General features: G+C 37.3%; 1 protein-coding gene across 3 annotated transcripts; it reads right to left on the bottom strand.

Annotated features, from left to right (window-relative positions):
- Nucleotides 1–1,181: 1,181 nt before the first annotated feature.
- Nucleotides 1,182–57,742, bottom strand: BMP5 (bone morphogenetic protein 5). 3 transcript variants are annotated; one of them, XM_027898327.1, is made up of 8 exons: nt 57,502–57,718; nt 56,536–56,903; nt 31,300–31,492; nt 27,639–27,787; nt 17,071–17,268; nt 9,286–9,362; nt 7,336–7,446; nt 2,909–3,521 (listed from the first exon to the last, which is right to left on the bottom strand). In XM_027898327.1, exons 2-8 carry the CDS (start codon nt 56,783–56,785, stop codon nt 3,372–3,374), a joined length of 1,128 nt encoding a protein of 375 aa, XP_027754128.1. In that variant the 5' UTR covers nt 56,786–56,903; nt 57,502–57,718; the 3' UTR covers nt 2,909–3,371. The 3 variants fall into 3 exon arrangements, with proteins under 3 accessions (XP_027754126.1, XP_027754128.1, XP_027754127.1); XM_027898326.1 differs by having other exon boundaries at nt 57,124–57,718; XM_027898325.1 differs by having other exon boundaries at nt 1,182–3,521; nt 56,536–57,742.
- Nucleotides 57,743–72,089: the final 14,347 nt, after the last annotated feature.

Below are 72,089 nucleotides of genomic sequence, written 5' to 3' on the forward strand. Positions count from 1 at the left end.
ACTCACACTGCTCATGTATATACCATTTACCAAAATGAAGCCCCAAATGGTGTGACAATTGACTCCTATAATAATATAAAGACTAACTACTATTCTATAGTTTTATATGTGCCAGTATGCAAAATGAACAGCTGTGCTCTCATGTGCAGCAGGACAGGACTGGCTTCTTATTCCTAAAGTTACCTGAACACCTCCTTAACACAGGTAAAGTTACCTGTCTCCATTTCTACTGCTTTCCTAATCACTCACTCAGATGCATATTAACTTAAACAGGCCATTGAAGAAGGAAGAGTCATGGAGTTGCTGAGGACACATCAGCCAGGACAGTTCCACAGACAGATGAAAAACAGAACAAAGTACGATCATCATTTTGTTTGAAGAGATCCATGCCAATGTCTCTCCAAGATATCTTTAGATGAGTTTTGTACTGATCAGATGTACTGCTACCAGAAAGCTTTGTATGAATAATGTAACATTAATTCTGTACAGGGCTTATTCTTTTTTTCTGGTTTCCCAGTTGTTAATGATGCAGAAAGCTTAAACACCTTGAAAAAGAACAAATATCTTGTGTCCTAAATGATAACGAATGGTCTTCATAACTAGAGAATAGCTTCATAACTACAGATATGGGTATATATTTGATAAAATTATGCACACGTTGCATTAAATATAAGTGTGTATATATTATGCATAAATATATATAAAATAACAGGCATTTGATAGGATCAAGCAAAAGAACAAAAAGCCCTATATTAGTTACTACTGAAGAAGAGCTTACCCAAACAAGTTTGCATGAAAGCACGCATATATTCACTTATCCAGAGCATGTAGAAGGTGTGGTGCTACTGTCCTTCATTTCAAACAAAGGAATGACCAGTTATGTATTTAATGAGAATTTTTAAAAACATTTCTCTTTTCTAGTATATTTTGAGTAGAATATTAGCACTTGGAGGTATCGTTTGAAGGCATGATTTTTACCAGTAGTGTAGATGTTTCACTATCTGCAGTTTAAGAAGCAACAATTTAAAAGCAATTTTGCAAAATATCTCTACTAAAAATGAACCGTAACAAAATCTATGCATAACCATTGATGATCTCTTGCTTTTCCCTTTAAAAGAACACATCAAGTCACTGCCATTTTATCATGCATCTTATAAGCAAAATCACAGCAAAGGAAAATATTATTACAGGTTTATTATGTCTCAAAATATAGAAATATATTCCAACAGTATATTTTAAAGAATAATATAACAATAATCTTCAGCTTCTTAGTCTCAAAATGGTACACCATTATTTAAAAATATATTACTTAAGGTACCCAAAATTTAATATCCATCAAATTCCATTCAGAATAAATTGAGTTCAAAAAAAGCACATCCGCCTACCCAGTTTATACAGAAACCAGTAAATCTTTTGAAGACAACCCAGGAATCAAACTGTTCCAAAATGGTAACTCAGATAGAGACATATTTTGCCATACAACCTTCTGCATGAGCTGCAACTAAATGTAGATATGTAGGTAATGTCAGTATAAAATAGAGATGGAAGTGTAAAATGGAACCGTTCTATTAAGGGGAAAGATTCCCAAGACTGAAATCAGGCCTGCTAATTTATTTTCTTTTTTTAACTGAGTGTATGCATAAAAAGGATTTATGTATTACTCCAAAAGCAAGATAAAATAAATTAGTTTCTGCAAAAACGACAGCTGCATGTTCACATGCATACACACAGTCACACGCATACAGTGATTTTATCAGTCTGTAATAATCTGAGTTTTCTGAAATATGTTTTAAATAACCAGAGAAGTCAGAGTTGTATGAATAGACTGTCTAAGGAGAAACTGATATGTCCTATGCATTTTTTAGCAGCTCTCTGAGAATGGTTTAAATGAAGCATTTTTAGTGAAGTCAATTCATGATAAAAGCATATATTATAACTAACCATGTAATAGAAAGAAAATAGAGTTTCTATTTTCCCATTTTCATAACACTAAAACAAAGGGGTGTCCAAAGACATTAAATGTCCTTAATTCAAAATAAGCATATATGTAGTGGTGGAGGAAATGTAATCTGTAATTTTTTATGCAATTCACAACCACAGGATTTGATTTGAGGCCAAAAATTTAGGGAGATTAAAACATTATTGTATGGAATTTAGATTTATAAAAAAGTTACAATAGTTAATGCAAAATAAAAGGAACAATATCCCATATTGAGTCTCATTATTTAAACCAATCCCCACCTGATAGAAAAGCAGATGGGACTTACAGTAGGCTGCAAATTACCCAATGCCTTGTTATGAAAGGTGTTTTTCATCTTTACCTGAAAACAACCATCACTAGGGACATGAGTTTTGATTAAAGAGGTGACAACTGCATCATACCCAATGCCTTTCCTCACACACTCACAAAACATATCCAGAAGTAGAAGCTAAATAAAGCAAAGCCCTTCCATACTGTGTCTTCTGTATATTTTGTGTATATAGTGTATATACTGTGTATATAATGGGAAGGATTGTGTGGTTTTTTGGTATGATTTTACCTTGTGGTGCTATTATAAAAATACTTGCCAGAGCAGTGTAGTAGATAAGAGACTCATATGATTTGAGGTAATAATGTTGTAGTTCAATTTTTAGTGTGAACTTGGAAAGTCCTAGATAAAGGCAAGAGTCTGTCTACATGGAATTTCCGAAGCCTGGAGCCTTTTGCAAACTCTGCAGCTCACAAGCCAAAAAGTAACATACTCCTCCAGTTACACTCATTTTGTTAAAGAAAATAGTTGTAACAATTATGTGCAATTTTTTCACTTCTATTTTCTATCTACTATTTATTTACTTAAGCACTGTTCAACATTTCACTTTTTCTAATGGAGCAGAACTTCTAAAAGAAAAAATATGTTTAGCTGAGCAGTTTTGTTTAGTTTTTTCCCCTGTGTCTTTTTCTAAATAAATACCTCTCCACAGTTTTCGTTGGCACAATATGACCAAATGTATTTTAGTTCCTTTAACAATACAAAGCCGTTACAGAAGTTCTGGAGTTTCTAGTTTTGAAAAATTCTGTACAAAGGTTTTACTTTAAAATATTGAGATGGAATTAAGCAGATTTCAGCATGGTCCATTGAAAAATTATTTTGTGAACTTCTACTGCGTGGTGAGGTGACCCATAAAATAAATGGTTCTGAAATTTTGCTCGTACAAAAGAAACTATATACTTTTAAATAAATAAAAGCTACTATATACATTATACTGTACAATTAAATGAGAGATGACATGAAATGGAATAAATTTAGGCCTGCCTTTTCATCAGCAAGGCTCATATCTTGACTTTATTACAATTTTGAATAAAACCCTCTGTTTTAGATTATTTTTTTATTCTAGTGGCAGCCACATGAACGCACCACCATATTCCTGTATTTTTTTAAAATAACATTGGAACTGTCATCAAAGTAGAGCACGGAGATTGCGTTCAGTTTTGTTGGTGCACAGCATGGCTTTGGTACATGATCAGGGAACATCAAGTGAACCTGAAAGACAGATAAATACATAGCTCATATATCAAACAGAGAGGTACAAGGACAACATCAGTGCAAAACATGTCTTTGCAATTCAGAGAAGGCTGTGGTCACAAATTTTCCTTGGTTTGCAACTTTAAAGCACAGCTTACCTCCAGAGCATTGCTCTGATTTCAATTGCACGGGCAGAGTTTTACAGTAAAAGCAGATGGAGAGATAAATGAGAAGTGGCAAAGACAGAGTTGGTTTTCAGATGAAATTTAGAAAAGAATTGGAGTTAGGCAGCTGCTCAGGAAAACATTTAAACATATTGTGCATACCACCTTTGGGGAGGACAGTGCTTAACTCAAAGCAAAGGCTCAAGCCCTGAGTCTCACCAGGACTCAAGCATGTGCAAAAAAAAATGCTTTCCTGGTTTGAGGTCTCAGCCTGGAGGAAAATCTGTTGCAGATAGCAAAGGCTGTGCAGGCAAAGGCTCTGGAACTGTTTTCAGCCTATGAAATGGTAAGATATGTGCTCTTAAACAGTATGAGTGCATTCTAGGGTCTTATCTACATATCAGTGGATCCAGTTCTACTTCCACTGAACTGAAAATAAGGTGGGTGCCAGCTGGAGAAAATGTCTGGGGAAAGGGCTGAGGAAGAAAAGCCTTTGTGTTCTCTAGTCTGAAATATATCAATGAAAGGCTAAAGAGAAGGAAAAGAGTTTTGAACAGCATCCCAGAGTGAACAAGATCTAGTGGAAATATCTGAAAATGGGGGAAATACAAGTTCTTTGTACTTGAAAGAGGGTTGGATGTAATATTCTACACATGATGAAGACTTGGAAACTGGTGAGGCCAGGGAAGAGGGAGTTGTAATAGAGAGGGCAAGAGATTATTAAGGCATGGATGAAGACTTCAGCAGTAATAGGTTTCATTTGTATGTTAAGTCTTTGTAAATCTGTTAGAGCCATCTGTCTTGCAGTGATATAAGCTTAGAGCCTTTGCCAGACAACAGAGAACAGTCTATCAGGAAACAATTTTTACATAACTGTTACCATGAGAAGGTCTTTTGAAATGAGCAATAATAAATCCTGAAGTAGCAGTTTAGTAAAGGTTTAGACACACACTTAAAAATGGCTTAACAAATGAGTAGCAAAGCACTGAAGAAAAGAATGATTGTGCCTCATCCAGGCAGATGTTTGCCCTGCCATAAATCCTGGTCCCACCAGCCTCTGCCACCCCAGCTGGAAACTCCATGGCCCCGCTAGCCTTCCATGGCAGCAATGGTCAATTTTTAGCTTCAAATTCAGTGCCAGCCAACCTGCTGATCCACTGCCTCTCATGACCAGGAGGTCAGCGCATCTCCTGAGCCTGGTCTGAGGGAGATGGGAAGCAGGAGAGAAGAAAGCTTAAAGAGCACATTAAATGCAGCCTATCTTGTATTTATATGGGTCTGTATCATCTGTTTGCCTAAGTTCAGCTGCTGAAAAAAAAAGGAGAGAGAGGTAATTGCCTAGCATTTCTCCCATTCTTATTACAAAAGAAAATAAAAAAAGAGTCAGTGAAGTTTGGAGGGGTACCAAGGAAAAAATCATTTCCCAACTCAAAGAGTGGGCTTTTTCAGAATGGTGTAATCAATATAGCTGGGAGATGACTATGTTTGGATTAGGGTGGGGCGTATGAATAATTGTTTCCCAAACCATCCCCATGTGCACACCTTGTGTAAATCTGAATTTTGTATAATTTAAACCAGAAAGCATTCAACTACTGTTATCTCATCTAATTTATGTGCAACTAAAATTTAATTAGCCTCGTGATTTTTTGGCTGCACAACTGAATGCATGCACTGTACATGCAGAGGGAGACACACAAAAAGGCCATAATAAAGGGAAAAATTTGAGTATCCAATTTAAAAAATAGGACAAACTACACACATTTCTTAACAATTGGAAATTAATCATTTTTGGACATGAAAAACATATAGGAGAAAGTAACATTGGGCAAATTCTTATTTAACAGTCCATAATTGCAGGAGGGAACTCTAACCTGGGGATCTCAATGATATTGGCAACTTTTATGGATAATGTTTACATAATGCTGAACTATTGCATTGCTGACCTATTTCTTTTTAGCTCTGAACTGTTCTTCGTTGTCTCCTAAACACATTGCTGTATTTCTTGCCAACTGGCATTTTCTGTTTCCTTTCACCTGAGCCCTTTAACACACTTCTATTTATTTCCAACCTGACATTTTCCCTTCTTTTTATAAATCTTGCTGACTTGAATTCTGGTTTAGAGGAATAATGTTGCATTGGTGGCTGGACTTGGAAAGGGTGTGTAAACGAAAAGCTGAATGGAAAGAAAAATGTCTCAGTATATGCTGAGTTTTAAAAAATGTCCCTCTCACAAAATCATAGAATCAACTGGATTGGAAAAGACTTCTGAGATCATCAAGTCCAACCCTTGATCCAACACCGCTGTGGTTACTAGGCCATGGCACTCACTGCCACATCCAGTCTCATCTTAAAAACCTCCAGGGACAGTGAATCCACAACCTCCCGGGGCAGCCCATTCCAATGTCTGATTGTTCTCTCCATAAAAAATGTCTTCCTAATATTCAACCTTGTAGAAATACATGATGATTTTCACAAGCAGAATTTGTTTTCTATCAGAAAGACATAAAACTTCATTTTTGTTTATTTGCTTGTTTGGTTTTGGGTTGTTTTTTGGTATGGGGATTAAATTTGAGGGGGATGTTTGGAGTGGTATCCCAGTATGGTAGTAATTGCACCCATTTCTGAAGGAGGTAAGGTTTTTTGGGCCCATATTTTTAATGTGAAAATCAAAGAAAAAGACTTGTCAGCATAATCTGATGGTTAGGATACTTCGCTATTATCAGATGGAGCCTTAAACCCATGTTTCTCTAGTCGCAGTTGAGCATCTTGACCTTTCCAGAAACAAACTAGAGATGGTAATCCTTTCCTTTTCTGATTTTGTGCTGCCACTCCCTCCTTGTTTATTATCCTTCATTCCTCAGCTTCTTAATCATTCTGCTAATACCAGTGCTAATACCAATTTTTCAACCAGCACAGGTTAAAAATCAATTTTTGACCAAACCAACCAGACTTCAGCCTCACAGCATTGCATTTATGCATAGTCTAAAGGTCACGATTTCTGTAGCTGAATGCTGCCAGGGTAGAGGAGGCCGAGCCAGCTGCTTCAACTAAGATCATCTTTTTGGCTGCTCCAACTGAGGCACAGGAGAAGACAAGAAAAAACAGAGGCAGAAAGCTGGCTATGATTCCCCTTTTACATGTACCAGGCTGAGCAAGAGATCCAAACACACTTATTTTTAAATTGCATTTGTAAGCCAGGCATGACTGAACACAATTTCTTACATGCAAATGCATCTGTTTGCAAAGCTTCACATTAAATTACAGTGTAAGTATCTCTGCCAACAGTTGACAACAGAGGTCCACAGAGTGGCCAAGTGTCATCATTTCTGGAAGGTATAGCATGTAGATGTTAACACTGAGCTTCAATAAACTGAAAAAACTCTTGGAAGTCAGACCAGGGGGCCCCCTTCGTTCCTAACAATTCTCCAGTAATATGACACAGTACTCGCATGTGTTACTGCATTTGAAATGGAGGGGGAATCTACCACCCAGGCCACTCTGAGCGGCTCATCCTCTCTCCAACATAATCATCAATGCATGTTTTTGAAATGGGTTATCATTTACCCAGAAACAATCAAAATTCAATAGTAATAAGCAGAAGAGTCAGACCCTGAGCAAAGACACTAACAACTGCATAATAGGCAACTACAACATAGGCAGAGGCATACCAGAGTCTGAACAATGGCGTGGTTTGTTGCATTCATGTGGGCATTGAGGGGGAAAGAACACTCTCCATCACAGTAGAATGCAGCATAGCCCTCTGGTGCAATAATCCAATCCTAAAATGAGAGCAAATAGATCTACTCAATATTTTTTTCTCACTCAGAGAATTTAGAACTATATCAAACTGAGACTTGTTCAATGACAAAGTGAACTTCAGAAGGTGGCATGTGATGTGAAACAACTCTATTTTTTTAAAGTACTTGCTTTGTTCATGCAAAACAGAGATGAAAATTAAATTAAACTTAAAAATCTATACTGAATACCAGCTAATGAGGCCATAAGGGGAATTAAAGATCAAAATATATATACTTTTCCTCCCAAATAAAAAATCATGAACATTTCTTGGTGCAACAAAAGTAATTAAAATGCATTCTCCTCCTTCAGCATACTCAATACCATTAGCTGTATTATTGCATGAGACTGAGGGTTGCTAGTAATTACCTGTTGGCATGTCAATGAATCACGCATTTTGAATATTTCTAGCAACACAGCATGGGCAAAAGACCACAAGAGGGAAAATACTTTAAAATGTTAATGAAAGCTGTGTGTTTAGTTTGCTGAATTACTCCTTTGCCAGGTAATGTAAGTGCTGCAGGAAGGACAGAGAGGGTTAAGTAGCTACTTCCTGGGGTTTGTATCTTTTTTTTTAATCTCATTTCACCCTGGGTTTCACTGATCAAATATTGTACAGTGTAGCTTTGGTTTTCCAGCTGGAACTTTTAATTCTTATGGTACTTTTTGGGATAAAAAGATATTTTCTTTTCTCTATGGCCACCTTGGCCACTGTGACCACTCATCTGAGAACCTTGCTCATCTTGGAGAATAACAGAATTTAGTGTTTAAAAAAATTAAAAATATGTTGATATCTTTAAAAAACCCTGTGATCTACAGAGATACAATGGCTCACTTGTTCAGTAGCCTGAGTTCAATACTACAAGCCTGCTCTGTGGCCCTGGATGGGGTGCTTATGCTTTGAAGACTTGGGAAAACAGCCTCTGCCTGCTTCTTCAGGCTACTGTGAGGATGAATATACTACAAAATATCAGACAGGATAATGAGGCCATATGAGAATCTGAGCTAGATACATTAAGTATGAGCTGTCACCAAAGAGATAACATACTTTTTCTCCTCATAGACTTGCTCTGGTCCTGGAGAGTTGTTTTAAAATAATTCAGAGAAATGTGAAATGCATAGACAGCCATCTCTGAGTTCTTAGCTACATATGCAATATGTCTAGGTTATAGGTTGCTGATGGCTTTCATGTGCTTTCTTTATAGAGAGTTCCTTGCTTTCTGGGAAAAAAGACCCAGATTGATGTCTGTTGTCTTTTCTCATAATGCTCCTCCTCTGACTTTATGACCTTTTAATACTTTTTTTTTCTTTTTTTTTTTTGTTACTGTATAGCAGGGGATTCCCCAGTTTTCCCCAGAAATTATATAAAATTAGCTATGTTGTTATGAAGACCACTGAGCAGTGATCCAAGATTTACTTCCCTAAGGATCCTACCCCAGTGAAATCTCTCTGACCTGCAGTAGACAGCACTAAACCAGATTGAATTTAAGTGTAAATTAAATAAGATCCATTATTTGGTGTGGGTATTTTGGTTTCATTTACTGCAGATTCATTCATATCTTGAGTAATAGTTTAAATTTATGTGAATGAATCCAGATCGTAAAGCCACAAATGTATACAGTATCTTTGAGAGAACAGCTAAAAAACATAAAGAAATAGTGACAGCAATACCGATAGGGATTTGTCACAAAATGCACTTAAAGAATTTGTCTTTCATCAGTGATATACCAATTACCAGGAAGAAAACGGAGTGTAAATAATGGGGGACTGTAAAATAGATACTCTCAATTTGAACTGATAATGAAAAGCATTTATAATCATACCTGCCATCCTAAGTCTCGGAAGCTCACATAAAGTTCATGTTTCTTACATGCTTGCTTTTGCTCACTCGTGTTATAATCTACAAGAAGAGAATAATATTAATAAATTTTTTGGACACATTGCTAGAGCTGACAAGATTTAGCTGTTTTTGAGATGCTTACCAAACTGTACAAAGGAAATAAAAACCATACTATATATATATATATATATATATATATATATATATATACACTAAACTCATTTATATTCCTAGGGTTGTTTGTAAGTTGGGTGTTTACTTGGACATGCAGAATGAACACGGGCAGACCGATACAATTTGTGTACAAAAAATGCAAAATAATGCATACAGCATTAGGGGAAACAGGTTTACATGATGTCTGTTTGCTGGCTAGCTGGGTGGAGACCTCTGATAATATGCACACAGATAATCAGAGAGGACAAGGGAGAGCCTGAACTAAGATACGGGGAAATCATCTGTGTTGACACAGTTTTAATTTCCAGGTACAGAAAGTACCCCAGTTCAAAAAATAAATTAACAATGATAAAAGTTGTCCTGAAACAACAGAATTTCCCAAAGCCTGTAATTGAAACACATAGCAGCACATTTTATATGCTTTCATTTCGTATCATATTTCCTGGAAATATTCACTACTTGATGATCTTTAGTTGGTAATATAAACAAGTAGATTAACAGGTGTTTTTTAAAGGACTGAAAGTTTCAGCATGGTCAGAGATGTGTCAGGATAGGACAGAGAGAACCTTCCATACATACTTCTCCAGGACAATCGTAATTCTGGAGAAATTCTAGTATCTGTTCCTTACTGCTCCTAAGTAACAGGAAAGGAAGGCAACAAGGTCATGCCTTCATCACATTAGCACCACAGAGCTGGTTTATAGAGCTATTCAAGTGATGCCATAAGTGAGGTATGCAACAGAGCAGGGAGTACAGACTGTCTCCTCCGTTTCCCATTCAAGAATGCTTAAAGTGAATTTTTTTGGACCAAAATAACCATTCTGGCAAGAAAAAAAAAGTTGACCAAAAAAATTCACGTCAACAAGGAAAAGCAAACCAACAAACAAAACCCCATAAGACCCAAACAAACAAGGAAGACATTGAAAAAGAAACAAAGTCTTCAGTTCCAGGAAAAGAAATATTTTTAGGAACATTTTTTTTTTTAAACATTATAAGCCTTGAGGCTGGAATGGGAAGGTCTCTGAAATGATACTGAAAAAACTCAGGATAATTACGAGAGAGAGGCCTTTTTTCACATAAAATGAAAGGAAGGGAGTTCTACAGACTATGAGATAACCTATGTTCTTCATAGTTCTTCACTATCCTTACAGAAAACTCTTCCAAATATATGACCTAAAGGAACTTTTCTGCAAATTTGTCAACTCCTTCTTGTCAGCTGTCCTGATCTCTTCTTTCATTGCTTCTCTGGGTTCTCTTCAGCTTCTTTCAGAAGATATGATGGCCAGAACTGAACACAGTGCCAAATAAAGTAAAATAATTATTTTATATTATTCCCAGATTATTTTCTATTAGTATAACCCAGAATAGGAATTTTGCAGCAAAACCACACTGTCAAATGGTGAGCCTCAGAATCTTTTTTTATATATTCTTGCCTAGTCACCTTAATAGTCTGTTATAGTTGTACAAAACAGGAATAAAAAGTAGATTTGAGGGGTGAGGATGTTGATGACACCTGCGGCATGATGGGGCTGCAGCAAACATAGTACAGTACAGTCAAGATTCTGAGGGATGACATCAATAAGAGCATTGCAACCCACTGGAAGACAGGCAAGTATGCCACAAAGTCACTGTGGCTGACTGGGAAACTCTTGACTGAACTCAAATTCGAACTAGAAGCAAAAGTAATGTGAATTTGGGATGAACTACACAGAAGTAATATAAACACATTTCCTGGGCATGCAGAGACAGATGTTAGGAAAGCTAAAGCTTAGCTGGAGGTGAAACTTTTGAGGTCATCAAGAAGCACCTCTACAGGTACATTGGTAGTAAAAAGAAAATATAAGAAAAATACAGATTTGTTGTTCAGTAGAGTGAAGGACCTGGGGATAAGGGGTCAAAACAGGTTAAGGTACTCAATGACTTTGTCTTGTTTTTTACTCTTAAGATTTGCCCTTAGGACTTCCAAGTTCCCGATCCTAGTGGCTGAAGTTCTATCCATAGTAAAAGAAATAGTTACCAACCAGTTAAACAATGAAGATACATGAGTCCACGTGAGCAGAAAGGATGAATTTCAGGATGGGGAATGAGCTGACCAACATCGTTGCAAACTCACTTCCTGCCATTTTTGAGTGTTCATACACTGGAGGATTTTTCCAGTGATTTAAAATGGAAAATGTCACACCCATCTTCAAGAAGGTTGATCAGTTCTGTGGGCTTTTGAAGAGCACGGGGTATTGTTCCCTGTACTTTTAGGAAGTTTTTGGATATGGTCTCCCATAGTATCCTAGAGTCAAATTGGTCAATCCAATCAATAACTTGGGATAGGTATATATATGTTATATATACTATATATATATATATATATATACACACATATATATACATATATAAGTATATATAAGTATATATATATACTTATATATATATAAGTATATATAAGTATATATATAAGTATATATATAAGTATATATATATATATATCAAAGGGCTGGTATCAGTGGTACAAAGTCTACCTGGCAGCTGATTACTAGGGCTCAGTATTGGTGCCAGTACTGACTAACATCTTTGTTAGTAACTCAGCAATAGAACAGAGTGTGTTCTCTGCAAGTTAACAGAGGATAAAAGATCTGGGAGGAGTGCTCGATCACCCAAACTACCAATAAAAGGTAAAAGATCCAGAAGAGATTCAGTAAGATGTCACTCAAAACACACACACAAATTTTACTCTTATTGGTAGCGTGCTCTTTCTTTATTTTTCTTTATTTTTTAAACAGGCTGTTTACCTACTTTCTGTTGAATACACACAGGTCTCAATATGACTGCCAAAATTGTGTCAAAAGCTGTCCACAAGTCAAGATATGTCATTTGTAGTACTAAATAATTTAAGTCAGGCTTTCTAATCTATAATACCTCAAACTCTCATCCTTTTTTAAAGATGAAGACTGCATTCTTTCCTATGGTATTTTCCCAGCCCTTCAATGACAGTCATTAAGAATCTCCACAGGTAGCTGCCATCTCAGATAATCTCAGTTGTCCCAGGGCATGCCAAGTCAAAATATACACCCACATCCCATGGGAGTTCTGTGTCTTTCTGGAGTAGCAATTAGAAGGAAGGCAGGATGCCCTGAGACATCACAAGTTTTCAAAAATCTGTATGTCTTCAATATAACCAAAACCCCTAAGTCATACTTTGTGCTGAATTGTCTGCAATAATCTAGCATGTTCTGCACACACACTAGAAGTAAGATAAAGATAATCAAAAGTAAAGGAACTTTAACTTTAGAAAAACACAACTGTGTTTCACTGATAATTCTTCACAAGGATCAGTGCTCATAGGAAGGAAATATTGAGATTTTCTCTCTCAGTTATTAGCAGTAACTTAAAATTCACACATACAGAATACAAGTCACTTTGCAAAAAAAATTATGACTAAAAAATGTGGAAAAGATATGCATGTGAGAAAGTTAGAAAAGTCACAATCTGGTTTTAGATAGCACCCAAGCAGGTAAACAAACGAAAGCTGAAGATTGTGCTTTTGCCAGTTTTCTCTGTTACGACACTTTTGTGTTTGAGAACATGTACAGATGTTGTAGTGCCAGGATGTAGCAGAAGTCTCTACATTTATAGCAGAAAGTCTGAATAATAAATACCTAAGTCATTGCAGAGATGTCACCATTGCCTTGATACTCTGAATCATCTAAATATAGGTTAACCAGCAGTGGATGAGTAGTCACACCAGAACACCTGATAAAATGATCTGTGTATATAGGTTGCAAGCCATCTAATCAAGTCACCTATGAAGAAAGTGAGACTTCCTTGAATTCTATCTTTCATATAAGACAAATCTCATGTGTAATGTAATATTTCATGTAATTATCAAATGTGACATTTATAATAGGATCTGATGTCAAGGATTCAATTTCATGTACTGTAGCTTCAAGGCCCGTATGGTTATTCTGTGAAAAATAGAAACTGTAGGCTATTGTGACTGAGAAAACATTGTTCCTCAGCTATTCAGAGACTGCAGTGGAATCTAAGCCCCTACATAGCAGGAAGAGCTGTGGAAGGAGGGCAAGAAAATATATATATATGAAATTTCATGAGGACTTTTTTTTTTTTTTGGCAGGGGAAATAGAGACATATCAATGTGCATGTATATATTATTCCAAACTACTACTAATTTTTAATTAATTTGTGTGGCACAAATCAATAAAATATAGGAAATGTAGACATAAACATTGTTTTCTGGTTTTATCTCACTGCATTATGAACAAAAAATATGTAGCTTTGTTTTCCAGTTTTCTGGTGTACGTCAATATTCAGTATTTAAATCTGGATATTCTCTAGTGCCCAATTACACTGTAACTCTTTTTACAAAAGGTTAAAAAAATTAAAATTAGGCCAGCTTTGGTTTTAAGGAAGAGTTATATCATGTACTTTGGGAACGAATTGTCTAGTTTTGGTTTAGGTTTTTAATATTTTTTTATCTACAGTTTGACAAAAATAAAACTGGGTAAATAAAAAGCAGTTCAATCCTCTGTGCATAGCAGGCAGGTGGAGTCTGAATGCTAAGATTAATTCTGTCTATCTTTATACTGCATTGAGGTCATCTCTTGAAGTTCTTAGCAACACAGGGATGCTGATTTTATGACTCTGCATCTTCATGAGTAATTCAAAAAGTGTCTTGTCCATTGGAAGGAAGTTGCCCAGTAGAGCTTTGGTTTTTTTGATGTGCTCAGAATACAGTGAAGATAATTGCTGAGGTCCAAGAACTTAAAAAAGAAGAAGGCAAAATACAAAAGGCAAGAGGCAAAAGGAAGATGACAGAATGCAAGGGCAAAAGAGAAAAAAAAACAAAAACCACACAGGAAAAAAAAAACGGGGGAAACGCCCAAGAACAGAAAATTAAAAAGAAAAAAGCAAGAAGAAAATTAAGACATAATGGTAGTGAAGTTAATATTGATGAATAGCGAGAGGTATAACTAAAGCCTTTGACATACAAAGGACAACACACCTATATGGGTCTGACTACGTAACCTCCAGCTTTGTAGGTGATCATTTCTCACTGTCAACATCTGTCTTACATGCTGTAGGTACAAGATTATGGAAAAAGCTTAGAAACAAATGGAACAAGCTTAGAAACAAATGACCTTCATCACACAATGACCTTTGCCCATCATTGTGTCTTTTATGTCAAGTGTCTTGCATCAGGGAGTGAGTAAGAACTGAATAAAGTCTATTGAGTCTCCCATGAGAAAGATGATGGTCAGAATTCTTTGGTCTTTTTCCCAAAAACTTTTGCCTTTAAATATGAAGAGATGAAGACATACTTTTGAAGTGCTGCTCATTACTGGAAGCTATAGAGAACTTGGAGAACTAACCTTCTCCCACAAACTGAAGGGATGCAGTGTATTGCCCAGTTCCTGGGGCTGGTGAAGAGGAGGTAAAAGGCATAGCTTTTCCCTGATAGCAGGTTCTCCATGTGGAGGGACTATATTCTGCAAAGACTCAGTGATTGGAGTATTAAGAACATGTTCTCCATGTCTTTTTTTGCACGCTGGAGCATCTGAATAGAATCTGTACATTGCCTTTGTAGCCTTCAGCAGGCTCATCCACAGTATTTAATGCGTACTGTTGCAATAGCTATTGAAAGGAAAAGTGTTGTGAATCACCTATAGTGCAAAAAGGCCCATCAGTGATCATTAACAGCACTCAAATAAAAGTTTGTTGATTTGTGATATGGGGATTGTTGAGGCCAACTGCAAGGCAGGAGCATGGAAGCTGATTTGCCATGGTGCAGGAGCTACACCTCCAAGGAGTTTTGCTACAGAGAATGTTGCTGTTTGAGACTGTGGTGACTTACCTACCTTCAGCTTTGCCATCTATTCCAGCCTGTCCATATCTTGCTGCCTCCATCTCCAGTCAGAGGTCAGTGTCCCTGATTTTAATGCAACTCCATGTGCAATTGCCTCTTAACCTGATTTTGTTTTGACAGTATGGTATTCTTGAACTGCAATCTCTTTTGAAAGAGATGGATCAATGTGCACAGTGATGTAACTATGCTTATGTAGACCTTAAAAATGTTAGGAGAAAATTTGTTTCATTATGCGCATCTTATTAGAGATGTTCTGATTTTTTTGTTTTACAGCTACTCTGGAGCATGACTGGAGGCACAGACAAGGCTGAAAAGTATTTTAGACTTTCAGACAGCTCTTCCTGAGGTAATTCTCATGCCAATGCAACTTGCCAGCATGTGTTAAGGTTGATTTTTTCCCAGGTTAAACCAGCAAGTAGCTTGTGTTGCAATTTTCTCCTATAATCAAGGAGGTTTAAGAAATCTGTTCAGTTCTCATTTAGTCATGCACTAGAAACATAGGATTCAATCTGAAAGTGTGATATTTATATTTAGGTATCATGTTTGTAACATGTACTTAGATGATTTTCCCTTCACCCAAAATAATGTGATTCTCCAAATTAGTAGACATTTTCCAGGAAATACGAAAAATTATTTAAATAATTTCTTTGACTTCTTTAGCAACTCAGTAGCAGTTTCTGGTTGCTATGGTAAAATTCATCCTTCTGCAAAAGATCAGGGAAAGGCTTTTGTATTACATTAGAGGAGTCTCTATCCTGCCTCTGTCAAGGTTCTGGGATGGCTATAAGTAATGCATATTGCACATAACACTCCTCAAATAAGTGAATTCCACTCCCAGGCTAAATTCCTCGCACTAAATAATGATTTGCTTATTGGTATAAGGAAGCAAACTCCATGGGATTTAGGAATAGCACCTATATTGAGGTTTTGATATGCTGTTACTAGATCTGTCATGCTTCTAGGAAGATACATTTTCACACCCTGTTCCCAAAAATAGAAATGTTTGTTCGAAAGTGAGGATATTTGGAACATGACCTTATGCCTCAAGCTGGAAGAAGTATTTCAGGAAAGAACTGGAGCAAGACTTATTTCAGTCTCTAATGGGACTAAGAACATTTTCATAGGCATTATTTTCAGTACTTCCCAGGTAGGTATGGAACAAATTGACTCCGTTCAGGGATATACTATGTATTTACATCAGTACATGTCAGCTGGTCTAAATTCAAAAACAGTTGACATTTTTTCAGATTGGTTAAGCTTCCTCATTTCCAGTATTCAGATTTTTGTGTTACCTCTTTTCTTCTTCAGCTGAGAGACAGTTTAACAGAACATCTAAACATTGTCCCTTGCTGAGGCTTCCTAGACAAGTAGTTGTGGTGCAAATGTTCTCTTTACTGTCTACTTTTTTTGTTATGCATAGCAAGGATATTAACCAATTGCCAAATGTGTAGCATTAGTTTCAAGCTCAGATAGAGCCTTTCTTAAACCACTTGGTCATTTCACCCTCCTGGAGCCCATGGTACTTGTAACTGACCAGACTTACAGAAGGTAGATCCTGCTTATGTTGGTAGGGCCAACATAACAAAAGAGGCCTGGGAGCACAGCGTCTGACAGTTCAGCCAGTGAGCAGTATCCTGTTGAGCTGGTGTGACTCCATGGCGTTTGAGCAGGTGCCCGTAACTCCTATAAACAGACTAGCAAAGCATAGCTTCATCTTACCCCCAACACTTGGCATCCTAGAAGACTCCTGTTGACTACTGGATTTGTTGCGGTTCTGATTTTTCCTTTTGTTGTTGGCTGCTCGGACGGAACGGAAAAGCACTTCACTTGCCTTGAAGAATGCAACCATGAATGGTTGCTTTGACTGAGGCCCATGTCTTCCAATCAGGCCAGCAGATTTAACATTGATACTTCGACCTATAAAGTAATGGAAATTGCAAGTTAAAAGGTGAACTTCTGCCCCTCCTGAAGCCACAGTGGGAGTTAAACCACCGACTGAAACATACCACGGAACTTGCCATAATCCTGAATTTACGTGATTAAGAATCCTAACTGCATTTTGTTGAACAGAACTTAAAAGACAAAAAAATTCAACCACTTGCAAAAGTTTCAACAGCGTTAGAGATATTTTGCCATTGCATAAAACTGCAGTCTCTGTGTGCTATATATCTTACTCATTATACAGAGATTTTACTTCAGTCTCATGCACACATCTATAGAACTCAAAAATAAATGAGCTGCATTAAAGTCTATTTGCTACAGAAAGGAAAATGTAATGTGGTCTTCTAATTTTTGCATCATTTCAGAGTGACATGTGGAACCTTATATCCCCAAAGCAAATCAGTAGGAAATAGAAGTGTAGATAATAAATATACTTCTGCTTTAAAAATAACTACTGTACAGTGTTACTCAAACTGATGTTCATTCACCAGTAAAGGTAGGAAGCCATTCAGTCTTTCAAGAGAAGAAAGTTTGAAATATGTGCATTATTGACTCTGGTTCTGTTCCCAGGGGATTTGCATATTTCTTTAAAATATTTGTTCAGTCAGGACTGTGTGGTAATCTCACTATATTATGCGGTCTAAACCTCACCGAAAGAAAGGAAAGCAAAACAAGTCAATGAAACTGCATCAGTGACATTTTAGCAAATAAACCCTTGCTCTTAACGGAATTTATTTTGGCAGCATAAACACTTTTGTGCGTACGTGTATTATGCAGAGCCCTTCAACCGTCAGAAAATGAGACAGTGTCATGTGAAGTTGTGCAGCTGTGCTGGGTGGGGGACACAGAGGTCCTTTAAATGGGGAGGTGTGGGCACAGGCACCGAGTGCGCCGTGCGGCATCGGGGCGCCTGAGGATTCTTCTAAACCGACTGGAAAACTTTGCTATGCGGGCAATGGAGGAGCATCTGCCTCACAAACATATATTGCTGTTAACTCAATCATCCTGAAAAAGAACTTGCAAACAAGCATAGGAGTAAACCTTATAGAAATAAGCATATAGGTTTCCTTTTCAAACGCAAACTTACAGTGGCTGCAAGCCAGAGTCTATATTTTTTAAAAAAACTCTATCACTGGCTTAAATGAAAGAGGCAGTTTGATTTGTGGTTAAAGTAGTTTCCATTCTACTTCCACTGTAACAAATATATTAATTCAGCTCAGACTTCCTCCTTCTGGCAGCCCTTTTGCAGTAAAAAGAGAAATTAGAAGTTCCAGCCAAATACCATACCTTGAACTGACCCACTTCAATACATAAACACTTTTACAACATGTTTATTCAGGTGTAGCACTTTAAATTGGTTTAAGATGTTTCCAGTGACAGAGAGCCCAGCACAGGCAAGAGAAGAACTGAGAAAGTTAGCAGTTATGGAGCAGAGTAATTGGCAACATATTCTGAACAATTTTGATAATTACTTTTTTGACTGCAAGGGAAAAATATATTTGTTGAAGCTTCTGATTTCATTTTAAATGGATTTTTAGTCCTGTGTTTCTTTAATTCATCTTTTCATGTGTTTGAGTTACTATTAAATAATTCAGTAACATTAATTTCTATATGTTCCAATCTTCTATTGCAAGTCAGATATGAAAAACTGTACAGACTATTCTCTATTCATTGCAACATGGACAAGCTAGCCTCTTACCACAAAGTTCCAGGTTTCCCCTCATTTCTAGAGGGAATATTTTTACCATTTTTCTTTATTTTTTGTTCCAGTGACTCTCAGAATTTTAATTTTATCTGTAAAACATTCATGTCTTACTGTGGACATTTTAAAAATACTATTAGATTTATATATTGAGGACTGTAAAGATGTGTGAAGCTTTTCTGAATTTAAATCTAGGTTTTCTGAATTTACAATGGTGGATATTGTGTGTGAAGCAAAATATCCTTCAAACCAATGTGAACTCCCTTTAAAATAACTTTTAATATTATTAAGTTTCCTCTGGGTTTCCTTTGGACTTCAGCAATGAGATGACTATTAAGATTCCACAAGTTAAGGCTTACTTGGTTATCCAGGGTATAGAGATATACTATAAAAAATTAATCCTGTAACCCACAGTCTTTTTACACACAGAAACAGTTTATGTGACTTTATTCCTTTATTTGCTTGATCTTCTAAGCAGCCAGCAAGAGTTTTTAGAACTTCTTTGTTTAATCCATGAATGGTATACACACTGAATCTGCTTCTAGTGCAGTCAACAGGAAAACTTTTATTGACTTTCGTGGGTTAATCATTAAACTTTTCTCTCTCAAACATATCATATACCTTAGTTTAACTGCAACTTTCAGAAGACAAAACAATCAAAATATACACTGCCCTTGAGACACTATATTTCTTCCAAGGAGGATCTCTGAACTGTTTGGTTTGGAAATTCAAACCACATATGTTGTCTCCATTTTAGGTCGATTCTTTGCAAAAGAAAGTTTGCATTTACAGACCTTCTATTATCCTTTATTAAAAAAAAAAAAAAATTGGTGTAGGTGCGGGAGATTTCCTTCAGTATAAGAACACACAGCTTTGCCCCTTCCTGAACAGGAGGGAGCTGCCACACCAGCAGCTCCATCTGTACGCTCCGGTCTAATTAGGTAGTCCTTACCTTTGTCTGTAGTGTGAATTTCAGAATACAGTAAGAAAAACCTTACTCTAACCTGAACTGCCCCTTGTAGCAAAAAGCATTCATGGGCTTCATTTTTGTAAATGATTTTAGTCTATCATTTCTTGCAGTGTTTAGAAAACTCTTGGCTTCAATGGAAATTGAAAATCCAGGTCTCTCAGGCATGCAGTTGTTCCATACTGTGGCATTAGAGCAATATTTTCTAAAATCAGCTGAGTGACTCAGGCTAATCTGCTTAACTGCACTTGGAGCCTCCCCTACGTGAAACTCGTAAAACCAAAACAGCAAGATGCTCATTTCTGCTTCTCTTGAGCATCTCCGAACAAAAATTGAACATGGTCAAGTATTCTGAAAAATGGGTTGGTTTTTATCCTTCCATGTCTTTAATTCTAAGGATTTCAAAGATTTTTTTTCTTCAAATTTTAGAAGAAAAGAAGAAAGTACAAGAAACCAGAAATCAGCTTGTGCCTACTCCGCTGAACCTAGCATCTGCAATTGACCCTATACCTAGGGGTTAAAAAAAACCAAATGCATAACTGATGGACTTACTCGGTGCTGTGGCAGTCTGAAGCCTTTGTATTCTTCACATTCTGGCATGCCCTTCTCAATCATGCTATGATAATTAATTATCTCATCTACATATTGACAGGTATATTTGGAGATTTAGACTTATTTAAAGCGATATACTCCAAATTTGCTGAACTTCTTAGTCTTTATTCATGTGATTCGGAGTCTTTGGCAAGATACATTTGTTTGACTTGGCATTTAAACTTATTTTTGGCTTTTATACTGTTTGATAGTAAAATGCCCTTAGCAGTTTCATAAAAGTTTGCATGGAAGTGCAGGTTTGACTCTTTGAACTGAATGAATATTATTTCTCTTCTCGTTCTGTCTGTTTCTCTTCACATTCTGTCCTCTTATAATAAAGGAATCACTACTGCAAAAATAACTGTGAAGTTCAGCTTAAAAAAAAGTTCTACCTCAACAATCCTGATGATTTTGTTTACCTACAAAAGAGGAACAGCACTTAAGTGATAACTGCAGAGCTGTTTGTTGTGTCGCTATGTCTGCTTTTATGCTGTCCCATGCGGTCATATCATACAATTCTTTTCATGAACTGATCAAGTTCCATCTTAAAAGTTCATTTCCCCCTCAGCTGCTCCAAATGGAAATGCAAGAGCTCTTCAAGCTTTCAAAAACAATCTGCCCTGCAGTCCTGACCTGGAAACATCTCCTCGTTTTTCACGGCATTCAGGAAGGTGACTTTTACTGAGATCGTCAGTGCAGATGCAAATAACAGTGGTAAGATTTGTGCCTTGACTGTCTCTCCTCAGGCAGTATATATTTTATGTGAAACATTGATCAAACACTAATTTTGCAAGACCTTTCAGCCATTATGCATCTTGGCTGGATTTACGCTGGCAACACAGTACAATGAGTAATTCCAAAATCCATTATTTTATCCTGAGTCATCAGACTGCAGCAAACCACTCATTTTGTTATGAAAAACCAGCACTTATTTACTTTCAAAAGTGCTCAAGAAGTCACAAAAAAACGTTTTACAGATTAACCACTACTTCTAGGTCACATCAGTTATTTTGGTAATAATTTCACATATCTGTAGTTAGGAATGACAAAATTTAGTGATGTTGAGAATTTATTTCAGTACAGTTTGATGGAAAAAAATTAAAATTCCAGTGCCACACCTATGATTTCCTCCTTATGGGGAGTGACATCTGAAATGAGGATTGGGAAAGGACTTTTGGAGAAAGATCCTGAGTAGACAAGGTCCAATAATATCTAACATTTGAGAAAAAAACTGCCCTGAGGCTCTGAGTCTGAAAGCTCATAAAGTAGCTTTCAAAATTAGATAGAAACTTTTGTGGCTTCTCATGCCTGAACAGTGTTCTGGAGAGTAATGGGATTTGAAACAAAAGAACTGTGGTAGAGTTTGGCTACCTAAGCTTGAGTCAAGGCTTATTTAAAAAAAAAAAAAAAGAAAAAAAACAACACATATGTGACAAATATGTATGTAATACATCTTCAACACTCCAACTCCAAAGTATTTGTTACTGTCTCTATTGTATCTTTACATATATTGTTAAGCAAACTTTTCCTTTGGTGGACACATTTGTCTATATCAACATAAAATATGTTTTTGAAGAAAGTTTAATGTGTCTTATTAACTCTTCTGCTCCCTGGAGGCTTTAAGGAATTCTGACAAATGGATGGTCTTGGATGCTCTGCTCTGCCTTTTCTAGCTCTCACAGATTTAGTCAGCAGTAAAGATTCAGTCTTTGTTCGTCAAATCTTACATTTAGTTGGTTTTATTCAGTTCTGCTGAAGGAATTTTAAGTATCTTTTTGTGTTGGTTTTGGTAATCATAAAGCTCTTGAAGAAAGCATTTGGAACATGTAAGAAACCGTGATATGCTGTATAATGTAGCAGTACCATATATGCTTACACAAAAAAATCAGATGTAATCATACGCAAAACCACGAAGTAAGTACTTGATTTATCCTTTCAAGTAAATGTGCTTAAACTGTGAGTGGCTTATGGGAGTCCTAGGGCTTTTCTTCACTGTTAAAAAATGTGTTCAGGAAGACAATAAAACAAGAAGAGATTAGATTAATTGGTCACCCACCAAAGAATAAAATGGATAAAAGCCTTCTGAATGGAATGGAACACAAATGCCATTATCTCTAAAATAACGGTGTTGAGAAGCAGATGCATCCTTCATCTGTCTGGGGAGCAGGGTAGAGGGGAAGTTGCACAGCTGTATAGCTGGGACCAGTGTGCACCAGCATGCAGTGGTGGCAGAAGACAGAGCAGGAGCCCATTTCACTCACCTCCTTGATTCTTCTGCCTAAAGTCAGTGTGCCCTTATTAACAAAGGGTGTGCTCGTTTGCTACGAGCCAACACAATGCTGACTGTATTTCTGACCCAGCTGGAACTGATGGTTACACCTATCTGAGCAAATCAGAGTGCTGGAGCTGAATCATCCACTTTGCTCAGGGTAGGAGTGTGCTCCTCATGCACTTACATCCCGTGCCAGCTCCACCACCGATTCCCCAGCACCTCAGGGCAGAGACCTTTCCCGTGGGGACAGATGCCATGAGGTCACCCTTTTTTGGAGACTGAGAGAATCATCCCTCCAACTTGTTTCACATCACAGTATTCCTGAGCATGTTTAATTTACTAGTGCAATTTTGGCCAAAGTCAGCTCTGAAACAGAACTTACGTAGCTGTACTTAGGCAGTGCTTGAGCCCAAGCTAATAAAACCTGCTGAGGGGCAGGATGTATTAGCTTGGGTTCAGTGCTGTGCTAACAGGGCTATACGGCTTCCAGATGGCTCAGAATTTAGTTAGAGCTATTGCCTGCCAAAGTCCATGCATATATCAATATAAATACATATATCCCAAGTACCCCCCCTATAAGGAGAGTAATGAAGGTGATTTTGCTCCTGATACTTTGCCTTGTAAATACCAGATCCATCAAGAGATTTAAAGGTAGCAACTCAGCATCATCTTCCAGAGTGCTTGATAGCTACAATGGTCATGTAAGTTAGGTGCCAAGGTTGTCTAAGGTCAGCTGCATGATAAGACTGGTAACATTTAGTGTGGTAATGGCGAGGCCAAGACCAACACAAAATATGCAACCAAGTACATGAAGAAGCCAGGGTGCTGCCACAGGTTTCTGTGGGTTGAAAGCAAACCAACCATTCTATGCAACACTGAGAATATGGTCCTGTTGCCTTTCTGAAGGCTTAGTAGGAGAAAGGGACCTTGGAAGAATCAGGCTGAAAGGACAAGAGGCTAGAAGAGAAGAGCATGTTTTCTAATTTCTTCCCCATCATTTCTCGAGAACCTCACCAGTCCTTCAAGCAGCATGTAGGGTTAGGATCCAAACCCCATTCCAAGGGACACCCATAAGAGTGTACCCAAATACATGCTGGAGGAAGAAATGGCCTTCCCCCGGTTCCACTTGTATCAAGGAAGCTATTTCTTTCAAGTTTTTCTTTGCTCTGAGGAAAAAGAAATCCTACTGCTTTCCCACCTGAGACAGCAGGAATGCCCAAAGAAACCTTCCATGGAACTATGTGGTAATAGAAATCACCTTAATCAGCTTTGGTTTTTCAGAATTGCTAACATTTTCTTCCCCACTGATATGCTGGTGGATGGAAAACAGAACTGAGAGCTGCAGTAATCTAATAAAAGGCACAGAAGTACACGACTGTAGGGCTACCCGTGATGATGTATGGAAAGCTCTATATTTGGAACCTGTTTTATTCTGTGGGTCACCAACAGTCATTGTTACACGTTATCCCCCCTCTCCCATTTTCTATAAACAATGCTAGGTTCTCTTCAGCAGTGACATAAACAGAAAAAGGACTTTTCTAGCTGTTTATACTCCTTCAGCAAAAGTGATGTGATGTTCAGACCATTGCTAACTTCCAATTATAAAAATGTTAAATATTAATGAAAACGTGCTGATTCACTGGAACATGTTTTAAGTCTTAGGAGACATATATTATATATACAGGAAAAGTGTTGCATGGAGCTTTTTGAATTGTTTCTGCATCTGCACTGATTTTATGTTGCAATTCATCTGACACCCGTGTGTCCATCAGCGTAAAAAAGATCACCTATTGTTTTAAACACCGCAGAGAGTTTTGGTGTCAAGAGGAGGGAATCGGCCAAGAGGGTATGCTGCAGAATGTTGAGGAGACATTAAAAAACAGAATCAAAAAACCATGATCCTTAATTTACTGCAGCCCAAGGGAAACAGTGTTTGACAGCTTCCATATGTGTCATGCAAACCTTTATTCTTACTGTTCAAAATAAAACATCCCATTAAGAGAAAAAGTGTACATTTCATGCTAAAAAGGGATGTATGATACCAAATACTGTCTTAAAGAAAAAAGAAAACATTCCAATGTCATGTGGCTTTTTGTACTTTTTCAGGATTTTCAAAGGGAGAAAAATACGGATTACAACAACCAGACATTCTTCCAAAGCTGTTTTTTCACACTGTTATATTAAATAGTTACAATTTCTTTTTATTCCTTATGTAGACATTATTACTACTTGCACACCATCTTCAGGGATCCAAAGAAATATATTTACAAAAGTAATTGCCTAAAAAGTCTCTGGAAGATAACTATAAGAAATTATTTTTAATGGTAGTGATAACAATATAGTAGCACCCTGGAGTCTCAGCAAATATTGACACCATATTTTAAAGTTGCTTTATGAATAAATCTAAAAATCAGTATGTATTTACAGACTTGATTATCCAGGCCCCTAGTGGCACCTAAATACCTCAAACAGGGACCCTCTTACTTAACAGAATCCCATTTAGTTTAATGGTCTGTTGCAATAGAAAGGTTAATGGATCAAGTCTTATAAATATCCCTCCAGTTATGGAGGCAGAACTCCTCTACCTCCTGTGAACTCAGCTGACAGCTGGAGTCACGAAGAAACATGCTTCAGACCTGCAGGGCCTGAAGTTCACTTGAGCCAAGGGAAGTTTTTTTGGTTGATTTGAACCAGTCTCTGAGCTTTCATAGAGAACTGGTTGGAGGGAAAGTGGGTGGGGTTTTCTGGGTTACAAACCAAGTCCACTACACACTGAGTCATATATAAAAATTCATGTTCCATCTGTACACAAACGTGTCATTCAACTGCTAGTGTTTCTAATAGCTTCCAGAAGTAACAGTAACCCAATAAAAATAATCAAAGCCTTAAGAGCAAAATTGTAAGACTATGAAAGGATGATTTTCCTTATGCTAAGCTGAAGTAGTGCAGCACAGGTCTTCCCTACAGTTTTGAAAAATTTAGTCCCTAGAAGGGCACTTTTCTTGTATGAATAAACTGAAAAGAGGACAGAATGTGAGAGAAAAGGGGAATTCCCTCCTCAGTCAAGCTGCTGTGTTGAGAAAGTCAAATAAGTGAGGTGCAAAAGGTAAAGCTCCTTGTGGCTTTGGAATTTAAAATAGAAAATTATTTACCACCTTTCTGATCTTGGGAGTAGGCTGGGGGAAATATTTAAGTGAACTATTCTTTTACAAATTCTTTAGTGTATTAACCTAAAAGTTTCCTTTTACCCATACAAACTTTCCTGCTGTTTACTGAACAGATATAATTTTGAGGCTGGAACCAACTGATTGGTGGTTCTAGGGCTTCTTAATGAATGCCTTTCATGGATATTTAATTTTCAAAAATTTCTGTATTTGAATCTCCTGGAAATAAAAAAGTCAAGAGTTGAGTTTATTCTGGAGCAGAAAAGGTGGCCAGAAGGCAGTCCACATAATTTGGATGCCTAATGGAAGTGTCATCTCCTCAGAATTTCAAGGGCTTTAAGATGGCCTCACAAATCTAGGCTGCTGAAGAGATCCACTCCCCGTACAGCCCAAGCTCAGATGTGGTGCCTACAAATGCTGATTGAAGGCATCAAAAACTTGGTCTACTTTGCATTGCTCCCTCCTTTTTCCACTTACTGTACTCCCACAATATAGGTAACATTAGATGAAATGGTCGTCTGCTCTGATGCAAGCCTGCCAACTCTACTTTTAAGCATTATGCCTAAAGGACAGTTTTTGCATAACTCTCCAGCAGCCAGGGCACTTGCTGAAAAAAGTATGAGATGCTTTGTTCACAGCCCAGCTGAGCCCGAGGGAGAATTTAGATCAAAACCAATGACAAAATGTAGACAGAACAAAGAAAGAAGAAAAAAAATATTAATCCTTACACCAGGGTTTCTTCTGCTACTCATTAACATTATGTCAGTTAAGGTTTAGATTAACTGGCATCATAATAGATTCTTTGACCTCTGACATAAAAAGCTTTTTGACAAGAAAGAGCTAAATCTGAAAGTTTGCTTGTAAAGTAGTATGGATTAAGTGAACCATCATAGAAAAAACAGTCTGTAAGTCTCTTTTTATTAGTTTCTAAAGAAGTCTAAGTAAAGAACATTTCTTCTAAAAATATTATTTTGCATTGAGATGCATTTTTAATTTTAATGAAGAGCATAACTGTGAATAATGCAGTAGCCCAGCAAATTTGTATTAAAACCCCCACAGCTCTGACTTCAGTTTTGATAGTGGTTTTTCTAATTTTCAGTTAATTAAAATTCTCAAGATTCCATATTTTCAACCCATTTCAAGAAAAAAATCTTTTTTTTTTTTTTTTTTTCAAATTACAGAAAACAAATTTCCACATGACCCTATTGTTAACCTTTCTCCAATATCAGTATCAGCAGCTATGAGGTACCTTCTGAACTGTCCTGAGGTTATTTTGAAACTTTCTCCATTCTTCATCCCAGAAAGTTCTTTAAAAACTTTCTAAAACAAAAATTCTCCAAATTTACCTGAGTTTCCTGAATGTAATCATCTATGGAAGAACATTAAAATGGAACTTTGTTTTATATGTAGGAGTTTTCATCGCAAACCTCATTTAATTTTGCCTGATTCAGTTAGCTTTGTAGTTTGCCATATTCTCCAGGATTAAGATTAATAGGAAGTTTTCAGGCAATAACTACAGCAGGATAAGACTTGCTTATAAGCTCTCAGTGAATTGTCACCTAGGCGAGTTAAAAAACCCATCCAGAAAAGATTCCTAGAAAGATACGACAAGGGCATATAGGGTGTTATGATCTGCAGTTTCAATCTTACCATCCTCAGTTTCAGCGCAGAGTTGCAAACCCAGATTGTTCAGTGGATTAATCACCCAGTGATTGCTGGTCACAGTAATGTCAAAGACAAACCAGCCCACATCAGAAGCTTGAGCCTTTCTTGTGTCTAACAGGAACAGGTCTGCATCCCTAAGTTAAAGAAAATAGAGAGTTAAGGCATTCAAACATTATTATTTTTTGTCCTTAATTTTCTTGCTGACAGTAACTTCTTGGAGTCTAAATGAATAATCCTTTGACATTTCCTCATCGTGACATAGTACAGCATGTGCTGTAGCTAATAAGTAATTGTTAAGTTTATTAAAGATATTTTCCCTAAGAGGCCTTTCTGAAATGATTCTCAGCATGTAAAAACTACCGTTACAGAAAATCTGAAAAATCCAGCTTCCTGATATAAGTACACAAAGTATATAACTGAGGCTATGTATAAAGAATTCATCTTTCATCATTAGAATGTTTCAGGAAGACTAAACTTTCAGTGTAAAAGGCAAAATACGTCAAAACCTTGTTCCAATTTCAACTAAAATTCAAAGGCACAGCATTGCTAAAAAGATCTGTTGTTAATAACATATGACAGCAGCTGTATGCTATGACAAAACATGAATAGATGACAGTTCAGACCATTTCCTATTAGTACTGATGTTTAGAAAATGTCTCTATATCAAAGCAGAGATTATGTATCTATTAATAAAGTAATTATTACATTTTAACCCTCAGTTCCCATGAAATCTCCCTATTATTCAGAAGGGCTGCTCAGAGAAGTTAGTATAATTGCATTACTAAATTTATAGCATGAATCATTTATTTGTTTTATTTTCACATATCTCCTAACACAATTGGTTCCAGAACAACATCTGTATTACAAATAATTTGCTACAATGGCCAGACTAAACCCAAGGTATTTAACTCTCATCAGGTTTGTTGTACATGCTTCTACGAAGCAGGAAGCATTATTAAAAACTTTCACCATTTAATCTTTTAAACCTAAATCTATAGTTATAGAAACCTGTTTCTTTTCTTATAAATAGTAATCAAAACAATAAGATATGAAAACAAATGTTTTATTCTAAATTTTAACTGTACAAGTCAACTAAAAACAGTCTTGGCTTACACAGATCTGGGAATTGTATTGTTGTTTTACAGACAGAATGACTTAAATAGGAAAGAGAGACAGACTTAGTAAACTTTGTGTCTAAAAGTGGGTTTAAAATTCCTGTGGTCCTGTCACTCTATTTTTATGGTGTTTAATAGCAATGGCAACTAAGAAACTTACTGTCTTATCTAGATTAAACACTGTAAAGGCACCTAAGAGATCTGATACTGAAAAAAGCATCATTTGTATCTCTTGAAACTCTGGTTGCTCAACACTGAGGAAAATAAAGCCAAATGAGCTATGACGAGCATTTGTTACTTATGTGTATATGTAAGATATATCTGCAGAATCAGGTTAAAGAGCTCAAAAATTAAAAAGGATGATTGTTTTTAAAAAAGGAATTGAAGGGCTTTTCTTTCAATGCACCTTTTTTTTTTTTTTTCTTCTGTTAAAGGATAATCTTTTGCTGGGCTTTTATCACTTCTATTCTAGAACTGGGCTAATGACCACACAAGGAGAAAACAATTACATTCCCCCTCTGGAGCTAACATGAAGAAAATATTACAATTCCAAAGAACCTGATCTGCTATGCAAGCTCTGAACAAATTAAAAACGTACTACAAGCTCATAAATAGTATTCTGTGGAGTCTTAAATGCCAACTTTTTTCTCTAATAAGCAGTTTATCAGAATTTTAAAGTGTAAAAGTTTAATTCTGACTGTAATAGTCTTTGAGATGTTTATTTATAAAAATTTTTGTGTCACTCAGTAGATTTAATAGAAAACTGTAAAATTGCTTGGAAAATATTAAAATATGACAATCATATAATTTCACATTTCTCTCCTCGTAGAATACATAATTGTTTTCTCATACAAATTCTTTCCATTCCAAGTTTTGCTGGGACTGATATGAAATGTTCTCAAAAGCCACGATGTACAATGTCTCACATGCCAAATCAGGCACTACTACCACTAGAGTCCAGAAATTCTGCTGAAGGACAAATTTCCCCTGTGGATCTCTCCTCAGTGTGATTCAAAAGAGGCAGAATGCTTTTACCTATTAACTCTTCAAATGAAACAAAAACGAGTTGTGGATACCTAGAGAAAACCAGAACTGATCCTTGAAAACACATAGCAGAATAGAGAAAATGTCTCTGTGCCAGTGCTAATGATTTAGCCTACATAACAGCAATTTACTGTAGAAATCCAAAGTATCTGTCAGGGAAAAAAATAACTTCCTTTACAATTGATACAAACATAGGGTAAAAACCTATGATCCCTCAGAAGGCAGTGACAGCTCTGGGATCAGGGTTCTCCCATTAGCTCATGTAGTTTACTCTAATTTCTCATCCCATTTTGTGATATTTTTAATTTTAAAATTCTCCCTCATTCTGGGAAAAGAAAAAACCTGTCACACTGAAAATGAAAGACAGCTGCAAATTTTGTCTCTAATTTAAAAAAAAAAAAAAATTGTATTTAAAAAATAGCCCACAACGCATAATAAAAAAATTAGGTGTTATGTCATAAATAGCCTGAAATGCAACATTCAGGCAGAGTACAGCTTGTTGGCTTTACCTTTATGGAGGCTCTTTAAGTTTAGTGTCTGGTCCCAAATTACCAGTTGTTTATAGGCGAAATGCTACCACGGTCAAGAATTTCAGCAAAGAGGCTGTGGGCAGAGCGTCTGAGACGCTCCACATGTCCTGGGTCATTCAAGGAAGTAAAGGTGGAATAAACCATCTATACATTCCATGAAACCCAGAACAGTTTTTGATCAGATCAAGTCATGATTACTATGTAATAGGCCATCCTGATGATGCTGTTTCACCTCTCACATCATTCCAGAAAGCTGATTTTCTATCTTAATGCCCCTTGAAGATTCCCTAATGTGGAAAGAACCCCTGGGGTTTACTTACATTAGTGGCTAGCTGCCATCAAATTGTGAGCAAAGATTTGGTCTGTTGGACTATATTTACTTTCATCATGAGAAAAAGTCCGGGTAGGAGTACGTTGGCAGGGCTGCGTAGGAAAGTTAGCCTACCATGGGCTATCCTGTACGTGCTTCCTTAGGAAAAATAGCAAACGTCACTCCCAAAGACTGGAATTTCAGCAAACTCCAAGGGAATTAAACACACACACATTTCAGTAGCCCTGATGCCACAGAGACAGGAAACTGCCCAAGGCTACAGCATTATCCTTAGTTTGCAGTTTGGAAACTCTGAACCCTGGCCACTCCTTGCCTAAAAGCATAGTTTGGGACTGAAGAGCCCTGTCAGACACCCATGTTTTCCTGTTCAAAGCAAAGAACCCTCACCCATTCTCTGCATGGCCAGATTATTTGGTGAGCTTGTACATAAACCTGGAATAAAGTACATTTAATATAATTTTAATTCTTGTTCAGTGTTGCTGTTGCCTAGGAATCAATACTGCACAAGCCACGGTGATAGCAATGATGCCTTACCAGGTGTATGCTCATGATCAGTTATTGTCCCCCTATTTTAGAAACACATGAGATGGTATTCCATATGTTGTGCATTCGTGCCAAGCGGGTACCTGTTTGGATACTCCTTGATGATCTGATATATGCTGATCTGAATGGTTTCATTCTCAAAGCGGCTATTGCTTCGATCTTTGTATATTCGGAACTCGGCTGCTGTCACTGCCTCTCCATGCGGGATCTGAGTAAGGTCAAAGCGAAACTCTTTGTAGTGCCTTCGCTGGTGGGAGAAGTCCTTGTCCCTTTCAACTGTGAGAAAAAGAGTTCAGTGTAAATTAAAGATGTGAAACAAATGCCCATTTCCAACGATTAATGGAGCGTTCCTTCTACTTGGGAGTAAACAAACACGACAATATAAAACTGTGCAAATAATAAAACCACAAGCCCAGACATACTTCCAGTTAAAGGAAATTCCTCCAGCCCAGTGTCTTCAGATCAAAAGACAAAAAACCTTGGTGGCTTTTATATAAATTCCAGAAGCTGGAGTGGAAAAAGTATATAAAAAAAAAAAGCTGAAAGTGGACATGTTGTAAAGTAACTAGAAATATGGACAAGTTAAAAGCTGTGAAAGGATTTAGGACTTAAGTGTAGTCATAAGCACAGCAGTAGCAATGTCAGAGCTAAAGATGACTTCAGAAAAAACTAATTGCCACTAATAACCAGGCAGATGAGAGGAATGCTGTTCATTTCCGTTTAACATAATAAATTTTAAAGTGGTACTAAAGTGAACTGCAACAACTATATATTTAAGAAGCAGTTAAGTCATATAAATTAACACAAGTTGTACTCTAATGGCATACATGTCATCTTGCCAGTGTCAGAAGAAGGAGCCATGAGCCAGGACTGAGTGGTTCTGGCATCTCAGCAGCATAGGAAGCACAGTCCTGGCTTGAAGAGTCCCCTCAAACCTGGGTGGGCAGGTGCAGGCTTTCACTGCTTCTGACACTGCCACAATTTAAAGTTAAAAAGTAACCCTCATTACTGCCTAATTCAGAATTCTGCAGAATTCAAGAGAGAGTAAATAAAGGATTTGAATTTATTTGAGTTTATAACTGGTTTGGGTCTAATTCCACCGTCTGCTGCCGTTCTGACTGAGTTAGGAGCAACTTTTGCAATGGAATATATGTTTTGATGTGGCAGCGGAAACTACAGGCCACAGTGCTGGCTGATGAACACCTTATGGGATTAGTACTTCAGATTTTAAGGATGTGGAATGGAAAATGACCCATGGTTTCCACTGCCACAGTATACAACATATCACTGACCTTTGAAGAAGCTCTGCTCCGTCAGAAGACAGAATTTCTCTCTCTGGAAAAGTTCTACCTGCCTCCTGAAATAGGTGTTTCATTTTACTGGTGGACAAAGCCTAAAACTCAGAGCTGGGATTTGGTTTAGATAACCAGCTAAATATTTATGGCACCCCTAAATGCTCTCTCCTGTAACCCCTTCTCTTTTATTTCATTTTAGTCCTCAGATATGAGGGAGGAACAATGTCACTTCTGAAAAAGCTTGCATTTGGACTACTAAATGCTACATGCATAAATAATGTGTAAATTATTACAATATTTATATATATTTATACTTATATGTTCCTATATATGTGCTTCCCAAGCAGTTTTGTCTACATACACAATGTACATGTGTTTGCATGTATATACATATAATTATATAATTTAAATATAAAGCTGCATATCTGTATTATTATAATGTATAAGTTGTCTTACAAAATAAAAATGCACTAAAAGAAAAAGAAAATACCATTTTACTCTTGCCATATAAGAGTACAGTTGTGGACATAGTAAAGTGAGAGCTATAAAAGGAAAAGTATTTAACATTATTTTCAGAGCAGTAGTTACTAGTTAAGTCACCTGTGGCCGTGTAGTAGTCCTTTACAGTGTATTTCCCTTTCACCCTTTCAAAAATGTAAACTCTCTGTTTTTATTAGCTTTTCTTTTTCCTAATGTACAAATCCGTGTTGCCTTAAAACCCACCAAAAATAAAATATATAGAGTATAAGAACACTTTATCTTCAGTGAAAATTAACTTTCTCCTGGCTGACAAAAGGAAAATTGTCTGTTAACTGTGAGGTTTACTTGGCTCAAGTGCATATTTAGCTTACTTGGGTTTGCCATGGAACACTACGTCGCAAAAGCAAAGCAGAAAAGAGGCAGAAGCATGTAAACTGGCTGCTCTGTACCTGAAGATGAATGGGCTGCTGCTGAAGAGAAACAGGATACAGTCTATTTAGCAGCTCCAGTGACCAGTTCTAAACTGTGAGATATATACAGAGATCTGACTTGAGGTTTGGGAGTTGTTTGCTTTTTTTTTTAAAATGTCCATGTAAAGCCTTTCATTTCAGAGAGAACTTGGCAGAGATTAGCATATGCAAAAGCACTGAGCCGAGAGGCTTTTTTCTAGTGCAAAGAGTCTGCTGCAGTTTTCTAAGGTTATAACTGAGCATTTCAAATTTGACATGGAACAAATATGTCAATAATCTTCAAATGCGACTATATTAAAGACAGACTTAATGTAGCAACCCCACATGCATGTGTGACTAAGCACTACACACTAAGAGTAAACACTGAAGAATTAGACACTGAATAAAAGTGCCTAATGCCACTACATAAATAGTGTCACAATAAAAGTTTAAATGCCACTAATCCTGGTCTGATTATTTGGTATTTGGATTTGAGGTTTCCTTTAGTCTAGTTTCTACTAAGTACTTTCTAATTAGTAACATTAGTTTAGAAACAGCAATTGTCTCCCTCTGTGTTATAGTTTGGACACAAACCTCTAAAATACCCTTCAATTGCATCAGTGGGGTTGTTTCAGTAGCACTCATGACTGCTAAAAGAATTTTGATAGCCACTTCCTCATGGGCCTGAAATTAATTATTACAAGTCACACAGATAATATTATCTGTGTTTCCCTGTATACCCAAGGAAGACACAGCACTGTCATCTGAAAGGGACATAAGTTCAACATTTCCTTGGGTCAAGACACCCTTCACAGGAAGGCCAGGACTTTGCCTGCAGAAATGAAGGGTTGTAGGAAATAGGCACTGAACACCAAGAAAAACCCCAAGTCCAAGGAGATCCCACTCTCCACAATAAAGCCGGAAACTCTATCTGCAAAGTTTCTGTTAGCCAATGTACAAAGCAAAAAAAATTTTTTACAAATGTAGACAAATTAAAATCTTCCATTATATAGTAAAGCTGTAAAATAGCAGTGATGGTGGTGGTGATTTTGCAATAATAACTAGTGGCTAGAATGATAGCCAAGTTAAAAAAGAAAAATGCTATTTAATAATACTGAGTATTTTAATACTGAAAATAATACAAAAATCTTGATCCCTTCTGCATCTAATAAATGCTTTGTCAGGGAAGACTATGAATGCTCAGTAGGGAACCCCTAAGATCCTTTGTCCTGCTGAAATGGCATGAAGGGCAGGGAGGCATAATATCTCAAATATTTTAATTCACAAGCGAGAGCTTTTCAACCCTGGCAGCCCAAAAAAATACAGGTTGAGATATTTAAGTATTCAGTACTTCCAGAATGTTTTCATGTCATTTCAGCCCTGTTCAGTTCATCAGCCAAAATGCATCTCTGTGGGACCGATTACAGCCTCTAAAAACTGGTTGACCAGAAAATCAGTAAGTATTTTTTCTAATCATTTTAGGAATACAATTTTTCTAAGTAAAAATAACTAGGATATTAGGGTTAACAAAATTCTTTATTTGCTCTCATTGCTCAGGTTTCTTAGTACCAACTTTTAAAAATAGTATTTTTATACCACCTGAAACTAATATATGCAGCACTACGGTTACATCAGACAAATCATGGCTCAGAGAAATATCACAAACACCTGTGTGTAAAATGGGAAAGAATGATATTTTCCACCCACGTGGCAAACTGATGAAATGTTCACACTGTATTAACACTAAGTTGAACTCTAAAAAGAAGCCAAATTTATACAAAAAAGGTATTTTGGAAAAGAGGTCTTTTACACCGAGAGAGAAATATCATGCACCGATTATTTTCATTAAAAAAGTATGTACTTTAAGAAAAAAAAAAGAACTACTAAAAAACATCCAAAGCATATATATGGATGGACAGTATAACAAGTAATCAGTATTTTACCAATTAAACTATAAATGTCTGATTATGTTGACTGAGCTTAAGAAGTGTAAAAAGTGCTATCAGTGAGTTCAGGTCATAGTGCATGAGGGACTATTAGACATATTCTTTCATTAGTGATTAGCTCCCCACTGATTTGTGCTTGTCTTTTCCTGAGGATGTTGGTATGTGGCTGCGACACACAGGGAAAGTGAAAGCTGCTTTGGCAAACCGGTAACAAAACAACGATATGCTGTAATAAGCTGATTTTACAATGTAAGATCCCAGGATCCCTACTGGATTCACAAATAGTGAAGCCTCACTAATCAATTGTCACTGTTTAACTACTAACTACACATGCCAGGGCAAAATGGAGGGTCTTACAGACCTGTGTAACTATAAAGGGCCATTTACACTAATCTCACTGAATTTCACTGTTTGACTCGAAATTCTTTGTATAAGTACTAAGTAAACCAGTCAGTTTTAATCACTTCAAGGTGATAAAGGTTACAGTAAGCTGATACACTACAAACGACACTCATTTACATCTTGAATACAATTAAATGATAGTTTATCTGCAGTGAACACTTGTGGTTATCTGACCAAAACGGGTCAAAGGTTCCAGGCGTTTTCTCCTGAAATTACTCAGTGCTGCCTCTAATGACTGATAATTGAAAGCAGAGACTGGAAATATCAAATGTGGTAGGTGACAGATAAGCAACAGATTAATGCAAGTACTCTGTTACAGGACACTAAAAGGTCAGAGGCCCTAGGAATTAGCTATTGTGCTACTGTGAAAAGACAGACATCAAATAGCTGTTTACCTCATTCTTGCTCTTCTCTCCAACATTCAAATTCTAGTAGCATAAATTAGATTGTTTAAAGTTACTCACTTTTTAAAAAACAAGGCAGCAAATATTTTGTATGGTATGTGGGTAGGAGAAAAGTGATTCTAGAGAACCATACAGTGGTAAAAACCCCACCAAAATAAAACACCTATACTAGGCATAAATATTTAATGAAGTGCATCAGAAAGAACTTAAGAATTATATTCATCAGAATGTCATTCTCAGTTGAAGAGATCAAATAACAGACTCTAAAATATACATTTTAAAGCTTTGTACCTTTTTAGGCTTGTAGATAATGAATATCAACTTTAGAAAATCAGATTAAGTTTATCTTGGCAAGCATATCTTTTATCTTTTTTACTCTGGAAGTCCTAAAAACCTAAAACCTAATTAATATTGAAGTAAGTGGTAGCCTTTTCATTCTGTCCATTAGTCTTTGAATAAGTTCTGCAGTCTTCTAAAAAAGGTTTTAAATTAAGTGAACTTTTAAAGTCCAAGTGTGAAGAAAAATACCTTCCCAAATGGGTGATTGAAAAAAAGCACAGAGGACTATGATTCTACTTGTCTAAGCACTACTGATTTACTAGATTTTATAAAGGGCAAGAATCCTAATCTGGACTCAGGAAATCTATTTTGAGTTAGACATTGAAATTGTTAAAAATAGTCACCTGTCCTTCAAGCATTGTTTTGGACACCAGAGACTGATACAGTCAGCGGAGAGACAATTCTGTTTGTTAAAGATCAGCTGTCTTGTACCCACCAGTAAGCAAAACAGAGTAGTTTATCTGCATTTCCCATTTAGTCCTCTGCAGCTCCAGAGAACTGGACTAAGAGATAGCTCTTGTGCAGTCAAAGGACATTTCAATCATTATCAGCTGATTTCGATGACCATATCCTAACTGCCAGGATGCTGAGTAGCCCAGCAGTGGAACATCCTGGACCATTGCACAGAAGAAATGCAGAGGATGATGGAAAAAAAAAGAATTAAGTAAGTTTTTGTTCCCACATCTGATTTTTTAAATTCATTTGACATTAAACATTTACTAGATAATTATTCGGCTAAGTGTGTTTTAACAACAAAACTTCAGAGTTTGGTAGTTAAATAATATCCCCATTGCTTGTTCTCCCTTTAGTATCAAGTATTTTATATTTCTTTTCACCCTTTTCAGCAGGAGAGTGAGAGAGGGTTGGTGCCTCCCTGCATATTCCGTAGCCAGTAGTAAGGGAAAGGGGATGATTTGCAATTAATAACCCTTCATTTTCCTTCCCATCTACCTCCTCAGGCTGAGGTGGGAAAATTCATTGCACAGGTTTCAGGCATGTATGTCCGTGTGTATTGGGGAAGTTCAGAATTTACCTTCAGAACTGAGATTTTTTGGGAAAACATCTCTGATCAGGCACATAAGGATCACAGAATCACAGAATATGCTGAGTTGGAAGGGATCCACAAGGATCATTGAGTCCAGCTCCTGGCCCTTTACAGGACATCCCCACGGCTCACACCATATGCCTGAGAGTATCATTCAAACACCTCTTGAACTCTGTCAGGCTTGGTGCTGTGACTGCTTCCCTGGGAGCCTGTTCCAACACCCAGCCACCCTTTGGGTGAAGAACCTTTTTCAAATATCCAAACTAAACCTCCCCTGACACAACTTTAGGCTGTTGCCTCGAGTTCTGTCGGGTAAGAGATCAGTGCCTGCCCTTCCTCTTCCCATCACAAGGAAGTTGTAGACTGCAGTGAGGTCTTCCCTCAGTCTCCTCCAGGCTGAACAGACCAAGCAACCTCAGCCACTCCTCATACGGCTTCCCCTTGCTGAACTTCATATGGTTGATGATTTCCCAGTCCTCTAATTTGTCAAGGTCTCTCTACAGGGCCTCACTGCCTTTGAGGGAATCAACAGTTTTGTGTCATCTACAAACTTGCTTAATATCCCTTCCAGTCCTGCATCCAAGTAATATATGAAGATGTTGAAGAGCTCAGGGCCCAAGGTGGAGCCCTGTGGAACCCCACTTGTGACAGTTCACCACTCTGATGTGACCCCATTCACCATTACCCTCTGTGCTCAACTCATGAGCCAATGGCTCACCCACCACATGATGTGTTTATCCAGCTGTGTGCTGGACATTTTGTCCAGAAGGAGCCTGTAAGAGACAGTCTTGAAAGCTTTACTGAAATCCAAAAAGATGCCGTCAACTGGCTTCCCTTGGCCAACAAGGTGGGTTATTTTGTCATAAAAGAAAATCAGGTTTGATAAGCAGGACTTTCATCTCACAAAGGCATGCTGGCTGTGACAAATGACTGCATTGTCTTTCAAGTGTTTTTCAGTACTCCCTTCAGAATAATCTTCTCCATAACTTTACCAGGCACTGAAGGGAGACTGACAAGCCTGTCATTTCCAGGGTCCTCCTTCTTGCCCTTCTTGAAAACTGGGACAATGTTTGCCATCTTCCAGTCAGCTGGGACCTCTCTGGATTCCCAGATCACTCAAAAATCATCGAGAGCTTTTGCAATGACATCAGCCAGCTCTTTGAGGATTCTAGGACGAATCCCATCAGGCCCCATAGATTTGTAGGGATCCAGCTGGAGCAGCAGATCCTCCTCCACAGTTTCAGGATCAACTGGGAGTTGATCGTTCTCACAGTCATGGTCCTCCAGCTCAGGGCACTGAGACCCCTTTGGTCTCTCATCTATGTTGAAGACAAAGGCAAAGAATGCATTAAACACCTCTGCCTTGTCTCTGCCCCTGTTTATGGGGTGACCATCCTCATCCTGTAACAGGCTAATGATATTTCTATACTGCCTATTGCCACTAAAAACTCTTTTCATTGTTCCCCACATTTCTGATCAGCTTCAGCTCCAGCTGGCCTTTGGCTATTCAAATTTTCTTCCTATAGTAGTGAGTGGAATTTCTGTGTTCTTCCCATGTCTCTTGACCTTGCTTCCACTGGGCATACACCTTCCTTTTTTTGCCTTATTTGTAAGAGAAGATCCCTGCTCAGCCAAGTCAGCCTTCTGCCTCATCTGCTTGATTTCTGACATATGGGAATTGTCTGCTCCTGTGCCCTATGGAGGTCATGTTTAAAAAGTGACCAGCCCTGATGGATCCCATCACCTGCAAAAGCATTTTCCCAGGGGACCTTAGGACCTTACTAATTCCCTGAGCAGCCTGAAGTCTGCTCTCCTCACATCCAGAGTTGGCACTTTTCATCCTGGTAACAGAGATTTTAAACTCGATCACTTTGTGGCCGCTCTGCCAAGACAGCCACCAATCTCCACTTTGCTCATGAGATCCACTCTGTTGACAAGCAGAGAGCATCCTTCTGAGTTGTCTCCCTTAGGACCTTTTCTATATAGTTAACATCCAGTTTTTTTAAGAATCGTCTGGCCAGGGTTGTACCAGGTGTGTGAAGCTCCTGCCCAGTGCAATCAGTGCATCCCCTCTGTTGCCCACCTCCCTCAGCTGCCCAGGCACAATAGGTGTGAGACTCTGCAAGTGGAACCAAACAACAATGAGGATGATGGTCCATCTAGCTTGGAGGTGCTGCCAAGGTTAAGTCAGTCTACACTTTGCATCAAAACTACTTCCATAAAAAGAAAAAGGTGGGTCACTGTCATAGGAGACTCCCTATGAAGTCCCCTTAAAGACTTAAAGGGTTAGAGATATGAAGACAAAGCTTCCTACTCTGGTAATGCCCTCAGATTAATATCCATTATTTATTTTTCTGGTGGCCAATGATGAAGTTGCAACAAGAGGGACAAACAGGAGAGACTTCAGAGCCTTGGGATGATTGATTAAAAGATCAGGAGCACAAGCAGTGCTTTCTTCTGTCCTTCCAGTAGCAGGGAATGATGAGGGAAGAAACAGGAAGAGCCAACAGATCAATACCAGCATCACTGGCAGAATGAGCCAGTGATCTTAAAGGTCTTTTCCAACATAAATAATTCTATGATTCTGTGATACCTTACATAAAAAATGTAGGCAGGGGTTGAAAATTGGTGTCCCCAAAATTACATTCCACACATACCCTATCTTAGACAAAAAAGTCGTTGTCAGAAACTTAATCCACATTCTGATCCCCCTCCAACTGAAGCAAAACCATTTCCATAATCAGTGGGGATTTTGCTTAATTAGAAAGGGCAAGTCAGCAGAAATTTTACTTTTTTTCCTTGTAACATTTCTGTTTCTTAAGAACTGCTTAATTGCAGTATTGTATATTTGAGTTTCCTTTTATTTATTATTATTATACTGGTTATATTTAAAGTAATTATAGATTTACAGATGTGGTTTTGAAAGAATTATATAAATTACTTTAAGATCAAATATACATTCTTATTAAAACACAAAGCAGAAAGTTTGATCAGTCATATTCTGAAGCTAGTTACACGGCTGTAAAGTTACAGTTATTTCACTAAATTCTTTATTTTCAGGTCAGCTACTGACAACAATGAGCAACATTTGCCTATTTTGCTTAACTAAATTAGGTACAGATTGAAAATCTTTTGATGAAATACTTTGCAGTTAGTGACAGTTTTAATAAATGAAATATTATTTATTGACTTGAGACGTTTGATGGCAGAACATGCCTTCCGTAATTGAACAGAATTACTGAACTGTATGAATTGCAAAGTAATTCAAATGAAGATAAATTCAGAGGAAAAACCCTTCCACAACTGCAACAGAATCTAAAGCAAGAATAAAAAGAAAAAACAAAATTAAAAATCAAGCCAACAAAAAAAAATTGCCTGTCCTTTTTCCAAGCAAAAAGTACACTTAAAGATTTTCTTTCTTTAACCCTCAAAGAAATGCATTTCAATATCCCATACTTTAAGAAAAAATAAGTTAGAATATTCATGTATCTTAACCAAGCATTTAGAATTACATCTTTTGAGGGCACTGATCTAGTATTAAAATATTAATTTCTTAATTTTGCTGCTGTAGTAAATAAGATCTGATAGATTCTTACCCATTAAAGAAAAACACATTTGAAAAACTCATAATAGTGTAAAACACTATCATATTACTAAGGACTTTGAAATTCTGTGATTTCTACTTCCTAATCCTCTGAAAACATACATGCAATGTATTCAACTTTAGTAAGTGGTAGGCAGCAACTACGCATATAATGGAAGTTACAAACCAATACTAGAATATAAATGAATATTTAACAGGATAAATTTCTTTTTTTTCCGTGGATTACTTTAAGAATTAGAACTCAGTTAATAATTAAAAGCTTTCAGCATTCCCTCTGACAAGGAAAGAGTTCCCAGCAACCACATAACTGTGTCTGCCAGCAACTTTCATAAGCAGAGACCTAAAGAAATGCCTCGATCAAAGAAGCCTAACCATGCTTGGCTTTCTCACACATAATCTCCCAGGTGATCTGTAAGCTGTGAGATTACCCACGATACCTTCTTGTTACTTTACACACACCAAAAAAAAAAAAAAAAAGTTTTAATGAAATTGCCGGTCTTCATTTAATAGCCAATGTTTTGCTGAAAATTGCTCAGCTAAACATGTGTTATTCATTCAATTTACTCTTCTTCCAAGTCAAATGCACTTGCTCAACAAGTCAAAACAAGTGCTGCTCTGCAGCTGCTCCACTAATAATTAAATCCTGGAAGGCTTTCAATTGTTGATTCAAAATAAATGGAAAAGCAACACCCAGCTTCTCTTATGCTGGTTTGAACACAGCCAGTGCAACTAGAACAAAGAGATAGAGCCATGTAAGTGAATATATAAATATAAGGTATAAAAGATAGCTGGCTAAACAGTTCCTCAAAATCTACTTTTTCTGATGGTTTCAACAGTGTAATGCACTGTGTCCTTCAACCTCCCAAATGCAAAACTTTCACTCCAGTTGTTCAGCTGTAGCATGAAGCACAGCAAAAATACAACTGCACATATGTGCTTTTTCATTTTTAATAAGTAAGGACCCTGTGATTTCCTCATTAAATCATGCTATATTACAAAGGCACTCCAATCACAAATGCCTATGTTAGCCTAAATCTGCTAGATTTTCAGTTATTGTCAGTTTCATCAATGATAATTAAATCTTTATTTGAAAGAATAGATCAGATCAAAGATTCATCATGTAGTTCTGAGATAATACATCATGATAAATACATACAGATAAATTACCTAATCTTTACACCACCATGCCTCAGGTTGCTAGTTTTGCCTGCATTTTCAACAATGTCTATTTTGCCTCATCTTTGGCTAAGCCAGTACATTTTGACACCATCTGTCAATAGACTTCCATTTTTTCTCATGTTTAATTTTGTTTTTCTATAATCACAGATCATCACAAAGAAAACTAGCAATTATTGCCAGGTTTCTGACTGTGTGTGAAAGTCAGAATGTCAGATCAACACAACCCCAAGGTTAACAAATGACAGAGGAAAAGATCCCTCTTGGGTTCAGCTGCAACTGAATAGAAACAAAAGTTATACCTCTGGGATCCAATGGTCAGAAAATAGGTGTAAGTTATAACTGTTTTGACACTGTAAAAGTATACAGATGGAACATAACTTCTGAGAAGGGTGAAAGGGCATATATCATCATAGGGTGACTGGCAGGGGAGGAAAACCTAAACATTAAAGCACACTCTATCTTCCCACATCTCCTTAGTTCCTGCTCATGTTAACCCTGTGCTCACTTCCACCCACCGGTGGCAAGTCACTCCACTACTTACCATTCACACATGTTATCTAATAAACTCTATCTATTTCATGATGTGGAATATTTGGAATTAATTCCACAGAAGTTTTGTCTGCTTGCCAAACTGGGTACGAATGGATAGGCAGTATTTTCTGCTTACGCTGTGCTCACATCTATTTCAATATTACCCATATCCATTAACGCCGACCGAACATTCCATAAAAAACAGTCTAGCTGTAACAAGGATGAGAAAGGAAACCCACAAAATCATCACATTTAGAGAGTAGAAAAAGGCATCATTACATATAACAAATGAAAAATTATTTTGCTAGGCTACCTTATAAGAGAGGATATTAACTACATTCCCAAAAAGTAGCTGCTCACAGGCCATGTGCTTAGCTAGTGTGCCAGTTTAGCTCACATGAGTTCAGAAGTCCTCAGATTTATACTTTGGTTGCACAAGCACATACCAGGCTAATCACTGTACTGACGAAGTCATGACCGTAGAACTAAAAATGTAAAGAGACTGGAATTTCATCTTTTATAAACCCTTAGCACTTGTTTTGAAGGTTTGTCCTGTGCATTCTTCCTGTTGGCCAGCACCAAGGACCCAACTAGGAGACTCTATATGGTACTGAGAAAGAGAGCAGTAGGGCCAGAGGAATAGCAGAGACAGGCCCTCCCAGACATTACACCTGAAGCAAACAGGAGGAAGATGCAGAGGAAGAGCAGGCAGGAGACTGGCTGGCAGTGCTGAGGAATGGCACTTTCAGGCAGCAGGTTTTAACAGCCAGTTTGAGAGTTGGCTGTGATTTTAACAACCTGTTAATACTGATTCAAAATGCACCCTTTCCTCTGCAGCTCCATCAGTCTAATCTGATAATGATTTATTCTCACAGAGAGACATTATTTCACCCCCTTATCACTGCTCATATAGAAAAACTGCTCATATGTTCCCCTCAACAAGAAGGAAAAAATACGTGGACTTTTTTCTTCCTCAAAGACGTTTAAAACTTATTCAAATTAATGAATATTTTGACCCTCTTTCAGGGCAGAAACTCACTGATCATTAGTGAATAAAATTTCTCTGGGTTGGCCATCCAGCATTATGCCTGCACTGCCAGAGGAAAGGAAAGCTAATCTTCACAAACAATATTTGTGCCCTGAAAGAGCTCAGATCAGCTCCAGGTAATGTGGCAGTAGGTTGTGATCCCTCACAGTAGATTTACTTTGGACAGACCTGGGAGACACAGGACTCTCAAAATGACATAAAAAGTAAGAAAATAATTTCCAAAGTAGGGAGAAAAAGCATGAGCCTTTGAACCCACAGTACTGTTCATTCAACGATTGTCTGAGGCAACATCATCACTGCCCTCCAAAAAAAAAAGAAGTAAGAATGAATGATACCAATGAATAAGACGAGTAAGGTCCCTCTTCTTTGTAGTTACTTAGTCACAGAGCCACAGAACAGCTGAGGTTGGAAGGGACCATAGGAGATCATCTGCAACAATCCCCTGGCTCAGGCAGGGCCACTTAGAGCTGGTTGGCCAGGACTGTGGATGTGCTTGTAAAATTTCTGCATTTCCAGTATTATTCCACCTGGGACTGCATTTCTCACATTCCTTGCCCAGTTACTTATGAACGCAATAACCAGGCTGATCGTAGAGGTGTAACACATCTCTGGGACAGCAAAGATGATCTGAAGCTCATCCTATATGCTGAACTCATGTGTCTCAGACAAAACTTCGGTGTCTTTCTGAGCAGAGCATAACAAGAAGCAGGGAGTGAGAACCTGATCACCAACACAGTGTTTTCATTTCAAATGTAATCTTTTTGGTTCAACACCACTAAGAATATTTCACATATATTATACAGCATCTGATCAACCTTTGCCTTTGCACATGTTTGCGCTAAACTTTTGTTTCCACTAGGGGTAGAAGTGACAACTGCCCTGATCTTCAGGAATATGTCTGGGTTTTTATCAAGCAAAAAACCCCCATTTGCTCATCTCCAAAACTGGAAGCATCACAGTCTCTTCTTTTGGGAACATGGTTTCATTTCCATTTTGATGACAACGTGCTCCCTACCTGCGGACAAGCTGAAGCAGCATTGTTTACTGGAGTTGGTGGTAAATCTCACTGACCCAAAGTGATATAATATTAGTAAAAGAAGCTTCATTACTGTACAGCAGTGGCTGGTAATATAAACACAGGATGAAGAGGATGGTAAAGTAAAAACAGGATGAACTTGTTTGGGAGCTGTGCCCATGGAGCCAAAATTTCAGTTCATGTGTGTGCCTGTATATTGGTTCAAGTGCTGTGATGAACCCCTTTCACATAAGGCCTGTCCTGTACACACACACATGCTAGTAAGCACGTCTCTTGTATTTTGCATTTCTAAGGAATGCATAAAAATATGGAGAAAGCAGAACACAGCTGCTGGGAAACCAAAATGGTGGCAATATGCTGTTAATCTTAATGACATTGCTCCCACCACTCTGACCCAGTGAATTGCAACATGAACTCAAACTACTTAGAATTCACTCCACAGAATCAACTGCCACTGGATTTTGTATTAACACACACACACACATATATATACAATAAAACAACATTAAAAATATATTTCCTTACATTAAAAATTTGATATATAAAATGTTTCTCCTTGTAAATATGATCTCATTATGATATCCAGGCTCATTAAACACGATTATTAATTCAATTGTTTAAGAAGTGATGAAAATAATTACTTTTTGAAGACCCATAGTGTATAACTATAGCGTATAAAAAAGGAGCTAACCAAAGAATCAGAGAAAAGAAAAAACTTTATTCTGAATAATACCTAATTTTAAATTACCATGATAAACAATACTATATAGAGTCACATTATACTACCTCTCAAAATGCTGAAAAACAAACCAGCCTTCCCTGAAAGTCGTCATATGTCATTGTATGATTTCAGATATACTTGCTGTTGCTTGATACCAAACAGGATTTAAACATTAGGATCTTTCAAATACCTTAATATGGCATTCAGCAAATTCTGTGTTTTATTTTTAATCATATAGGCTTGTAACTAAAATCAGTACATAAAAAACATAAATGTAAAATATAAATGTAATTTTGTCTAGTTGAACCAAAGGTTGAACCTTTGCTACAGGAAAGACAGTACTTTTAGCTTTCACAGTATTGTGAGCTGTGGGTGATACTGCGTCAGTCTAGAGGCTCACCTAAGTAATTTGTCTTTTTTATCTAGAATATGACTCATGCTGGATGACAAACCATTGCAATAATGCCATAATTATGTGCAGTTTACCACTACAAACAATTAATTCTTCATGGCACTTCATTCTCCAATAAGTCTAATTATCAGAATTTTAATAAAATAAAATTCAAAGTATATTCTTTTGCCTTGTGCTCCTTAAAGTTTTTGGACTGGACTTTCACTTCATAATAATAGTGTTACAGCTTCTATTTCCTTTTCTCTTTATTCATTTTAGGAAATTAAGTTTACTATGATCTTATAAATCAAATTTGTGGCAAGTGAGCTATGGAATGACAACCATAGAGGAAGCATACATGTATGTCTCATCACTAGTGAGAAGCATTACGTTCAATGGCAGGTTTCAAGGGCCATTTGCTATATGAAAAACATTGTAAAATAAGTATATGAAGTTGCTTTCTGAGCCTTTGGAGTGCCCCTCTTCAAGAATTGCAGCTCTTTCTGGATGTTAATTTGTTTTAATTTTTGTTTTGTTGCAGCTACAGGAGATAATTGCTGCTCGTTAATGAATGCTTAGATGTGCTCAGAAATCATCAATGCATAGAAGATCTCATAGCAAAGATTATATAAGTCTCCAAAATCTTATGGGAACTGGCAATTCTATGGAAGCATAAGGAACTCTGAAGTTTTGGAAAACAACTGAGAAACCACTTGTGACAACAGAGGTTTGTCTCTTTTATATCTTCATATGTGAACTTCAGGCCTTGCAATACTGTTGATACATCTCTCACTCCTTTCTTCATCTCTTTGGAAAAATATCCAAGCCTTTAATCAGAGAGGAGTGGCCCTTCTCAGAACAAAGAAAAACGTGTGGTTTTATTCACAGAAGTACCAACGATCCTACATGGATCCAATTTTGCAATCGACTGGACAAGCCACAGCTCTTATTGACTTAACTACAAGATTACTCAGCACCTCATACCACTGAATTCTGCTGCTGTTTTAGTCCTCAGGTCTTTGGAGCAGATCCATAAACTCTCCTCCTTATTTCAAAATGTTACAACAGGATGTAATTAAGTACAATTAACAAGGAGGTCAAACGGTCATCTGATAAACACTGGTCCAAACAGGCAGCTTGAAAGGTCAGGGCTGGTAAAGCCACGTAGTATTGATGGGAAAGAATATTATGATTTAAAGGGGAAAAAATCCTAATGACTAAAACTGAAAAGATTTACATGCTTTCTATATTACATACACAAAGCCTCGCACACAGACTGATATGCATGCCCACATGCCTCAAAGAGGCACAAACCTAAATTCTGAGAACAAGAGCTAAACTATCCATACATCCTCTCTCCATTGCACTGGTACACAAATCTCAGTTTTCATGCTTAAATTCCAGTGTTTCTTTTTCACTGTTTTGTGAACTGTCCATTTTAAGAACACTATACTTGTCATCCTTTTAGAAGGACTTTTTTATCCCTTTCTAAAATAACACTTGAGAATACCATGATCAAATGGAAGGTGGTGCGAGGTTCTTGGGAACAAAGTATTTTACAGAGTGCACAGCCAGAGTAAAAAGAGGCTTTGCAAGAAGAAAGCTATACCACTTCTCTGCAAGGCTGAAGAATGATAGTGCACAGAAATGAAACTGAACACAGGAATATTTGCCCATCCTCATTTTATGGACTGGAAAACAGAGGCACACTGTTTTCATTCTCTATCTGAGGCTCTTAGAGTTTTTCCTGTTTGGCTGTTCAGACATTTCACTCTCTGACTTTAACGTTTAGGCTAGTTGGGGGCCCAGACAGACTCACTGCAAAACTTTTGCACACATTTCGTATATAGGACAGCAAGGTAACCTGGTCAGGAGCAGCAGATTAACCTTTGGGATCACTAGCATATTATGACTTGTAGTTACTGACAGATATCCCAGCTGGGGTAACCTTGGGAACAACCTTCCCAAAGCGATGTTCCTGCTGAATCTCTGCCATCATAAATCACCACAAAGACTACAGTTGTCATGGGGTTTTGTGCTGGGCTTGGACTTGCTTCCATAGCATTATCATCCGCTCTACTGTTCTGCCACTCTTTCAGTTTCTCAGGTAATGTTTTTGCAAACTGCACCAGTAGAATAGCATGGCTCCAGGCACCAGCTGCCATCAGGTACCAACTGCCTGCTACTCCAAAATCAGCATCCTGCTCATTCAGCATCCCTGCTCTTTCTTTTTTCTATGGCTCCAGAACAGAACAGAATTTTTTTTTGCCAGAATTTTTTTTTTTCCAAAACAGAATTTAGCACCTTTGGTTCCAAAAATGGTGCCATTCACAATTGTAAAAGTCAAACACAGTATATTTTTTAAATTATTTTGCACTACATTATAGCATACCCCACCTTTATTTCCCCTTTACTTTTAAAAGATGCATTTTTTAAAAGGATATGCTTAGCCAAATTGCTCCTAATTTATAATAGTTACTCTGGAATAGGGATAGAGTTTTGCCAGACCATAAGAATTTAACTTAATTAATTTGACTACAGTCAAATACCTATGAGTTAAAACAACAATAATTTCATTTCATAGACACAGCTTACAAATGGATATAATTACAGAATCATTGAAGAAGACTCTTATGTTCTCATGGGGTCTGAATAAGTAATATTGTTAAGTAAGATAAAGATAAACCTAACAGAAATTTCACCTGTTCAAATTTCTTCCTCTTTCTGATTCTCCTTGAAAAAGAGAGTTAGGTGGAATTTTGCTTCTGCAAAGCCACTTGTTATCCAGCTACAAGTACATTTCACATACCAGCATGAGCTGTCCTGGTTAGTCTTCTAGGTTCTGACTCATTAATAATTGCTGTCTCAGTTTGCCCTGAATTGCAGCAGGGAAAAAAATAAAACCACATTTTGGTGATGTACAACACATACCATTGAGTTGTGGTTGATAAAGTCAAGTCCTTAATCTGTTGCACCAGAGCTGTTGCTCAAAGAGCTGGAAACTAAGCATTTAAATGCACCTTTTGGAGCATCCCTCATAAGAGTGGGAAGTTTCTAAGTGGAGAGCTGATCTGTAAAACCTTTCCTTTTCTACTTGTTTTACAGTCATATCTTGTATAGAAACAAATTGACCACTCAGTACAATGCACAAACCAGCTCCTGCTTGGTGTACCCCACCCACAAACTTGAATAATGTAGTTGTCAGGGTTGACAAGGTCTGCCTGCTCTAGCATTTCTGTGTTTTATAGGAAAGTTTAACCAGGGGTGTTATTTTAAGAGATGAGCAAATGGGGAAACCCCATGGCCTAGCCAATAAATATGAACTTTAGGTGCAATGGAGCACTCATAAATATGACTCAGAACAAGGGGATTCATTGTTTCTCCTGACCCCTTTTAGCTGCTCCTCTGATCTCAGCCTCTCTGTGTGCGTCATGGCAGCCCTTATCCTTTAACCTGTGGTTTTTAAAAGCTAGCTTCTAAGTTATTTATGGCTGCAAATGTTAGTAGCCCATCTGTGTGTACTCCCTGCACACACATACTGAAGGGTGGGAGGAGCTGCATTTTATTTTGCAAGGATGAAAAGTTTTGCCCAGGAAGCCAAGTGCCTGGGGAGGTTGAAGTAGTTTGTCTGCCACAAGGGACTGAGAAGAAAAGTGCTCCTTTTGCCTTCAAGGCTTACTGAGAGAAGAAACCCATACCTGGACTCATTTTCCCTTTCATTTGCACATTATTTATATATGCTCCTTGCCCTCTCTCTGTCTGCATGCAGCTTCTTCTCTCTGTCATAATAAACTTCCACTTTTGTAACTCTGCTGGCATGGGAAATGCTCTCAGGTGCTGCAACACCACGCTGCATGTGAGGAACAGAGGAGTAGGACTAAATCTTCCAGTAATACCAGCTCCTGAAGAGGCTGTTTCTCTGTGATGGACCTTACCCATGCCTAGCAGGCCTGTATCCAATCCCCCATGTTGGTTGTTACCTACTGAGAAGAAGAGGGATGTCTTCCCTATTTTTCTCTCATGCCTGCTCTCATTCCTTCCCTCTCTATTTTCCCCACTGTCACCTAATCTCACCACTTCTTGGCCTTTAATCCTTTCTACAACCAAATGCCACTGACATAAAACTAAAGTTCAGTGACCCTGCCTAGACAGTGGGGGTTAGAGACAAGGGAAAGGACAAGGAGGAGAGAGGATAGGGAAGTGTGGGAAATAATTATAAAGTCTGGTAGCAGCCAGAGCCCTCCTGAAGCCCTGGGGAGCCTTTCTTTAGCTGGAGGCTGCAACTGGCACTTCATAAACTGTTCATTCTCAGCTATGTGGAAACACCAGATGACACCTACAGTGATCAAACTGCAATCAATCAATTTTCTGCAAAAGTATAATAGTTTGTATGCAAGCTGAAAGGAACTACCATGGTTAAAAAGAGAAGAAAAAGGAACTGCCCCTGTTGTAATTACCTCCGTAACTCAGGCAGTAAGTAGGCAGGTAGCCATGGTAAAATTCTTTGCATAATTTAACATTCAGAGAAAATAATAACAAGAGCAATAAGGCTGGGAGATCACATAGGTGCCAAAGTTGTCCTGTTATCTAAACAAACAACCCAGAGTTTAGGGAGCACACCAAGAGGCTCTCCATTCAATCCTAATGCCCTCCACACAGAGGCATCTCCACAACTCTCCCTCTTTCTCACTCATGGCTAGCCAGAGTCACTGCAAGATTGTGTTTTCCTGGGAAAATATGCACCGTACAATACATACAATCCCCACAACCCCACCCAAAGTCTGTGTTTAGTCTGGAAAGGAGCACTTCCTAAAGAAGAAGGAGAACTGGGTCAGCCGTTCTTCCCAATGGGAGAAATATTAATACCAATATATTTATATATAATCATACATATATATAGCTTTTCACCATGCACGTCTAACCATCTGCTAAATCAGTTTCTCTTCAGTTATCTGCAATTTCTTTCAAACCTGTTGGCAAGGAAAGTCAGACAGTTTTATATCCCAGTTAATGGAGAGCCTGACATTTTTTTGGCTGGTTAGATGCAATAATTTACTTGGATTTAAAGTGTTAACTTTGGCAAAAAAATTAATTGACAGTTATAAAAACATTATTTTGTTAGATGATATTTATAGATCACACACAAACCTATTTTGAGGTAGAGCTATATAGTTCATAAGATTCATGTAACTTGAGAGATTTCAAAGGAAATATAAAATATTTCAATATAAAACAACAAATGTAGTATAATTCCAAAATGGAATATGGAGAACATTTCTTGCTCAAAATCAAAAGCAAACCCTAACAACCCACTCTGTCATCACACAAAAATTGGTCAAAATTGCCTACTGTACTGTAAGGATTGGATGAGGATTTTTTAGGACATGTCATTCTGTAGGTAAAGTCTTTTTGTTCTAGAAATAAATAAACTTATTTTGCAAAAAGGTGTATTAATATTTAATTTGATAATAGGAAATTATTCCATAATTAATAGCTATTTCTAATGTCTGACTGCATATCTGGGTCACAAGAAATTCATTCCACTCACTGACTGGGTGACAAAAATTTTATTAAGGGAAAAAAAAAATCTTAGGATTTCAAGATGCCAAGTGATGTCTACTTCAGATGAAGGTTAAATGAGACCTACTTGATCTAATTTGTTTAAATTTTATGTAAAAAAGAGAAAAATGACATCTTAATGACTTTGGGTTGCCCTTCAAAAAAACTTCACAAATGTTTTCTCATTTTTTCTCAGTATTGATCCCATTCCAAAATTAAAGATGTGGGGTCTATTTGTTATTTGAGAAGTTTTATCTCTGTAACATCATCCCTTTGTTCAAGGCAAGATAATAGCACTACTTCTATCACTTTAGTTAAGGCTGTGTCAATATTTTCATTAGAAGCCTGCATTTTATGGACTAAAACTGTGCTACAGCCAAGGAAATTCATGTACAGTTAAAATTAAGACAACAACATCTGAAATCCGGTGGAAAAGAAAAAAAGAAAATGTGCTCATTTCTAAGCTTTAAGGAGAAAAGTTTATGATTCCAGCTCCCCTTCCACAGCTCCTGGCATTTTATAGTTTAGCACTCTATATCCCTCGCTGATGATATGTTAGCTGTGAGTGGAAGGTTGTAGAAACTGAATTAGTTTAATGTAAGAAATGAGCTACTACATATGCTCAAGGTCTGATTGCAGTTAGGAATCCTTTCTTTTTCATGTGTAACAAAAATGTATTTGTACAGGTATTCGATGTGGATCGATGCAGTATAGGCTTCTCAAAGTAGCTGTATAAAAAGTTGTTCCGTGCTATATTAGCATTCTCCAATGTACACAATGGGCTGTAAATCTTATGAATTTATGTATTTGCTTAGTGATTCAGGTTTTAGAAAAGAATATAAACCTTAAGACAGTGTTCAAACTTTGGGTAGAGAAGATGGACAAATATGAACAGCCCTCTGTGCCTCAACACAAAATTTCTGTTGATTTCTGTGTCTGATTTAAGAACTGAATGCAGCACATGTGTCTTGAGGATTATGTGATTGCAGAATCACACTGTGAGTGAAGAAGAAGAGTTTGAGAAGTCATTCTGGAGCATACCAGTTACTTTAAAAACCTCAATAATATCGTATCCTTCTTAGCACTTGTAGGGCAGGGTACAAATTTTATTTCATGTTTTTGAGATTAATTTTACATGCTAAGAAAGAAAATGTAATAGAAAACCACAAAACTTCTACATATTTATACCCTATTTTATACAAGGTTCATATCAATTGACAGCAGCATGTGAAGAAAGCAAATAGACTTGCTTATCTAATGAAACAATCTGCTAGGAGAAAAATTAACAGACGTGTTGTAAATAAATGAAAATACAGATCATTTGAATTGCATGAAAAGGAACACTTAGGTATCGTGGATTTAATGATCACTTTGATGAAAATGGAAAAATCAGTATTTGAAATGTTTAAATGCAGTTTACAAAAGTGCTGCTGTTTCTCCAAGCCTCAGATGTGTACATGTTTTTTTATTAAATCCCCCTCTTTCGGTGAGAGGTGAAGAGTGGGAACACTAACATTTATCTTAAAAAAGTCATTCCATTACTAAATTTTGAGTGAGCAGAAAAGTGAGTAGGACTACATGAATATTATTTGCCTGTTCTCTGAGGAACAAGGTATCCTATATATGTCATTTTGGGAGACCAGCCAAAAAGAAGATGCCAGAACTCTAAACAGTCAGGGCTTTGCTATAATATAATAAAATATAATAACAGGATAAAAAAACCAGTCAGTGAGGAAAACAAAGTTCTGAATTTGTGGGTGATATAATCAGATCTTTGAAAACCCCAGTGTGTTTAGTGTAGGATTTATTCTTTGACTGCTGGACCAAACCCAGTTAACTCCTCTGTTACACTCATCAATATTTGTGGACAGTTGCCAACACACACAGTCTTATACAAAACACAGGACAAGACATAGTCTCTGTCTTGTTGTACCTTTCAAGAAAGAAAGAGATGGAAATTCTGATATAAATTCCAGTAGAAAGAACAGGTGTTTACAATTTTAACTTCAGGAGAAGTAAATGCATTCTTATTTTTCTCCCTGATTGCTTGAGAGAATTATGATCGCAGTTCCCTTGATGATTATTTTCTAATTTTTTTTTTTGAAAGTGAGGCACTTGCAACTCTGACAGTTTGATTTTTAATCAAAATCAACTTACAAGTTTCAATTTTTATTCTTTAATGCAAAATTATTTGTCCTTGTCTATTTTTTTACTTTACCTTTTAACCTTATTCAATCTTTTCAATTTTATGCTTAATAATTTCAATCCAACATCTCAGCTACATAGTTATTGTTCTAGTATATATGTCTTCAATTTTTATAACTGGCTACAATTATATACAAAAGTTTCAATTTAAAATATCATGATGATTAATAGAGTTTTATAATAACACCTTCTGTAATTAATTGTGTGCAACTATGAACATGGTGAATACTATTTTTAGAGCACATTAATTTGATGCAAGTTGACTGAGGCTTCAAATCTAAAACCTGTTGAGTTATTACTATGATGCATCCGCATTTATTGATTTTAAGGTACAGCATTAGCATTCACTTATCACTGCATATTTTTCCCCATTCTACATTAAAAGAGCTTGCCCTCATCTGTCACAATCTTATACTGCATAAATCATATAAAATGATCCCTTGTTTCCGTGATTTATTTCATTTTAATGTTAATTATACTCAAACATAGGATTGTTTAATAAAAATGTTGAAGCTAATCTATATTAGTCGTCAATATTTTTTACGCACGTTACATGGCAGAATGTGCAATAAACCACAACATCCAACACGTATGGAAGGGCATTTAAACTGAATTAGGACTTAGACTAACTTATAGCTGAGACACGTTTTAATTTTACAGATGCTGAATAAAACCTGACATTTACACAGCATTTTCTTATAAGTTAATGGTGTCTATTAATCATAATCACTTGAAAAATACAGCATCTTACCCCCAGTTTTCACAGTTTAGAAACATAAGATGTGCTTTAGCTTGTCAGAATTACTTTCTTAAGGCAATACTGGTTTCCCAACAAAATGAGTCAAATATTAGAAACTTCCCACCCGAGGTAAGACACTCATTGGAAACCTGCATTCTTCCAGACAGGGTTTGTGCCTGAGGAAGTGCAGAAGGATCAGCCTAGGACATATCTGACAGTGAGCTTCAAAGACTTCTACTTATTCGCTGCAAGAAGTCCACTTGAAATAAAAGACATTTTGAGAAATCAAAGGCTAGGTCCCGTGTAAATAGTCCTCAGGGCTGCTGATTGAATGGTCTGTGACATATTTACAGAAGGTATTTCTCAGGACACACAAGGAAAATTTTTGCAGGATCACTGCCTTGACTAATGCTGTGGAGATCAGAGCATTTCCTATTTTCCTGTATTATGTTGCCATTTTAAATACATCTGACTACAGATACTCTGGGTAAATCGAGGCATGCAATGTTAACTTAAAAGTAATTCATGGATAATATGTAACTGTTTCTTAAGGACAAGGAACACATTTTAAAAAAAAAAAAAAAAAGAGAGATTCTGTTTTTCCTAGCCTGCTATTTCAGGAGCAAGAGCAACAAGCAAATGTATTTAGGGTTGTGGATATATTTACTCTTAAGGAAAAAGATCTCAAAATTGAACACCTCCTTATCTGCCAAAAATTAATGAAAAGTGATTTTATTATTATGAGAACTAAAGTATAGAGTGTCACTTTCCTAGAAATTTAAGTTATTGAGGATTTTAGTGTTTGGGAACATTTTTAATTCTGCAGCAAGGATCAAAGATCTGGTAGAGGTAAAAGTTACAAAAAGTGTGTGATAATCTGAAAGTATTTTGGAACATGTACTGTTGTACAGAAAGTATTATCCTGGAAAACAAGAGCTCATCAGATTTTGTACTTCAAGTCTTCAATTAAATCTCTTACTGTTCAAGTCAAATGAGAAGGGTTTTTTAGGCAAATTTATGAGTCCTGCAGCATTTAAAACACTTATAAAAATAGTAAATGCATTTCATGAATTATTTGCAGCTTTCTAAATGAGATTTAAGTTAGTAAAGAAATACGTAGCTGCTTTTTTTAACTACACTGTAACTGGTAAGCATGTTTATTATACTCAGAAGCCAGTGTAGTTTAGTTTTATCAGATTTTGTGTCTGAATTGATACAATTTTCAAAAGCATTCTTTGCTTGCATGTTTCTGGTGTTTAATACTTTACTTGTTATTTAATTTATTTATGACACAGAAAATAAGAACCATTGCAGACTGAGCACCATGGCAGTATAATAAAATACAGTCTGTAGTTATTAAATAGAAATAACAAAGAAACAGCAACAGATTAAAATCCAGCCATCCAGCTGAAAAGATAATAAAACTCTGACTCTAACCAACACAAAAAAAAAACGCATTAAATAACTTAAGAATTTTTTTTTAAATGGCTTAACTTTTCCCTTTTCATAACTTTCTAGGCTTTAAAATATTAACAACTGCTGCTTGTTCATGTGTGAGCTTTAAGGAAAACAGTGGGGGAAATAAATGAGCAATAGGCATAAGTGTTTGATTTTTTGAGATTAAAAAAAAAAATAAAAAGGAGTTAGTTGGCCTAAGGCTAGAATTTTCATTACATCAATGAAAGAAAGAAAACAGAAGCCAGTAGAGGGGAGTTATAGAAACTGACTTTATATAAACAATGAGAAAAATCTTTTTTCCATGGCCACCTACAACGTAGCTACTTCACCATCAGTACGATTTTTCTTTTACCAGTGGCACAGCAGCCGGGGCCCGATCCTGCCGTTTTAGAACAGGTTAAGCCTGGCCGGGAGGTTTTCCCCTCACAAAATCTAGCTAACAGTTTGTCAAAGAGAGCAGAAACAAAAAAAAAGAACATTCCACGTACCTAAATTGACAAAGCTCATGACCATGTCAGCATCATTCAGAAAGTTGGTGTCGTGCAGGCTGGCTAAGGGAGGATTCTGTGTGGTCAGGGGGGTCATGCGAGATAATTGTATTCTCCGTGAATATCCATTTGGAGAGGCAGGGTATCCTTTCCGTATCCCTCTGCTCTCCCCTGCCATTGATCCCTTTAGTGAATACTCCAGCTCCTCAGTGTTCTCTTCATTTGTCATGGCATTATACAGGTCCAGCATGAAGAGGGGTGCAGAAGAAGCCTGCTTTCCTGGTGAAAATGGTCTGGGTCTGTGAGGTAAACCCAGGATAGAGAGAATCTCTCTCTGAATCTCCCTTCTCTCATGGTTCCGCAGCCTCCTGTAAATAAAACTCGAATGGACATGATTGTCTCCTAAACCTCCCTGTGCGTGACCCACCAGAACCCAGCAATTCCAGAGCAAGCCCACGAAAGCTTTGAGTGCAGTTAGGTTCATCTTTGAAAAGAAAAAGAAAAAAGAAAAAAAAAAAAATCTTTTCTCCTACTTGTTCTGAGTTCCTATGAGGTCTGCTTTCCCAGTAGCTGAAAAACAAAATTTACCTATTCTTCATGTCAGTGTCATCTCTAAACGTAACATCTTTGGTGATTCCTCTCCCCCCACCCTGTTTAAATATTATGGAATGTGTCAGGTTGCAGTTATTTCTAAGAAAGTTGAAATTCAGACTTCCAATTTTCCAGTGTTGTTATCGGTTTTTCTGCATTTATGGAGCAGAAGACCAGTATTTTGTCAGCTGACCTAGGCATTCCTATATAAACCTTAGATAACCAGGTCTTTGGTGGGGAGCTGTATTAGCAAGAGCTGTTCTTCTGACACATTGTAGTTCCCAGAGTTATCTTCCCTTGTTATTCTGAGTTCTTCGTACACCTTGCGCTCTTCCCAAGATAAATCCTGAGTCACAGATTTGTCTTGATCTGTACCCTGGTGGTGTAACACATATTTGTCCAGCAGCCTGGTGATAACTTTAACATCGTTTGAATCGCTTGAGTGTAAAGTAATTCTAAAGCATGTACTAATCAAATTAATGTGTTGCCATGAATTCACTGGCAAAAAATAACCTTCTGTAAATCCATTCAACCCTTTTCGGCTTCTGAACTGTTATTTCCAACTGTAGCAGGCACAAATATAACAGCTCTCTTCAAGAGAGATCTAAAGACTAATGTAAGCACAACCCTGCTGGGAAAGAAGAGGCTTCTCATTGTAATTTGAAACGGGTATAGCAAAAAAGTCCTTAACCCTTCTCTTGCCAGACAGCTTTAAACCTCTCTCTCCCTCTCCCATTTACAGTAATATACCTAATTTTGGCTATTGCCTGTTTCTTTCCTAACATCTTGCAGAATCAATTTTAACTGTAACAATTTTAGGGCATATAAATAGCTAAAGGCTATAATACAGAAGCTCTTGTGAGTCTATGGTTTAGTAAACTTCAATAGGAAGCTCTCAGACGAAAATAGCGTCTCACTAATCCAAGAAACGTTTATGTTTTAGATAAGTTTAGCAAACAAAGGTGACTTTTTTAATAAATTCTGTAGGAAACTTGGTGAGGCTTGACTCACTCTTTTCTAAAGATGCTGGGAATGCAATCTGAATGAAACAAATTTATTCAGCAAGCAAGATTTCAAATTGTGCGCAGCCAGTGTTGTACTAATGGTTATAGTCACAACATTCACAAACTGTAATTTGCAATGATAATTTATGCAAAGTACATTTTTACTCATAAATCGTTATGCTACATTTCCCAGTAAACGTCAAAAGCTAGGATTTCATCCCACAGCCTGATATTAACTGAAGAAGCTTAACTGAAGAAATAAAAATATTAGATAGATTTTAAAGCTGCTGCCTATGAAGTTAAAATTCAAGTTGGAATTTTTTGACAGCCAGTAACTGGTGTTTTCCTTTCACTAAAACAAAACCACCATGATAAATTTCATACTGCTAAGATTATTGGTGGTCATCTTCCTTGCTCCTATGATTTGCCTTTAGCCTTGAGGGGATTTTCCTCTGATGAAGGAGAGAAAAAAAGAGACAAAAAAGGGTTTTTGTCAACATGACATTGGGGAAAAGAACACGTATATAAAATCCATCCCGTCAGGTTTTCCTTTACATGACACCTATTCAGCAAATCACACAATTCTTGAGTAAACTTAGGAGTGTGACAGCAAGTATAGTCACACCCTAAGAAGCCAGGAACAATTTATGCAGTACTTTAAGCACAAATGAGTTTTTCTCATATTTGTGAGTCCTAGTTTATATTTGCAGTCTAGTCCCATCATCATTAAAATACAGCTGATTCTGTGTCATAAATCAGCCCATGTAATGCAACAATGCTTCTCCCAAGGAAGGATTTGTCTCATGCTAGACCTGCTGAATTAATGCTAAAGTTTGGAAGCTGTTTAGCAAAAGTCTTCTCAGCAGAAGAACAATCACAATCAGAACACATTTTCTTTCCTCATTGAGGTTTTCTGTTAAAATCCATTTGTTATAAGAAAAGTATTATTTCCTGTTTTTTATCTTCCTTTCACTTGCTCTGCTCAAACAATTCTAATGGTTCATCACTACTTCCCCATACATATGTCTTTTTTGAATTTGGCCATCACATATCCTGCAACAAGGTTTCTTCCTCTTTTCCAGCTATATATTTCCTTTTTTCCCTATGCTTTCATAAAAGCCAGTGAGTTGATTCCTCAGAGAATTTAAGTTCTCAGCCCATCAGAATTTCCAGCTAGAGAAACTTCCTATATTATCCCACTAGAGTGTCTGGAGGTCTACATTTAGTTAATCTTTTTGCATTAAAAAAGCCAAAAAATACCCTCAAGTTTGAGGATGCTTTTTATGTATTAAACATCTTTCCAGACAGAAACTGAATAAGAACACATATAAACTAGTAATCGAATGTTCAATGAAAATGGCTCCTGTTATTTTTTGACAGAACCACAACTAAACAAGTAATCTAAAAAAAAAGGATTTATTTTACATTAAGCTACCCTACATTGAGACACTAAATGTCCTTGATTTGAATACAAGAATAAGAAGTTTTCATCAATATAAATACAATGTCCTTTCTTGTAAACCCCTCTTACATAAACAATCATTGTTAGCATGGATATCTCATGGAGGGGAGAGAAAGCTCTAAAACTGAAAGTCTTTACTAAAGAAATGAAATGTATCTGCAATAGCTCATATATTCCGTTTTGTGTTTCCAACATGAAACAACATACTTCTAAAGAAAAAAATACCACGTAGAATCTCAGAGTGTCAAGATACACACAGATAGACCTTCTTTTTTCCCCAGATGCTCAACCTGGTAGTAACATAAGAAATCACCTGACCAGCCCTTATCCAGGTCTTTAAAAAGAAAAGGAAGACTAAAATTCCTCAAGAAGTGAGCTCCCATTAGGGGTAGATATCTGAGAGAGGAGCACCTGGAGAACAGGGTCTCAGGGGCAGGAAAGCAGCAGAGTATCGTGAAGGCACCCCTGGCAGAGCAAGACAGGAAGCAGCTGCATGATTTCTTAAACAATGTGGCATGAATGCACATGATGAGTGAATTCAGAGCTCATTACATTTGTGTTAATCTAAACAATGTTAGAGCAAATATCATAAGGGAAGTAATGAAACCTGGGATCCAGATCTTGCCAGTCTCAGATTCCAAAGGATCACCATTCACTGTAATGGTGAAAAAAAATTGGTGGAAAAAAAATTATGAAAAAGAAACTACCCAGAAGGTCACTGCAATTATTGAAGGTGCAAGTGTTTTTGTGGGCAATGTCCACTACTCAAAAATATACAAAAATCAGGGGATAGCTGCTGAGGACAGAATCCCTCTGGCTCTCAATATCACATCAGCTGAGGGTGATTCCCCACAGCAATGATTCTCTGCAACTATTTGACAAAATATACTAAAATGCAGACCTTCTTCAAGACATTTGCAGTCTAAATCAGAAACCTATGCATTCACACTAATGACTCTGCTGGCTCTTTCCCTTCTTAATGACCAAATAAATTTGGCATTCAGATCAATATTATGCATCAACAGATGATCCAACATTGAAAATGTTTGTCCTTGTTACCTCTCTACATGGCTATTGTTGCAAAGAGTACATTGAGAAAGACTTTTATAAAAAGGTTTCATGAGAACAGAATAATTAGTGCTTAAAACTGCAGATTCCTCAGCAAAAAGAAAGCAAGCAGTTTGGACTCCTCTTGGGGCAAAAATATGACACTGACACCACAGTTTGGCAAGCCTGTTACACTACCTGCATCCAAGTCAGATTTACAGACGTATAAACTGCATAAATTGTACATTTTAGCCTTTGGACATGCATATGTCTGTATGTTCCAAATGTCCAATCAACAAAGCCCGTAAGATAGCTTCCTCTTAGTTTTTTATTTTATTGAGTTAGATGTTGTACGACAATTCTATTCTTACCCTGCCAACATAAGAAAAAAATACAAATATATTTTTCTGAATCAATGAAAGATGCGTCTCCTAATGCAAAGGGAAATTCATTTGTAATGGACACAGTGTGAAAATTGGTAGAAATAGCTGCAGAAATTGGCAGTTGAGGCATAAATTAAGTGTCACGTTTGTAAATGTTGCATATTGATATATTATTCAGGGTATTATTTATTTATAGAGAATTTCCATTTTATGCTACAGGAAGAGTAATGCTTTGCTAAATAACACACTATGTGGAAGTATTCAATACTTAGATTATAGTGCTATTTATTCAGTTACCAACCAGTTTCCTGTAGCAAAAGAGTTTTTCATCCAGGTTTACGAAAACTCAGGCAAAATCACAAATCAGCTTAGAAGGTAAGCACATTTTTACAGAAAGAGCTCCAACTTTAAATATAATAATCTATGAAGTTTTTTTTATTCATAGTACATGCACAATGTTGTAAATATATCAGCACAGAATACTCTGCATTGAAATGATACTTTTCTTTAACATCAAGAAAACTGAGAAAAATAATTTAGCCGTCTGCCTGAGGACTTTTTTTGAAACTTACTGAGCTCAAGTCTGGGAAAGAAAAAAACAAACAAAACAAATAATGAACCCACAAAAAACCCACTTGTTTCACACACATGCTTGAGAGCATGTGAACTGCAAAATGTACAATTAATAATATGATCCAACATCACAGTGCTGTCATTTGCATGATTTACAAACCCAAAGAGCTCCCAGAAATCCCCTTTGGTTTACAATAAGCCTCTAATTAGCTTAAAAAAAAAAAAAAAAAGAAAGAAAGAAGAAAAAAAAAAACTGGAACTGCGCTGAGGCAAATACAAAACACTTGGACAAGAGTAACATTTGTAAGTAGCAAAGCACTTTTGAAGAAGATTATTCTTGGCTCAGCTTGTAGAAGGGTTTTATTGTGCCCCAGCTGCCAACTGGTACCTGCTGATCTCCTTGTTCTCTGGCTGCAGCATGGCCAAAAGTATCTTGTGCTGTTCCCAGGCTGGCTGTAGGGCTTTTTCAGGGAACCTCTTTTGCCTCTTGCTGGAGATCTTTTTGTTTTCAGCTACAGACACATATAGAAATTAATTTCTAAACGGATGGCTTCTAGATAGCTGCACTACGTTATTGTACATATTGTGAAATACTCTACCTATCTAAATATAGGAATTATTTCTTTCCTTGAGCATTTTGTTACTATGTTCCATAGCTGTGACTTTAGCACCTCTACTGGCAATGGGGTGATGCAGCAGTGTCTTAATCTCAGAATTAGTTTTGAGGGTTTTATACCTTTTTCCTGTGGTTCACTTTATACACTTTTCCTCACTTCACCATACTTACTCCCATTACGACTCTCTACATTTAGTCTGCCATTTGGATATGCTGCCCCTATCACACGTGGACTTTCAGCTTTCTAAACTTTAAATCTTTTTTCCCCCACCATCTCTATTTTCACATTTCTTCTTTCCCTCCCCACATATCTGTAGACAGATGTTATTTTCTTCTTTTAAAATTACTTCCTTTGTTTAGCAAAGTTTCCCCTTTAGTAAGAGATCAGTTGGTCTCTCAGGCAGTAAAAAAGGAACTGCTGCTCCAGTACTTTCAACTGAAAGTGAGCACTACCATGAATTATGCTGTCCTTGACAGACTGGTAATCTCTTGCTATTGGAGTAGGATTGTGAAAGAAAAAGATGTGTGTGGGACAATTGCTAGACTATGCACACCCTAAAATCTCTGGTATGTGCTAACTGATCATTCTACATAGAATCATAGAATAATTTAGGTTAGAAAAGACCTCTTAGAGCATCAAGTCCAATCATTAACCCAGCACTGTCAAGTCCACCACTAAACCATGTCCCTAAGTGCTACATCTACACATCTTTTAAATACCTCCAGGGATGGTATCTCAGTCACTTTCCTGAAGCAGCCTTTTTCAATGACTGGTAGTCCTTTCTGTGAAGAAATTTTTGTATCTAAACTCCCCCTGGTGCAACTTCAAACTATTTGTTGCTTGTTGCTTGGTAGAAGAGACCAACCCCCACACCTTCTTTGAGGTAGTTGCAGAGAGCAATAAGGTTCCCCCTGAGCCTCCTTTTTTCCAGGCTGAACAACTCCAGCTCCCTTAGCCAATCCTCATGAGACTTGTGCTCCAGACCCTTCACCAGCTGTGTGGCGCTTCTTTGGACTAACTCCAGCATCTCAATGTCTTTCTTGCAGTGAGGGACCCAAGACTGAACACAGGATTTTAGATGTGGCCTTGCCAGTGCTGGATGCAGGGGGACAAACACGACCCTGGTCCTGCTGGCCACAGTACTGCTGATACAAGCCAGGATGCCTTTGGCCTTCTTGGCCACCTGGGCACACTGCTGGCTCATGTTCAGTGGCTGTCAACCAGCACCCCCAGGTCCTTTTCTGTCAGACGGCTTTCCAGCCACTCTTCTCCGAGTGTGTAACACTGCATGAGGTTGTTGTGACCCAAGTGCAGGACCTGGTACTTTGCCTTATTCAACCTCATACAATCAGCCCTGGTCCATCAATCCAACCTGTCCAAACCCCTTCTTACCCTCCAGCAGATAAACATTCCTACCCAACTTGGTGTCATCTGCAAACTGACTGAGGGTGCCCTTAATCCTCTGGTCCAGATCATTGATAAAGATATTGAACAGGACTGGTTCCAGTACTGAGCCTTGAGAACCTCAGTAATATTTGGCTGCCAACTGGATGCAGCACCATTCACCACCACTCTCTGGGCCCATCCAGCTTTTAATCCAGCAAAGATTATATATACCTGTTCAAGATGTGGGCTGCCAGCTTTTCCAGAAGAATGTCATGAGAGGCAATATCAAAGGCTTTACTGAGGTCCAGGTAGACTATATCCACAGCCATTCTCTCATCCGCTAGATGGGTCACCTGGTCATAAAAGTAGATCAGGTTGATCAGGCAGGACCTATATTTCATGAACTCGTGTTGGCTGGGCCTGAGGCCCTGGTTTTCCTGTATGTGCTGTGTGATTCTGTGAAAATGATCTGCTCCATGATCAGTATTTACTACAGCAGTCTGTTCAAGCCAGAATTTGATAAGCTGGCAAGGCAAAGGAATAAAGTGAAAAGCCAGTTTAAGCTGATGGTCTAGAAATCTCTTTATGTAGCCAGAGGCCTGAGAACGTGATCTGCATGATCTTTAATAGACTAACCCATGTCTCTTGTAAAGCAGGCTTTGGCAAGAGGAGCATGATTTACGCTGCAACTTTAGCATCTGAAACTGCATTTTAATCTAAACACTCAAGAGATACATGAGCAGTCCTTCATTTTTGCTTCCTTAGCTTTACTACTTTCAGTGCTTGTTCCTTAGCATTTAGACCTTTAAACTGGAAAAAATGGTATTTCCTGAATGAATTCTAGTTAAACCATGCAAATTATAAGACAGCTACAGATGCTGACTGAGACTGCAGAACAGTCTTTTCCTTTGGGAAGGGGATTCACAATGATATTTTCATAGAACCATAGAATCAGCCAGGTTGGAAAAGACCTCTGAGATCATCAAGTCCAACCCTTGACCCACTACCACCATGGTTACTGGACTATGGCACTAAGCGCTACATTCAGTCTCATCCTAAAAACCTCCAGGGATGCAGAATACACCACTTCCATGGGCAGCCAATTCCAGTGCCTGATTACCCTCTCTGTAAAGAATTTCTTCCTAATATCCAACCTAAACCTCCCCTGGCAGAGTTTAAGACTGTGCCCTCTTGTCTTACTGATAGTTGCCTGAGAGAAGAGACCAACTCCCACCTGGCTACAACCTCCTTTCAGGGAGTTGTAGAGAGCGATGGGGTCACCCCTGAGCCTCCTCTTCTCCAGACTAAACAACCCCAGCTCCCTCAGCCTCTCCTCATAGGACTGGTTTTGCTATTTGTTGTTCAGAGCTACTCGTCAAAAAAATATATCTGCCTCTCTAGAAACACAGTGCTGAATCATTAAAAAATCCTGAATTTTGTTCATTAATAGCTTAAATTAGATGATACACATGATAAATATATTTCTGTATAGCCCAATCAGGCATTCCTTCTCATAGTGATTTCTCAGAGCAGATGCCCAATATTTTCTGTGTTTATTTTCTCCTCTTTATCACTTTTTGGTGATAAAATGTACACTGGAAAAAATTAATGAGAATTTTCTATGACTTTGGGCAGATATTTTCTGTATGCTTCCATGAGCTTTTCTAGAAGAAGCAGATGCAATGGATTGCCAGGAAAGCTTTCACCTTCGAGAAGCTGTTGCCTCCAGCTCTGACCACATCTTCCTGCAGCATGAGAAAGGGGATGGAAAGGGAAGAAACATTTTGCATTTATTCTGAGGTCCAATGTTAACTAAAAGTCCTCATTTCTTCATTGTAATTCAAAGCTAATCAGTCTTCACTATTTCTGTAAAGAATTACGAAGTTTGTTTTCTTGTATTTACGGTCCTTCAAAGAACTAAAATTCTTTGCTTTTAAGCAATGACTGATCCTCTTAACAAAGATGAAAAAAGAAAATATGTTTATATTACAGAATGGCCAGAAAGCTTGAAAATCATAAAACTTCTGGCTTATTTAGTGTTCTCCTAAAAAAAATATAAAGATGACCAAACAGATTATTTGTATTAAAAAAAAAAAAAGGAAAAAGAAAAAGAAAGAAACAAACCTTTTCAGTCTAAGAATTTATTTTCCAAGTAAGTTACCATCTAAAATCATGTTTTATGGCTACATTATAAATTGCTTAAAAATGGGGTTTATAATGGAAATGGTGACAAACTTAACTATGGCAGCACTAGCAGGCGCCAGCATAATTACAGTCTTCTCAGGACATAACTTATTACAGGCTACACAGCAGAGCCAGTATTTTGTATTTTAATTAAGAAACCTGGATTTTGTTTGTAATAATTGACTGTTATGCTGCCCCTCTTGCCAGGACACTCTTGTAAAAGATACTTTTGCCTCTAGTAGTCTTTCTTTGTTAAATATTTTAAATACATTTTATATTTTTGACTGGAAGATTGCATGCATTTTATAGGTCATTATTAACTGTCTTTTGATGACTTCAGTTGTTCTATATTTTTTAATGGAGACTTTTGTTCTTCTCATCTATGACCAGAAAAGGTTTATAGTTTAGGTCTCTCAAGTATAATAACATCTGTATTATCTGCCTTAATCTGTACCATGCAGGCCTTCCATAAGAAAGCATGTTCTTTGGTGGTGCTCTCCTAATGCCCTAGGAGGGTACTACAGACTCTGTTACCCAGAGATACCAAAATACTTAGACCATCTCTATGTTGCCTTGACAAAGGCATTATGTCATCATGTAGCATCTCTGCTGAGATGCTACATAGAATTTAGATTCCTGGCACCAAGCTGTATTTCCTACTTGCATATTAGCTCCTTCTAGGTTGTGTAAATAAAAAAAAAAAAGGCACACAGTAGCCTGACAAACATCAGCTCTTTGTCAGCAGTGGGGGGAGAGCCAGCCAGGTAGTGTGGTGACAGCACATGGGTTGCTGCCACCTCTCAGCACTGCAGACCCTCAGTGGCCGCTGCCAGCCACGCTGCCCTGCCCATCCTCGCCCTTTACTTCTGCAGCCCTTGCTGCTGCAAACGTCCTCCCTCAGTTTTCTGGCTTTGCCTTTGTTTTTTGATTTGTATCAGTTGTTCTTCATGTTGCAGGAGTGTGTATCCCCCACAGCCAACAGTGACAAATGGCATCAGCTCTTTACATGTATGGTCCTCAAGTGCTAGGTATCTAATTTTGACAGAAAAAACATGAAGGCAATTAAATATTCAGAGAAAGACCTTGATATGCACAAAATTAAGTAGGTTACAAGAGCATGTGTGTAACTTAATATGCTGTAATTTAACAAGTACATGTATAAATGAGTTCTATGGAATCATTTAGCATTTTTAACTGAAAACAACTTATGAATGGAAGCAGTTCAGGACAAACAGAATATTTTTCTCAAATTATTAATTTTTCTTCTATGCCTGACTGGCACTGAGTACAGCAAAACCTCAGCTGAAAGAATTGTTCACAGTCCTTTTCTTTCTCTCTATTTGGCCTCAAAACAATGCTGTTCTAACAATCACTATTCAGTCATTTTCCCCCAGGACTATCTACCAACCAGAGAGATTATCAAACTTAATTATGTCACTTCCTTTCTTTTCTCCAACACACTTCCACACTAAGAAAAGAGACAAAGGAGTCAGCCTTACAAGCAGATCTCTCTGCTTTCTCCTACAGAAGTTTTCCTCCTTCCAAGGTGAACTTCAATAAGTCTTCACTGCTTTTTCCAAATAGAGTAGAGGGACAAGATCATAGGAGATAATCTACCACTACATGGTAGGGGAGATTAAGAAAAGGGCTAGAAAAAAGTGGCCTTGTCTTGTGATTTTCTTTTAGCTCCTGAAGCAGTAATGAGGATTACATTACCAAAGACTTATAATTTTGGCCAAACACATGAATGAAAGCGGAAAAAATATTTTTTGTTTTTATTTTGTGTCCTTGGAGAACAAATCCAAAGTAAAGAGAAAGTAAAGACAGAAATAAACAGCAAGAAAATTGATAGAAATTATACCACAGATATTTCTCAAATATCTATATTTGAGCTTTCAAATATCTCAAATATCACTCTTCACCAGCTATTTATTAGGTGGCATTGATTTCAACTGTGTGAGGAAAAAAGGCTGGAAAACATGGTTCAGTGATAATGCTCAGTCAGGAAAACTGATGAACAAGCAATACGGGGATGACTGGAAATGCTGGAGTCTGAGCCTAGGATGCCCACATACAGCCAAGGTCCCATGAGGCCCCTAGGAACGGCAAAATCTGTTTAATGCAGGGGTGGATGATTTTCTGGATGCCAACTTGCTCTCTGCTTTTAATCATAATAAAGGGGGGAGCTTTTAAGGTGAGATTTAAAGCAAGTTCCAATCAGCTGTTGCTATGGGAGGGAAGGAGAACCTTTGTTCAGGTTGTCCAGGGGTAGAGGCACCCAGCATCTCCTAAGCAGGGTTGTGGAGCTGAGAGCGAGGAATCAGGGTGGGGTAAACCACCAGGATTTAGAAAAGCCAGTAGATTTGAGGATTGTTGATGAACAATTATTGCAGTAGGTGCTGCTGTAGGTTCAGTTCCATAATTTTTTCTCTGCTTTGGCTGTATGTTGAAACACCTCCAAATACAGCTCGAGCAATATTTCATCACTCAGAAAACGAGAAGGACCAACAACCAGCTTTGTGTGTGACAATAAAAAAGGAAAAAAAAAAAGTCCCAGCATCTGACTCCTTTATCCAAACTGACTAGACTGATTGCCCTGACATCATGTTTATCAATTCCACATGTTTTATGGGGTTTGAAGCCTTTTTCTAATTCCCAGAAAAAGATGCCTAAAAAGGTGAAAGCAGAAACCAGTAGAGTCCATCTCTAGTCTAGTCTTTCTATTCTAGGAGTATGTGTTTGACTGTAGCCCTTTGCTACTTTGCACTATAGTAAGCAAGTTAATAAGGCCTTTTAAAAGCAGAAAAAAAAAGAATTGAAAAAACCTCATGTATTTCAGAAACAAAAACTACAGAAAAGGAGATGTGTCAGACAAAGCAAGTAAAGTATAATTCTGTCTTCTGTAATCAAGAGACAGAAGTCTTTGATCACCAACACCTTTTTCTTTTGAAGCATTTTGCAATGTGTACCTTTTATTGTCAATATTTAGGCTACTCAAGAAGAAAAGAGAGAAAATAAAAAATACTATGAGGAGTGATTGTTGGAAAACCAGAATTAGATATCAGTCTTACAAAAATGATACACAAATATGAAATTAATAAAACTAAATCTCTGCCACCAGATATCAAAACCAGAAAACCTGTAATAGGTAGAATAAAATACTAAGAGTTTTTTATTGGAAATATAATACCATTTTTACAGGATTTGTCAAAACAGAGCTTCCTATACAAAATGTACAAGAGCTTAGAGTAAAAGCTTTATTTTGCTTACCTGACAGTAAACCTTTTCTGTCTCGTGTCATGTGTAAATAGAAGGGTCATTAAATCTGAGAGTTCAAAAGGAGCTGAGTAACAGGATTATGTGCTATCACTAGCTATTGTCAATATGTGTTCAGGTTCTGCAGTCATCTTCCATTTGTTCTCCTAATGCAGTATGGAGCATGACTTCTCAGCTGGAATTGTTCTGGTGACTTCTGTCATAACATTGGAATGATAGGAAATGTTGGCCAAATCATGCAGGCTTTAGTCAGGCAGTGCACCTAATTAAGTCAGTGGGAGATTTTCCCTTCATGTGAAGTGTGGAAGTAGGTCTGTTTTCTTTATTAACTCAAAGAACATGGGTCCATGATTCCTGTCTTCTTCCTCCTCTTCTTCTCCTTTTTTATTTTTTGTTTGTGTGTGTATATGTGCAGAACTGGAGGATGGTCTGAGCACTGTCTGGCAGTTTAATGCAGTAGCAATCCTGTCCACTGTCCACAATTACCAACTCCATCCTGCACAGGGGTGGAGTCAGATGTAAATGTGTTGCAGCAGACACACAAACTCATTCTAGCTATCAGTAAAATGTACTCTGGCCCCATTCCAGCAGAGCACTCAATCATATGCTAATCAGTTGAAAGGATAACTCAAATACTCCAAATTATGAACATGCTTTTATGTCTTGTTGCATCACACCCAGAATGTTTGCACCATTAGCTTGGATTAATACTAACCAGAGACTGAGAAAGATGAAATAGGAGACAGAGATTTAGGGTAAAATGACATTCTAAGCTCTGCAACACACAACTGCAATATTTTAATCTTAATAATACTTTTCAAATTTTTTTTACTGTCACTTGCTTAACAGATGAGATCTCTGATTAGAAATTTAAGTCTCTGATCTTCAGTACTAATTTTTTTAAGAAATAACCCTGGTTTTAAGTCATCTGAAACCATTCGACTTGCATTGAAATTGTCATCAGTATTTCAGTTTCCTAAGCTAAATACTGAGACTGTCCTAAGGTGTTTGGTTCTCTAAAATTATTTCTCTTACTTGCTGTGGATGGCACAGTATTCATAAAATCAGAAACTCCTGCAGTTGCATGAGGCAGTGCCAGATGCCTGTGGGTGATGACCAAGTGAGTTTATCAATAGTGCTACTTATCAGATTCCAGTCTAGCACAGCTTTTCCACAGCCACATATACCTTTCACCTTCTAAACCACAGGCTTGCCCTACTTTTACCCATTAACCTCCTTGTAATGAAATAATACCTGAAGTCTGAGAAATATTTGTATGATAAATTAGTAAAGAAATGAGTGCTTTGTATGGATGATATTAATAAGTTGATTTTTTAGCCATTGTATTATTTGATAAAAGGCAGTAAAAGGAATGCATCAAATCAGATAACTTCAGGCATTAGGATTTAAAAGACAGTGGCTACAAACAGTTACATTTGCACAATTGCATACACAAACAAGACTTAATACCTGGAAAATTATTTAGAATGGGAGATAATCAGAAATCTGTTAAAAGCAAAAGTAGGAGAGAAAAAAGAGGAGGATTCCAAGGCCACCTAAAGGACAAAATTATGTTGTATAGAAATTTTTTCATTGTAGCTCAAGAAAATACAGGGAAATGTGAATAATTGTTCAGTGCAAGTTTCTCAGGAAAACAAAAAAAGTTATCAGAGTTGATGTTTTATACCAAACCTTTGTGGTTGCTATCACTGCAAATATGTCATCTTTAGGTTATAAACCAATATTTTTTGTAGACCCTTGAAAAAAAATTATCAAGTCTCCACCACCACTTTTAATGGTAGCATGAGGCAGATACTAATGAGAGTGGTTCACTCCGATGCTCACTAGACACATTTATCAAAAGAACCAAGAGTAAAAGCAAAGATATCCACACATAATTAACTCAATAAATGAGAAGTGAAGAAATAGCAGTTGGCTTTTACATGACATTTATGCTTGTCAGTGAAGTTTGCACAGACATTATCACTTACATTTTTTATTTTACCTCCTATTTACCACAGTATGAACTAGCTACCATTTTATTTAGATTATTAGTAGCTGAATAAAACAATCTACAAATGGTCCATTACTTACATGCCCTCTTATTTTCCAATGGAGATGGCTTGGACAACTGGAAACTGATCTCTCTTATTTTTCATCTTAACTTCACCATTACAGTGCCCAATTTGGTTTGACAGAAACAAGCTAGTTCCCTTTTGGTGACTGTTAGGGAACTTTGTAGGACAGACAGCAATTTGTCAGTGGGCCACTATCTCTCTTGAGATGGCTGGGGCTCATATCCATCCTGCCTGATGGCAAACACTCCATGAGGCTCCAAATTATGATCATTGTAAGGCTATGCTCTCCACAGTCAAAAGAGAGAAATGGGTCTAACCAGGATACATTTCATGCCTCGGGCATCCCCACCTTTCTCAAGAAATTACAAACCACTAGAATTTAGTCTGTAATTCTCCTCAAAGGACAGCACTGCTCCCCAAACACTCCAGCTCTTCTGTTTAACAGGAGATAGGTGTATAAATGATTGCATAAAAAACAGTTGTGCAAGGATTTCTATTATCTGGGGTTTTTTCATAAATATAGAGAAAAGGGAACTAATGAAATACACCATGTCAACAACCTGTGGTAGCAGAAAGCACCTATCTGACTTTATCCAATAAATCTAGAGGTCATTTTCAACATGTGTGCCATTTATTGTTCACTGTACAAGTACCAGTGCATCACTCCTAGCTACAATAACTGTGGTACCCTTACAAATGGGATACATCTAGAAGACAGGATAATACTGAAAATTAACAGTGTCTCATAAAAGTCACTGACATTTTGATTAAGTTAATTGAGGAAACTATTTACTAAATATCTCAGTGAATTATTAAACCTAATACATCAAATATCTAAAATCTATAAATAATGAATTTTAAATCTGTCAGGGTATGGGTTAAATATATGATATGATAAATATTATTCATCACCAATAATAAATTTTCTTAAACAATCTTAATCCTGCTTGCTC

Source organism: Empidonax traillii, unplaced genomic scaffold, assembly GCF_003031625.1.
Source record: "Empidonax traillii isolate 1590-97213 ecotype Southwest subspecies unplaced genomic scaffold, ASM303162v1 scaffold591:size1139884, whole genome shotgun sequence".
Taxonomy (NCBI): Eukaryota; Metazoa; Chordata; class Aves; order Passeriformes; family Tyrannidae; genus Empidonax; species Empidonax traillii.

Bases quoted from the DNA above. Each gene is read 5' to 3' on its own strand.
- BMP5 (XM_027898325.1), bottom strand. From the start codon at position 57,019: ATGAACCTAACTGCACTCAAAGCTTTCGTGGGCTTGCTCTGGAATTGC. The intron at 31,493-56,535 runs GTACGTGGAATG...TTTTTCTCACAG, and splicing joins CATGAGCTTTGTCAATTTAG to TTGAAAGGGACAAGGACTTC. The intron at 17,269-27,638 runs GTAAGATTGAAA...ATTACTTTATAG, and splicing joins CTGCGCTGAAACTGAGGATG to GTCGAAGTATCAATGTTAAA.